We start from the raw sequence: 60,604 nt of genomic DNA, 5'->3' as shown, positions 1-60,604 counted from the left end.
CGCGGCGGCGATGAATACGGAGGTCTGGCGGGCGGGGTTGGGGGCGGTTTGCGGCAGCGATGAATACGAAGGTCGGGCTGCCGGGGTTGGCAGGCGGTTTGCGGGGTTTCTGAGCGGGCGTGTGCTTTTTGGGGGCGGAGGCGGTCTACACACCGCCCTTAATTATTAGTACAAATGTAGGATCAACTGACTAAGGGCCTGTTTGTTTACCCCCCAAATTATATAATCTGGATTAAATAATCCTAAGAGTCAAACAAACAGTCCAGCTTATTTGCCCAGATTATATAATCTAACCCCTTGGATTATGATAATCCATAAGCAAGTGAGGAGGTGCTTATTTCAGATTATTTTTTCCCACTTTCCCACTACCCTTTCAAGTTTCCTAGAAATTACCCACCATTGCCATTATAATCCACCGAATCGTTTTTGCGCCTAGTACTAGTCAATTTGGGGATGAAGAAGGTGACATGAATGCCTTCCGTGATAATATTGCTAATGCAATATTTGCCAATGTCAATTGAATTATTTTTTTCCATATATGAGTTTCAACCTAGTACAAATATAGAGGGCATTATTGTCTTCCTCGTACAAAAGAATCCTATTAACAACTCAAATAATGTGGGTAAACAAACAGGACTACTCAAATTATATAATCCAGATTATATAATCCAGATTATATAATCCTCCAAAAATAATCCAGATTATATAATCCATGGGGGTAAACAAACAGGCCCTAATAAAAAACGGAGGCCCTTCAAAATACGTTCGGTTTTTAACAAAATATTTCCCATTCGAACTCCGAATGCTTTTCTACATGAGCTAAATCAGGCCCATGGGCCATTAAATCACATCTCCTCGCGCTGACGGCCACCTGTTACAGACTTACAGCCGACACAACGCCACTGTTCGTCGCACTTTTTTTTGGTGTGCGCCGCCCGCTAAACTGCGCTACGGCTACGGATTTCACTAGTACCTCGTAGCCACCACGAAGTCGCCAATCCCAATGCCAGGAAGGAAGTCTCACGAATTCCCTCATGTGCCGATGTGCGCACCGCCTCCGAATGCTGGAACGGGTATTCCTCTTCTCGCCGCCGTCCTCCGCTCCGGTGAGGGTCGCTACCGCTTTCCGGATGCGCTTCCTACTCGTTACTGACAGAGGTAATAACACCTTGCTTTTGCATACCACGTTGCTAGATTTTAGGACAGTTGCGCTCACAAACCTGGGGTATATGCGGGGTGACATTGTTACTTGGGGTGTGGCTGTGTGGGGAATAAGAAACTATGCATAGTTCAAGTGCAGAGCTAGGTCTGACCCTGATGGTTTGAAGTTGAAAATCACTGTACGCACTGTATTACTGCAGTGCAAACTCTAGCTAGCAAAGTGGATGACCTGGCGACTTACTTGGCTGGCTTCGTCCCTGGCACAATTTAGGTTATAGTGTCTTTGCATCTTGACCAATTATGGCCCATCGGAAGGACATATAGAACACATTGCTGAGGTTTAGTTGTTTATCGATTACCCAGCATGATGAATTTATAATAACTCTTATGCACCACGAATAGGAAAATTAGAACACCTTGTTCCACGCACACACAAACACAAAAAAATGAGATAAAAGAGTAGAACACCTTTCTGAGTTATGCATGGACTTGTAGTAGTACACAACATTGATGAGCACAGATAAATCAAAGGAACACATTTGTTCGCTTTGGATTGATGCCGACTGTTTGGACTGCTGCAGCTGCAATCCACAGAGACAAAAACACCGTAGAAACAGTAGAAATACAAAGTTTTGGAAGGATAAGTGGTTAAATGGTAAGAGAATTAAAGACCTTGCTCTAAGTTTGTATAATTTTATACCCAAGAGGATTGTCAATAGCAGGACTATTTATGAGGCAATTACAGATAGAAAATGGATCTCTGATATTAAGGGTCCGCTGACAGTGGGAGTCTTAACAGATTATCTCCAGTTGTGGAATATGACTTCAGCTTGGCAGCTGCAGCCTGAGGTTAAGGATAAACATGTTTTTAGTATTGCTCCTACTGGCATCTATTCAGCAAAGACTGCTTACGAAGGTTTCTTTTTGGGATCTGTGGTTTTCCCTCATCAGAAGAAAATTTGGAAAACTTGGGCCTTGCCAAAATGTCGCTTCTTCATCTGGCTGGTTGCACAAAATAGAGTCTGGACAACAGATAGGCTTGCTAAAAGAGGGCTGATTCATCCTGAGAAGTGCCCCCTTTGTGATCAAGAGGATGAAACTATCGATTATCTCCTTGTTACCTGTTGTTTCTCTAGGGAATTGGTATCTGTTGTTAAGGAAATTCGGTCTGCATTCTTTGGCTCCTCAACCAGATGTTAGCTCATATCTAGGCTGGTGGGAATCGGTGGGGAATATTGTTAATGGACTCACAAAAAAAGACTTGATTCCCTTATCATTCTGGGAGCCTGGACCTTGTGGAAGCATAGAAACAAATGCGTCTTTGATGGCTGCAGCCCTAGTGTTACCATGAGTCTTAGAGCTGCGGATGAGGAAAGGGCACAATGGGAGATTGCTGGTGCCAAGGGGCTTTGCCATTTAGCAGCACCCTTAGCTGAGAATTAAGAAGGTCTGATGGATTCATTTATGTATGCTTCCTACTGGCCTCCGTAAGGAGGCCGTTTGTATTGGTCTTTTTTGGCCACCCCTTTTTCTGCTTAATATATAATGGGGCGTAGTTCTCCTACGCTTTCGAGAAAAAAAGAAACAGTAGAAACCGGTACGGATTAAAGCCAACCGAACAGATATATTTTCCGGAAAATCACAATAATTGAACAACACTGGAAATCAAATCCAATGTGATACGTCTCTAATTAAGTTACCACACATCGAAAATTAAAAGAGTCACAGTTCATGTGTCTGATACAGTGGAATGATCCAAATACTGTGTAATCTATTGCTAAGCATTACTAAGCTCGCACATGAAAGTAAGCATAACTGCTTTTCATGCTTCCTAAAGCATGGTGTATATCCTCCATGTTTTATGGCATAGGATGTCTTTCAGGCTAGGCATATGGCTTAGGTGGTATTGGTAAATTCTGTAACCTTCCTGTCAACATGTTAACCACTTTTGTCATTGATGGCCTGTTTTTGGGGTTCCACTGAATGCACCAGAGTGCAACAATGGCCAGCTGCCTCACTGTTTCTTTCTCCTGATCAGCTATTTTCTTACTAAGTGTGAGGTCCTGCCCAGTGACTACTCTCTCATAGACCCACTCTGGTAGATACACCCCATTTTGGTTCTCGATACCTGGGTCTGAATTCCTCCTTCCACTCACCATCTCTAACACCAGCATGCCGAAACTGTAAACATCTGACTTGTATGATACCCCACCGAAATTTGGAGAATATATCTCTGGTGCGATGTACCCCATTGTGCCTCTTGCTGCGGTCAAGGTAACAATGCTTTGGTCCCTGGCACACAACTTAGCAAGACCAAAATCTGAAATTTTTGGGTTGAAGCTGTAGTCCAGCAGAATGTTGTGAGGCTTGATGTCAAAGTGGAGGATGCGCTGGTTACATCCTTGATGTAGGTACTCCATTCCTCTAGCAATGCCTGTAGCGATATCTAGCATTTTTTTCTGGTACTAGGAGCTCTTGCGGCAAGAATATATATCTCCCCAATGACTCGTTAGGCATGAATTCATAAATAAGCGCACGTCTTGTTCCTTCAGAGCAAAAACCTAGGAGGCGGACGATATTTGCATGATGTATTTGTCCAATGGTTGCTACTTCATTGATGAAGTCTTCTCCCTCTCCTGTAGAGTTCTCTAGCATTTTGACCGCCACTGGAACACCATTTGGTAGCTGCCCTTTGTAAACAGTTCCGAATCCACCTTGGCCTACTTTTTCCTTGAACCGCCTTGCTATCTTCTTAACTTCGGAGAAAGTGTACCTTGTGGGTTTTGATGTGCCATATGTTTTGAGAAACATTTCTACTTTGAGATGTATTGCTTCATTATATCTTTTCTTCAGTGAAAGATAGAGTGCAGTGACTACCAGAACAACGAATGTGGCTACTGATGTTGTAGCTGAATCAAAGGAAAACAAATGAGCTAGCTGCATTAGGACAAACAACTATGTCCCATGACCAAATTTCTTGTTTGAAAAATATTATAGTGTTATTGTTGGAAAATGACAATGTAAAAGTGTATTGTATTGTAGCAAAAGAAAAAGAATCAGAATGGTAGAATTTTCAGTGGCAGCATTACCTGCAATGAGGATGACATGTGAACCTGCAGGTATGAAGAGTGAATATTATTAGACAAGTAACCAGGGGCTGATTAGATTGATTCATTAGATGTAGAAAGGTTTACAATATGTAGGCCAGGAGGGTGGTGCACCAGGGAAGGTGCGGCAGCCTGGTAATCAGGATCCTGATTAGTGATTACCATAGAGGTAGCTCTTGATACCTATACTAAAATAGCAGATCCTAGATGCCATATAGGACTGCTCCTAGTTGCTATACCTGATAGAGTTGCCATACTAGCCCTCATGCAGGAGGGGAGATGGAAAGCAGCCTACAAATTATAGTAATAATCTAACACCCCTAGTCGAAACATCTAGCCACTGCAAATGTTGAGACTGGACTTGAACTCAAGAAACACTGATGTCAGAAGCCCTTTCGTGAACGCAGTGGCGAAGCTAGAGCAAATATAAAGGGGGTGCACCTCCCTTGTGGATTCATAAGGATGAGATGTGGGTGGTGCTTATATGGTGAAAAATTGAACAGTATAATTGATTTTTGGAGTTTTAGGGGGTGCACTTGCACCCACTGGCTACACAGTAGCTTCGCCCCTGCGTGAACATCACCAATAGCAACACGTTCTCGAAAAGTGGAGATCAATTTCAACATGCTTCGTACGATATGTTGAACTGGATTGGTGGATAAATAGACGGCGCTGATGTTGTCACAATAGACAAGAATACTCCTGTGAAGGGGGCATCGAAGTTCCAACAAGAGATGGCGTAACCAACTAGCCTCGACAACTCCATTACCAAGTGCAAATGCACCCCGACGACATCGCCAAGACAACCTTCCGCACTCATCGAGGGCACTATGAGTTCCTGGTGATGCTGTTCGGGTTGATGAACACACCTTCTACCTTCCAGGCTCTCATGAATGAGGTGTTGAAGTCGTACATCCGCAAGTTCATGCTGGTCTTCTTTGACGCATCCTCATCTACAATCGTTCATGGGCCGACCATCTCCAACACGTTAAGAAGGTGTTCCAGTTACTGTGGACACACAAGTTGGCGCTCAAGTGTTCTAACTGTCTCTTCGGCACTCACACGGTCGCCTACCTTGGTCACGTCATCTCGTCGAACGGCGTGGCCATGGACCCCGCCAAGATTGAGGCTGTGGAGGCATGGCCATCGCCAAAATCACTTCGAGCTCTACGCGGGTTCCTCGGATTGATCGGGTACTACCGCAAATTCATCGCGGGATATGGTACGGTGGCCGCGCCTCTCACCGCTCTCCTCAAGCAGGAGGCGTTCCGCTGGACCGACGACGCCTTCAAGACCCTCAAGCAGGTGCTCATGTTGCCACCTTTGCTATAGATGCCAGACTTTGAGTGGCGTTTTTACATCGATTGTGACGTCTCAGGTGCCGGTTTCGGCGCCGTCCTGCACCAAGGCGACAGTGTGATCGCCTTCTTCAGCAGGACCGTGGTGCCTCCCCATTAGAAGCTGCCTGCCTACGAGCGTGAACTCATCAGTTTGGTCAAGGCGGTTCGTCATTGGAGGCCATACATTTGGGGATGACCTTTTACTGTTCGTACTGATCACTATAGTTTAAAGTATATTTTGGATCAACGTCTCTCTACCATTCCTCAGCACACATGGGTGAGCAAGCTCTTCGGATATGACATTGCCGTCGAGTACAAGCCAGAGAAGATGAATGGCACGACTGATGTGCTGCATCGCATGACGAGGAGGTGGTGGCCTCCCTCCTAGAGATGGCAATGGGTACCCGCGACCCGATACCCGATGGGTATTTACTCCATTAGGGTATGTATGTGGGCTAAATATTCTACCCGTGGGTCTGTTATTGGGCAAAAATCTTCACCCAATGGGTAAACGGGTATTAGAACGTTCCACCTTCACCCATACCCGTTAACCCGTGGGTATAAAATACCCAATATAAACTTATCCGAAGCATGAACTTGGACTTTAGTCATCCAACTTTTTTACTATTTAACAACAAATTTAATGACCATGTAATGGAACATGTAATGTGCTATGTAGTACTATCATAGTGTTACTACTTTATCCAATTATCTTTGGTGTGTTGAATGGATGGTTAAATGATGCTAGAAAATTTTGTAACGATATTCATATGGATATACTTGCCATTTGTATAGTATAATTTTTTGATAGTTGTTTAATTTTTGTGGGTACGGGTGACCCGATGGGTGACCCATACCCACATGGGTATGGGTATGGGGATAAATCCATACCCGCCAGTGTATATGGGTGACCCGGTGGGGTTATTTTTGTGTCGTGGGTATGGGTATGGGGTAGTAATACCCGGTGGGTATTTACCCATTGCCATCTCTACTCCCTCCACACCATCTCCACGCCCTCCTTCAAGCTCTTCGAGGTGTTGCGCACCGAGCGCCTCACCGACCCGCAGGCTGCGACTTTACACCGACAGATAACCGATGGCTCTGCTCCAGAAGGCTGGACTAAGGTGGACGACCTCATCACCTTCGGCGGTCGCGTCTATGTGCCAGATGCTTTGGCCCTTTGGCCACACCTGCTGGCGTACGTCCACGACTGCAGCCATGACGGCATCCAGAAGACGGTCAATCGCTGGCGCGCCTCCTTCCACAACCCAGGCGCATTGCAGTAGGTCCGCCGATTATGTGCGCGGGTGTACCACTTGCCAAAAGAACAAGATGGATCATCTACATCCTAGCGGTCTCCCGCAGCCCCTAACCATCCTTTTGGAGGTTTGGAGCGACATTTCCATGGATTTTGTGGAAGGATTTCCACGTGCTGGTGGCAAGACAGTGGTCCTTACTGTGGTGGACAAATTCTCGAGGTATGCACACTTCATCGCTATTCGGCACCCCTACACGGCAGCGTCCGTGGCCAAGGCCTTCTTTGATGACATCATCTGCTTACATAGGCTCCACTACTCAATCGTCAGCGACCGCGACACAATCTTTACCAGCCTTTTCTGGACCGAGTTGTTCAAGTTGGCTGGTGTCAAACTAAACATGAGCTCAACATTCCACCCACAGCCCGACGGTCAATCCGAAGTGGTAAATCGGGTCATAACCATGTATTTGAAGTGTCTTGCAGGAGATCGACCGAAGTCCTAGCTGCAGTGGTTGCCATGGGCAGAGTATTGCTACAATACTTCATACCAGACAGCCATCAAGTGCTCGCCATTCCGTGTCGTCTATGGCCGGGAGCCGCCAACCCTGCTGTCCTATCAGCCGGGCTCCACTAAGGTGGCAGCACTGTACCACCAGCTGCAGGACCGCGTCACGTTCTTGGTGGAAATCCGGAGCGTCTTCTTCAGGCCCAAGTAACCATGAAAGCTTACCAGGACAAGAAACGTCGCCAGGTGGAGTTCCAAGTCGGCGATTGGGTGTGGCTTCGCCTACAACAGTTCACAGCAGTCAGGTTGACTTCTGCTGCTCCCTCCAAACTTGGGCCAAAGTACTACGGTCGATACCAGGTCCTCCTTCGGGTAGGGCTGGTCTCATACAAGCTGCAGTTACCACCTCGTGCTCGAATACACGATGTCTTCCATGTTTCCTTGCTGAGGAAGTTTGAAGGGGAGGCGCCAACACAAGTGGTACCATTACCTGTGATCTTGCATGGTCGTGTCCTACCAACACTATCCAAGGTGGTACGTGCCAGGCTCAATAGAGGTGTTTAGGAATTGTTGATTCAGTGGTTTGGTCGTGCTGAGACAGATGCTTCCAGGGAACCACTTGAAGAATTCAAGCAGAGGTATCCAGAGTTCGAGCTCACGGACGAGTTCTTTGTCGGTGTGGAGGGAAATGTTGTGGACTAGTTTGTGGGCCGCCAGTATCACAGGCGCCCAAGGCTGGCAGCAGGCGCAGGAAAGGGGCAGCATGCATAGGAAAGGAAGGAGTCAACACAGGAAAGGAAGAAGAGGTCAGTAGGAAGGTTTTGATTGAATAAATCAAATCCTCCAATCAAGGGCTGAGTTGTTAGGAAGTTTAGATTTGATATTTCTGTTTCCAAATATCTAGGTTAAGTAATAGGAAAGGTTTGGTGGCTCATCATCTATAAAGCCAGCCGATAGTTTGTACTAGGGATCTATCGAAGAAGTTATTCCTTAGTGGACAGCTCTTCGGTCACCCTGGCTCATCCAGCCAGCCGCGACATCAGCTGCCCACTACCCCCATATCCACTGCGTTCCAACCCTCAAGCTCGCCTCCTTCTCTACTCACCTCTGAAGTGTACCCGGCGCCATATCATAATCTAACAAATATTAATCTTCCCATGGTTTAGTTTTGAGAAGCTAAAGTAAAGCACTTATGAAATGGGTTCAGGAACAAGCATTGTTGATTCCTACTTTGGCACCAAATATGAACTTAGATATTGGGTATTAAACTGATGTTTAACTTCGGCTCAGAAAGACTGGTACAACTCTGGCAGCCGACACAACCAACTACAGCAGCATCATCAGGAGTCTCAGATATCTGGTAAACACCTGGCCCGATCTTGCTTACTCTGGTATATGTGAGTCATTTTATGGAGGCACCCAGAGAAGAACACTTAGTTGCAGTGAAACACATCTTGCGGCATGTGGCTGGAACTGTGAACTGGACGTCAGGTATGGCGCAGGGAGAGGAAAACAGAGGCCGGAGCTTATTGGATACATTGACAGCGATATAGCTGGAGATGTTGAAGACCACAAGAGCACCAGCAGCATGGTTTACTAGTCAACCAAGCTAAGGGTAGTGGCTCTGTCTTCATGTGTAGCAGAGTACATTGCTGCTTCCATGGCAGCAACTCAAGGTGTTTGGCTAGCAAGGCTGATGGAGGAGCTGCTTGGGAAAGAGGGTGTTCCACCTCTGCTGTTGGTAGATAATAAAACTACGATCTGATCAAGAATCCAGTTTTACATGACAGGAGTAAGCACATTGAGATTAGATTCCATTACATCCAGGAGTGTGCAGACCATGGTTTGATCAGAGTCGACTACATCCGAACAGAGGAGCAGCTTGGGGATATTTTCACCAAGTCCCTGGCGATTATAAAATTTGAAGAACTTCGATCAAAGATCGGGGTTCAAGAAATAAAGTAAAAGTGCCACAGGTTTTAGGAGATTGTTAGATAAAGCCATGTGATCCACTTAGTTTTAAGTCAGTTAGTTTGTTAAGTCATTCTGTTTGCTATCCGTTTGAGCTCGATGCATGCCCAGTTCATAAAGAGCGGACTACGCGCTGCGCACGCCGTGCGCATGACACGCGTTTAGTCCGCCACCACCTGTTGAGTGGCGTGAGTTCAGAAGGTCATGTTTAGACTTAGCATCTTTTAAATACTGCAATAAAAAACAGAAAAGCTGCACTGTCTTTCGCAGCACCAATCCACTTCCACTCTCCACGTTCATGTCTTGCCAGAGCTCGACATTGGCGTTCACTGTGCTCAGCGCCGGTTTACTCTCATCCATTTGGTCCTCATGGTTTGGGCGTGTTTGTAAAGCCAGAGTTGTTGCGTCGTTGGGATGTGATGTGGCTCGGCAACAATGACACAATATGCCTGTTCTTGCTAGTGACAATGTGGTTGCTATGGGTGAGGGATCGGCAACCTTGGTTTGAGCTGAGGTTCATCGTTGGAAGTCAGAGCTGCTCTTCACTTACATGTGGAGCTTGGCAACGACGACCGGTGGACTCCGTTAGTGTGACCCTGCTAAACTTGGTGTGCATGCCGGTTCGCTTTTCATTAAAATTAGTACTGCCAGCCCCTAACCATAATATGTGCCTTGAATGGACACAAACATCAATTAAAACACTAACAATTTACTGATTATTTCAGTGGCGCTCTTGTACAAATGTCCCATATTTATTTTTTCTTGACTGAACGATTGTTATTCTTTTGGAAGTTTCTATGAGTCAAGTAAAAATTAAATATGGGACATTTGTACCCTCCGACAGAGGTATGGAATACCATTAGCAATTACCCTCCGACAAGGCTCCCGGTCCGGATGGTTTTAGGGGTCAATCTATAAAGTTTGTTGGCCTATTATTAAGGATGATATTATGCCTGCAGTGGCTGCTATTTGGAGGAAAGATTTTAGAAATCTCAGATTTCTTAATACAGCCTTTATTGCTCTTTTGCCTAAGCAGGATGGAGCTGTTTTTGCTAAGGATTTTAGATCTATTAGCCTCATTCATAGTTTTGCCAAGCTACTTACCAAGGTGCTTGCTAACAGGCTACAAAATTACATGGAGAAACTGATATCCAAAAAAGTGCTTTCATCAAAGGGCGCTTCATCCTAGATAATTTCATGCTGGTTCAACGAATAACTAGATTCCTCCTTTCTCAGAAACATCCAAGGATTTTACTCAAATTGGACATTTCTAAAACATTTGATTCTGTTTCCTGGCCTTTTCTTCTAGAGGTGCTGGAGAGGCTTGGTTTTGGGCCTATATGGCGCGATGTGCTTAGTAGGCTGCTCATGACATCCTCTACTCAGATCCTCAATGGGGTGCCTGGTGATTTCATTACCCATAGGAGAGGGCTGCGGCAGGGGGACCCTTTGTCCCCATTACTGTTTGTGCTGGTCATGGACATTCTCAATGCGCTTATTGTCAAGGCAGCGGATGATGGTCTACTCCAACCTCTATCTTCGGGTTCTATCAAGCATTGAATCTCTCTATATGCTGATGACATGGTACTCTTTCTAAGACCAGTGGCCAATGACCTTAATATTGTTGCTCAGATTTTGGATCTTTTTGGAGATGCTACTGGTTTGAAAACCAACATTCAGAAGAGTAGAGTGGTGCCAATTCAGTGTTCTCCTGCTCATCTCTAGACGGTCCAGGAATGTTTTCCTAGCGGTTTGAATGTGTTTCCATCCATGTACTTGGGTTTACCTCTTACCCCTAAGAAGCTCAGTAAGGCTCAATTGCAACCCATAATTGACAAACTAACTGACCTCCTTCCTGGTTGGAAGGCCAATTTGATGACTAGGGCTGGTAGTGATGTGGACTCCCTGCTTTCGCTGGAGGCTCAGTAGGAGGTTGTGGACAAGAACGCAGGAAATAGGAGTGGGAAGGGCGAGGAGGATTCCTGGTGGCGTTCCAGACGCTGGAGAGTTCCTCCAGTGCGCCCCCAGGTAACCTCCTAAGACTAGGAGATTTATTTCTTCTTTGATAACCCCTAGTACAAACTGTAAGTAGAGGGACTCTAACTCTCATCAGAGGATGACACTATGAGTTGGGGCAATTTTCTGTTTATTTCTTCAAACACTACACAATGCCATACCCTTAGAGGGGTTGGGGACACATATTTATAGCCCTAGGGGCTGCACTACACTGCACTACACACTACACTACACGCTGCAGCACACAGGTGCTGTCCTTTAGATACTAAAGTGCAGTCAAAACTGCTGTGCTGCTACTGCTGTCCTGCGCAGTCAAAAGACTGCAGCTGCATGCTGTCCTGCTGCAACTGCTGCTGTCCTGCAGCAGTCAAAAGGTTGTTGCTGCTGCGCAGTCAAAAGACTGCTGCTACTGCTGTCCTGCGCAGTCAAAAAAAGACTGCTGCATGTTGTCCTGCTGCAACTGCTGCTGTCCTGCAGCAGTCAAAACTGCAACTGCTGCTGACCACATGACTTATTCCATCATTCTCCCCCTAAGTCTTGTGCGTCGTCTTGTGGGAAAGTTGGGCCATCCCGGACCTGGAGCAAAGCTCAACAAACTTGATCTTCCCAAGGGGCTTGGTGAGCAGGTCTGCAAGCTGATCCTTGGTGTTGATGTAACGCGCCTTGATGCTCCCTTCTGCCAAGCAGTCTCGGATGAAGTGATATCTCAGCCGGATGTGCTTGCTCCGTTCATGGAACACGGGGTTCTTGGCCAATGCCAGAGCGGACTGGCTGTCCACCCTGAGTTCCACCGCTCCAGTGTCTCTCCCGAGGAGATCACCGAGCAGGCGAGCCAGCCAGAGCGCCTGAGTCGAAGCAGTGGACGCCGCTATGTACTCGGCCTCGCAGCTGGACATGGCCACCACCTGCTGCTTGACCGACTGCCAGCTGATGGGGCACTTGCCGAGGAAGAAGAGGATCCCGCTTGTGCTCTTGCTGGTGTCGATGTCGCCGGCGTGGTCGCTATCGCTGTACCCGACAAGGTGTGCCTCCCCAGGGCACCTCGGGTAGTAGAGACCGTGGTCGAGAGTCCCCGCAACATAGCGGATGATCCTCTTCACAGCCTGCTCATGCTCCGTCGTCGGTCGCTGTAGGAACCGACTAACATAGCCGACGGAATATGACAAGTCCGGCCGTGTGTGGACGAGGTAGCGAAGGCTCCCCACAAGACGCCGGTACTGTGTAGCATCCACCTCCTCCGTCGTGCTGTCGCGACTCAGCTTCAGCCTCTCCTCCATCGGAGTGAGAGCTGGGTTGCAGTCGGTGAGCCCAGCCAGCTCAACAATGCGCTTGGCATAGGCGGTCTGGCGAAGTGTGATCCCGGAGTCTCCCTGGTGCACCTCAATCCCCAGGTAGAAGGAGAGATGCCCCAGGTCACTCATTTGGAAGGTGGCCTTCATCTCTTCCTTGAACGCTGCCACCTCTGCATCCTTGGCGCCGGTGATCACCAAGTCGTCGACGTAGACACCCACCAGCAGGGCACTTCCTCCATTGCCCCGCCGATAGATGGCCGCCTCGTGCGGGCTTGGCATGAAGCCCATCCTCTTGAGCGTGGAATCCAGCTTGGCATTCCACGCCCTTGGTGCCTGTCGCAAGCCGTAGAGAGCCTTGCGCAGACGCAACACCTTGCCCTCCTTGCCAGGGATCGCAAAACCTGGCGGCTGGTGTACGTAGACCTCCTCCTTTAAGTCGCCGTTAAGAAACGCCGACTTGACATCCATGTGATGAACATGCCAGCCCTTCAGGGCTGCCAACGCGAGGAGGAGTCGCACGGATTCCATCCGTGCTACAGGGGCGAAGGCATCGTCGAAGTCGATCCCCTCCTGCTGCAAGAAACCGCGTGCCACCAAGCGAGCCTTATGCTTGACGATGGCGCCGGCTTCATCCCTCTTCAGTTTGAACACCCACTTAAGGGTGATCGCGCGATGACCATGAGGGAGATCAGCGAGCTCCCAAGTGCGGTTCGTCTCAACCGCGTCCATCTCCGACTGCATCGCGGCACGCCAAGCCGCATGTTTCTCGGCCTCCGCGAAAGACCGAGGCTCACCATCGTCGCATGCAAGATGCAACTCTCCTGCCAGAATGCGAGATGCAGGGCCTAGCACCGATGGGTCGATGAGAAGGCCCTCCACCCTTCGATACCGCAACGGCTCGCCGTCGTAGCACGCGTCGACGCGCTCCTCGTCGCGGGACAGAGGGGTCACGAGCTCCACTGGGTCGTGCTCGACACGAGCTGGTGTCGGAGAGGACGTTCCCGGAGAGGGTACCGTCGGTGCTGGAGTACGTGGTGGCGAAGAGCTCGCTGTAGCCGGAGTCGTGGCTGGAGTGCGTGGTGGTGAAGAGCTCGTTGTAGCAGGAGCTGGAGAGTGTGGCGCTGGAGTCGGTGGAGACTTGGGGGCTGGGGTAGACCTGCTCGGAGAAGAGTTGCCTACTCCCCCAGCTCCCTCAAAGTGGACGTACTCGATGGTGAAGTCGTACGTCGGAGTCGTGCCGTCGTCCACCGCCTTGTCCCACGCCCATCCTCGCCCTTCGTCGAACACTACGTCGCGCGCCGTGCGCACACGCTGTGTTCTTGGGTCAAGGATGCGGTAGGCCTTCGAGCCCTCCGCGTAGCCAATGAACACCCCCGGGGTGCTCCTATCGTCGAGCTTGCTGATGTGGCCAAGCTCCTTGGTGAACGCGAGGCAGCCGAAGACCCGTAGGTGAGAGACCGCCGGCTTGCGCCCATGCCAAGCCTCGTACGGTGTCATCCCGTTGAGAGCCTTGGTGGGCGAGCGGTTGAGGATGTAAACCGCTGTCACCACCGCCTCTCCCCAGAAGACAGCTGGCATTCCTCTCTGCTTGAGGAGAGCCCGAGCCATCCCCACAACCGTCTGGTTGCGCCGCTCGACGACGCCGTTCTGCTGCGGGCTGTACGGCGCGGAGTAGTGGCGTTGAACGCCCTCATCCGCGCAGTACGACGCGAACTCAGCCGCCGTGAATTCGCCGCCGTTGTCGGTGCGCAGCACGCGCAGCTTGCGGCCGCACTCCGCCTCCGCAGCGACCTGCACACGCCTGATGGCGTTCGCAGCCTCTCCCTTGCTGCCAAGGATCATCACCCACATGTAGCGGGAGAGATCGTCGACGAGCAGCAAGAAGTAGCGTCGTCCTCCTGGTGTGGCTGGTGTCACCGGGCCACACAAGTCCCCATGCACGAGCTCGAGCCTCTCCTTGGCTCGGAAGCTCGACTGCTGGGGAAAGGGGAGTCGTCTCTGCTTTGTCAACACGCAGACATCGCAGAATTGCTCCACATGGTCAAGACACGGCAGGCCTCGTACCATCTCCTTGGCATTGAGCCGCTTCAGGGCCTCGAAGTTAAGGTGCCCGAAGCGCTCGTGCCACTGCCATGCCCCGTCGTCTCGACGAGCAGCAAGGCAGCAAGGTTGTGCCACCTTCACATTGAGGATGTAAAGCCGATTTGCACTCCTGCGTACCTTGGCAAGAAGGCGACGAGAGGGATCCCAGATCCTCATGACTCCGTGCTCAACCTCCACGCGCGAACCGTTCTCATCCAGCTGTCCCAAGCTGATGATAGAGTTCCTCAACGCGGGGATGTAGTAGACTCCGGTGAGCAGCCTGTGCTCACCAGACGCGGCGGTGAAGACGACTGAGCCGGCGCCCTTGATCTCTACGCCGGAGGCGTCCCCAAACTTGACGGAGCCTCGGACGCTAGAGTCAAGCTCGGTGAAGAACTCCCGTCGGCCGGTCATGTGATGAGTGGCGCCGGTGTCGAGGCACCATCCTTCGATCATGTCCTTGTTGGAGCCGTCGCCGAGGAAAGCGCGTGCTTTCGACTCATCAAGGTGGAGGAGTGCCGCTGCGGCCGGTGCCGCTGGAGATGGCTCGATGCTTGCATGTGCCAGGAGCAGGGCCTCCTCCTCCGCCTCCGCCTGTGCGACGTTGGCCTGGCCACGTCGTGGCTGCCGACAATCCCTGGCCCAGTGGCCAAGCTTGCCGCAGTTGTGGCAGCCGTCGTCTCGTGCCGGCTTCTTGTTGCCGACGGCGCCGCCTTGGGCACCTCCACGTGCACCACCCTCAGCATGTCCTCGCGCCCCGGCCTGGGCGCCTCCACGCGGCTTGCGCGGCTTGCCGCGTTTGCGGCCTCGTGTCGAGGAGGAGGACTCCCCCTTCTTCTTGTCACCCTGGCAGGCCTCCCACTGCTCCCGAGTGAGATGTAGCTTCCCGCCGATAGTGATAGGCCCAGAGAGAGCCTGTGGTTCGTCGCCGTCGACCACCTTGAGGCGACCAATCGCCTCTTCGATCGTCATCGTGGAGAGGTCTAGCAGAGACTCGATCGAGCGAGCAATCTGCCTGTACTTCTCGGGGATGCAACGGAAGAGCTTCTCAACAGCTCTCTCCTCATCGTAGGTGTCATCGCCGAACTGCACCATCTTCTGCAACAGAGTGTTGAGGCGGAGAGCAAAGTCATCAACATCCTCACCTGGCTTGAAGGCCAGGTTCTCCCACTCCTTGCGAAGTGCCTGCAGTGTGGTCTTGCGGGCACGATCGCTGCCGATGCGGGTCGCAGCGATGGCGTCCCAGGCCTCCTTGGCAGTCCGCTTCTGGGAAAGCGAAAACTGCATCTCGGGCGGGACTGCAGCAATGAGGGCATCCAGCGCCCGCCGATCCTCGTGGTAGTCGACGTCGTCGTAACGAACTGCTTCCCACATGTGGCGAACCTGGAGCCGTACCCTCATCACCGCGGCCCACTCGACGTAGTTGGTCTTGGTGAGGGTAGGCCACCCACCGCCGGGACCGATGTCCCTGACAATGGCCTGGGCCATGCGGCGACCATGGTACCGATCCGGGGAGGGAGAACCGCGTCGCCTGTAGAGGCCGCGATCTCCGTCGACTCGGTCGCCGCCGCCGGGAGCACCGCCGGCGCGTCTACGCCCGTCTGGGCTGCCGCCGCGTGCGCCCCCGCCTGGAGCGCCGTCAGCGTGTCGGCGCCTATCCGGGCTGCCGCCACGCGCGCCCCCATGGGGATGCACGGCTGCCCACTGTGCCGCCTGCTCTCGCGCTGCTTCCCTCGCCAGCCTGAGCTCGTCGTCGGTGTTGTCGTCGACAGAAGCAGAGCTGCCAGCTCTACTGCCGCGCAGAACCTCGAGCTCTGTTGCCGCCGCACGTGCAGCATCCGCTGCCTCCGCTGCTTCTACTTCCGCTCTCGCCGCTGCCAGTTCCGCCGCCGCCAACCGTGCTGCCCTCGCCGCTGTCGCTGCAGCCGCTGCTGCTGCTCGCTCGCGTTCTTGTGCCGCGGCGACCTCGGCCTCCTGCTGGCGCCGCGCACTCGAAGTGGCCGAGCGTAGGGACATGGTGGGCTAGTGAGGGGTCGCTGCGTGTGGAAGAGGCTGTCTCAGACGAAAGGCTGCTCGTCTGAGCAGGGGAGGAAGGAACAGTTGGAGCTCTTGCTACCGACTGAGTGTGGGGAGAGGCACGGGAAGGAGATGAGCACGAGATGTTTAGGCTGCAGGATAGTTTGGCTCCGATACCAATTGTAAGTAGAGGGACTCTAACTCTCATCAGAGGATGACACTATGAGTTGGGGCAATTTTCTGTTTATTTCTTCAAACACTACACAATGCCATACCCTTAGAGGGGTTGGGGACACATATTTATAGCCCTAGGGGCTGCACTACACTGCACTACACACTACACTACACGCTGCAGCACACAGGTGCTGTCCTTTAGATACTAAAGTGCAGTCAAAACTGCTGTGCTGCTACTGCTGTCCTGCGCAGTCAAAAGACTGCAGCTGCATGCTGTCCTGCTGCAACTGCTGCTGTCCTGCAGCAGTCAAAAGGTTGTTGCTGCTGCGCAGTCAAAAAAAGACTGCTGCATGTTGTCCTGCTGCAACTGCTGCTGTCCTGCAGCAGTCAAAACTGCAACTGCTGCTGACCACATGACTTATTCCATCACAAACTACCCCTGGTCTCTTATAGACTGAGCCCAGGTTAATATAGAAACTTATCTCAACAAATCATATCACTCTCAACTTGCTAGAAAACGGACTGACTAAATATAGAAACTTATCTGTTGTCTCTTTTATTCCTTATCTGTTGTTTCCTTTATTCCTGGCGATTCCTTCTCTGGTATACCTTTCCTACAAATGCATCGGTATCAGGTAGGGCCATCCTAGTTCAGTCTGCCCTCACTGCCACCATTATTTACCGTGCTTTGGCTCTTGACCTTCCAAAGTGGGCAATTAAGGCCTTTGACAAGATTCATCACAGTTTTGTTTGGAGAGGTCGTAAGGATGCCAACGGGGGCCACTGTCACTTGGCCTAAAGATCTTGGGGGTCTTGGTATTTCCAATCTTCAGTATTTAAATTGGGCCTTGCGTGTAAGATGGTTGTGGTTGCAAAAAAACTGACTCTTCGAAACCTTGGGCTGCTCTTCCAATGCAGTCCCACTCCATTGAGCCTCTAATGTGGGAGATGGCAGAACAACTCTTTTTTGGCAAGATAGATGGCTGTTGGGTCAGAGACTAGTGGACTTGGCCCCTCGCACGGCCGCCTTTGTCCCAAAAAGGATTGCTAAAACAAGGACGGTTGCAGAGGCTTTGGAAAATTCACGTTGGATTAATGATTTCAGGGGGGTTCCTGGGAGGTCATCCCAAACTTCTTGACCCTTTGGGAAGCTATCTTTGGTTGTGTGCTGGGATTCATGATAAGCATTTTTTGAGGCTTTCCAATTGTGGTCAATACTATTCTAAGTCGGCTTATGATTTGTTGTTTAGCGGCTCTACTTTTGGTCCTTTTGAGCGCATTTGGCACTCTTGGGCGCCAGCCAAGTGCTGTTTTTTTTCTCTTTGGCTTGTGATGCACAACCGGTGTTGGACAGCTGATAGGTTGGCTAAAACTAAAAGAGGCCTTCCGGATCTGGCCTTTTTCCCCTTATGTGATCCAAAGGACAAAACAATTAATCATTTGTTGGTGTCTTGCGCTTTCGTTAGGCAATTTTGGTTCAACATCTTCTAGAAGGGGATTGACTGCACTATCCCCAGGCATTGAGGAAAGCAGTTTTGAGGCTTGGTGGAGTTCTTCAGCTGCTCGCCTTAATGGAGGCATCCAAAAAGGCTTCAACTCTCTGGTGATTTTAGAGCTTGGTGTATTTAGCGACACTGTAACGAGTGTGTTTTTGAAGGTGTTCCGCCTAGTGTCGCTAGGGCCATGTCTTTAGTTGAGGATGAGTATAGTTTGTGGTGTCTTGTTGGTGCTAAGGGTTTGTCCTTGCTCTCAGTTTATGGTCATGACCCAGGATGATGCACGTTGTTGCTTCTCTGGAGTAGATGTTTTAGTGTTAGCTTTTTTTAGTGTTTTTAGTGTTGTGTCTTTTTCTTTTTTTTGTAGGGTTTTTTGGCTCTTGTATTGTTCTCCTTCTATCTTGTAATGCGATGATACACAACTCTCTTGCATCATCATCATCATCAACAACAACATAGCCTTTTAGTCCCAAGCAAGTTAGGGTAGGCTAGAGTTGAAACCCAACAAGATGTCACCAAAAGGGGAAAGAGAGAGAAAGGGGAGGGAAAAGCTTTTGAGAGCACTAAAAGAAGAAAAGCCTAATCATGGTTCGGCACGTGGATAACTTCTTTCGAAGCACTTCTATCCAAACACAACTCCATTGGGATATTCCATTCCTTCAAGTCCCTTTTTGATTGCCCTCCCATGTCAAGTTTGGTCGACCTCTACCTCTCTTCACATTATTGTCCCGTCTTATGATGCCTCTATGCACCGGCGCCTCTGGGGGTCTCTGGTGGACATGCCCAAACCATCTCAACCGGTGTTGAATAAGTTTTTCTTCAATTGGCGCTACTCCTAGCCGATCGCGTATGTCATCGTTTCTCACTCGGTCCAATCTTGTGCGCCCATATATCCAACGCAACATACGCATCTCTGCGACACTTAGTTGTTGCTCTTAGTAGGTCAACACTCAGCCCCATATAACATAGCAGGCCTAATCGTGTCCTATAGAACTTGACGCCATTTCATCCACCCCGCTTTGATTCTATGGCTAACATCTTCATCAATATCACCATCTCTCTGTAGCATCGATCCCAAATAACGGAAGGTGTCCTTCTTTGGTACTACCTGGCCTCCCAAACTCACATCTCCATCCTCACTAATTGTAGTACCAAAGTCACATCTCATATACTCGGTTATGGTACTGCTAATTCTAAATCATTTTGACTCCAGTGTCTCACGCCATAACTCTAGCTTTCTATTTACTCCTTCCCGTTCATCTACTAGAACTACATCGTCCCATCGTGATTATAATTCGATATTGGCGTCTAATAATTTAAGTTTATGTGAGGATGTCCTTGAATAACTAGTCTTAAACTCTTAATGTAAGCTACCATAAAAATCTACAATACTTTGTCAGAACAGCAGCCAGCGACCCAGCTACAAGAGCGTAGCAGGAAACCATTAGAGTTAGGTTTATTGCAGTTGAATTTTGCAAAACAATTTAAACATAGACAAAAGTCTTGTAGGATGTTTAAAATGCAGGATTTCTTTGAATCTTACTGTAGCAGAATTCATTAGGTTTGTTTGCAGTACAATTTCATAAAACTATTAAAATTTATTGGCATGAATCTTGTGGATGTGAAAGGATCTTGGATAACACAGAAGATTCTAAGCTAATAAACATCAATCATGGCACAACTTAGAACGGAACACCACAAACATTATGGGATCTAGGCTGGAAAACAATACCGTGATGCAGGCAGAATGCTTGTTGCCTGTTTGAACTGAATCCACAATGTTTCCCTTCCTGTTCACACCTTTGACAAGAGCCGGTGATGTTGTTGAGGTTCCAATTGAATGATGTTTCACCAAAATTGATTGTTCTATTTGCCTTTTCGTTGAAGAGTGACCTTCCGGAGAATGTGTTATAGTTTGGACCATTTTTGTCGTAAGTGTAGGGTACTGGGATTCCCTTTGCAACAACCTCGCAACCCATGGGAAGAGTAGACATATCTGTATAAGGATCCACCAGGTACCAGAGCTGGCTTGCATTGATAATGAGGCTCCGGCAAGAGCTTGGGCCTGCAATATCATCTTGATTTGTTGCTTCTCTTGAGCATCCTACAACTACTGAGACAGGATTCACTACAGGTGTGTACACATCAGTTGATTGATTTCTTTTAACAAGCTTCTGAAGTTGGCAGTGTGATGATGAGTCCTCTGGCGGGATGACATTCATGACACGATGCCTGTAATATATTGCTGTCACTCTGCAGGAGCCAAGAACTGGATGATCAAGGATGGTGTCATGCCCAGAGCATGATAATTGCATCCCAGGTGTGCCACAGGATGGAGGGTGGCTTGGAAGCCGAAAGGGGAACCGGATCTCTGGTCCATGCTTGTGGCATCGATGCGATGGGCAAGATTTGCGGAAGTCATCATCTTCCTTCGATGTGGCAGCATAGGATGCATAGTTGAGAAGCAAAAGCAGCAGCACTGCCAGAAGAAATTTATGCGAGTTCATGGGGGATGTGTTCGGAGATGAAGGTGGGCGAGGAGAAGGTTGCAAGTGCTTCAGAATGAGCACCTATCTCTATTTGCTTTAACCTCTCGGGAGGAGAGATTATGTGAATGTCATGACCGCTACGCGGTGGAAAGGAATTCCTGCTGCCAATATTGCTTTACCAGGAAGTTTCCTTTCTTCTTCAGTCTTATTCCTCCCTTCTCGAATATTATATTTATCTTCTGTTAGTATTATTTTGACTGCTTTGTGCACGCCTAACGACCTGGCTTTTATTTTCCTAGTCAAGTCACTATAAGACTTTTTAATTTCGGATAAGGCTTGTGATTGCCGTGTTTCAACTGAAAGATAACCTTTTTTTTTCTTACTCTTTCGGACTTTCGGTTGCGTGAAAGACCCATGCGAACCAAAAAAGAGAAGACACAAAAGAAGAAAGACTCAAGTCAGTGGCATCACAATCATGAAGTGTGATTCTCTTGCTCAAATAGCTGTTACGTGGAAGGTGCATACGAACCAAAAGACAGACAAAAGAAGATAGACTACAATTGAAGTGCGATTTTCTTGCAAGTTGCTATGCTCGGCCTATCTAGGGGTACCGTCCCACTAGTAGGAGATAAAAATATACCTACATATTTCGTACGTGACGTAAGACAACCGTCAAAACTAGTGTTTTATAGTAGTTGAGATTGTGATGCTCTAGATATATATGCTTAAGTTACAAAGGATATGTTGTTAAATTTTTATATGTTTTCCTATTTTCTATAAGTGAAGTCTTCTCTCCCTTTTTTCTTATTTTCTGTTTTTATTTCAATTTCTAAATTCAAATCAATTTCAATTTAAATGTAACAATAAAAAACCCAGCATGTAGTGCAAGGTAAAATTTTAACTTTACCTTTTTTCAAGAAAATATTTCTAAGTAGACAATTCATAAGAGAATAATTCCCTCAAATAAATAATTAAAAACTTTTTATTTAATTCTGAACTTAAAATCTGGTATTACAGGTCCCATCCAATCGCAGGCCATTTGCAAACCAGAAAAAGCGAAACGCAAAAAAAATCACAATTATGTGGACCAGTCATGTGCGTTTGTTTCTCAAATACAAGATGATACTCAGGCTGTGACTCTTGTTTCTACTCACTCCACGCCACTGACTGGCAGGCGATTATGTGATTCATGAACCTTCTTGCCATGGCGACGATGTCTGCAGCGTCTCATCGCTGCTGTGCTTCTTCCTTGAGAGCTTTAACCGTGTTATTTGTGTTGGCAGCTCCTGTTTCAGATGTAGAGGGGCGACATCATCGTCATGTCTGTCCTTATTTCTCCTGCGGTGGTTTAAGCAATATATCGTATCCATTCCGTCGGCAAGGTGATCCATCTGGGTGCGGTGTCCAATCGTGTGAGCTGGTTTGCACGGATACAGACGCCACAATTCGCATCGGCAGTGGAACATACAAGGTGCTTAGCATCAACTTCACATATTCTTACTTCTGGGTTGTTGATGCCAACCTGGACATCCAGAGCAGTTGCCCCCTTCCCCGGTGGGATTACCATGCTGGGACCAGTGGCAACTCACGTCTTGGGAGGATTGAGTTCAGCCATGATTTCACATATTTTTGTTATCCTAATTCTAAGTGGGCTTTCTTTGTGAATTGTTCTCAGCCAATAGAGAACAACGATATATATGAGCCGGTGTCTTGCTTGAGCAGTTCTTCTTTCATCTACATGGTAACTGACTTCTTGTATGATGGCTATGTTCCTGCTGATAGTCTGCAGCCTTCATGCGGTTACCTAGCCATGACTCCTTTGGGTAGTCCAGGCATGCCGGTGCCCAAGAATACAAGCTATCCAGATGTTGTTAAGTTCATGAGGAATGGATTTGCCCTTGGATTTACTGTTTCGATTCCTGACCCCAACATCAGAGAATGTTTCGCTGAGTTTATGCGGTGAGTATCTGATCATCCTATTTCCTCCTATGCATGACTTTCTCATCTAAAAAGCGTCTGTTACATTCGCTATGTAATTCTTTTCTATGCTATGGCATGGCATGGTCTTGCAGTACTTTCCTTAAGGATCCAAGAAGTAGTACAGGCATCAAGGAACTGATTGTGGACATTCTTAGGGTCGTCGACATATTCTTGGCTTGTGTTATCTATCAACTTCAATCAACTAATAATAATGGTGTCACAACTGTTCTCATCGGCATCATTGAAACGATACAATATGTTAGCGGGGTCCTGAAATATACAGCGGGTACTCACTCCATATAGCATCATTTGTTGTATAAACATAGTATTTTTGTGGCTTCTGAAATTATTTTTTATTCTTCATATATACAACCTTTTTTGGCAGTTGTTTGCAGGTTCGTATTAATGCCGCTGGCAGTATTCATCTTCCTAGTCTATAAATACTGGAAAACAAGGATAACAGTAGATGCAGTCGAGAAGTTCTTGCAAATGCAGCAGATGCTCGTTCCAATGAGATATGCATACACAAACATCATTGCTATCACCGGCCATTTCAGAGACAAGCTCGGACAAGGTGGTTACGGTTCTGTATACAAGGGGGTGCTACAGCCAGGTGAAGTTCATGTTGCTATCAAGATGTTGGGCAACTCCAACTGTAATGGAGACGAGTTCATCAGTGAGGTCGCCACCATTGGCAAGATCCACCATGTCAATATTGTGCGCCTCATCGGGTTTTGCTCCGAGGAAAATAGCAGGGCACTTATCTACGAGTTCATGCCCCATGGATCTCTCGATAAGTACATCTTCTCGTCGGAGAAGAGTTTCTCGTGGGACAAACTCAATGAGATCGCTCTGGGCATTGCTAGAGGTCTCAACTACTTGCATCATGGGTGTGATATGCAGATTGTACACTTCGACATCAAGCCACACAACATCCTTCTCGACAACAACTTTGTTCCAAAAGTTGCTGATTTTGGGCTTGCCAAGCTGTTCCCAAAAGATGACAATTTCGTGCCACTGAGCGCTATGCGGGGAACGATTGGCTATATAGCTCCAGAGATGGTATCTCGAAGCTTTGGTGTTATCTCTAGCAAATCCGATGTGTACAGCTTTGGGATGCTACTATTGGAGATGACGGGCGGGCGAAGGAACGCAGATCCTCATGCAGGAAGCTCCAGTCAAGCATACTACCCATCCTTGGTGTACAGCCAGCTGAGCCAAGGAGATGCGAACGAGATCAGTGAAGGTGTTGATATGCACGAGTTAGAGAAGAAGCTATGTATCATTGGGCTTTGGTGCATACAGATGAAGCCGCAAGATCGGCCGACGATGAGCGAGGTCATAGAGATGTTTGAAGCTGGTGTCGATGGCATCCAAATGCCTCCAAGGCCATTCTTTTGTGATGACGAGGGTGATAGTTCTTACTCTGCAATCTCTAAACTGGATACAATAGAAGAGTAGTAGTTGTAGTAAAATACACTTGTGTCTATGTGATCTTAATGTATTAGACTACTAATAATGCAAGGTTGTCGTAAGCTAAGGTACTGGTTGTATACTTTTATTGAGAGTGTGGTAATGTGTTTTGATATAAAATACCTCCATGAACCTTTTTTTACAAAGAACTCAAGAACATTGTTTGCCTACAAGCACAAGATCAGAGTCCTAGCCGTTGTATCTTCCAAAGGGCTGCACTTCCTATATACGAATCTGTGCGAAGGCTTAGTGTACAATTTCTATGTTATGCATAATAGACTAAGTAAACTAGTATATTGCTTGTGCTAACACTGTAATAGTATTTGGCAATACAAATCAAATAACCAAAACGATCATTTATATTAGCTAAATGCAAACAAACATATTATCTACAAGTTTGATAAGATTGTGATAAAATTCAAGTTTGATGAGAGTGCATGTACTAGCTCGTGAAGCCTTGCCATTTTTACATTTAAAAATATTCAAAAGATCAAAACTATACCCTAGAACTGAAAAATTGCAGAAATGGTTGTTTGTCATCCCGTGTCCCGTCAATGGGTGGCAGGACCCAATTGTAAACATTTTTTAATATTTTCTGACCAGGGTCCATGGGACTTGCCACCCGCTAGGGCCTTGTTCGTTTGTGTCGGATTGCACCCGGAACCATTCCACCTAATCAAAGTTTATATAAATTAGAGAAGCAATCCGGTTAGGATTTATTCCGACCTACCAATCCGACAGAAACGAACAAGGCCTAGAGGGGCGCGATAGCGCTTGCCGCCTAGTGAGGGGCGGCAGCCCCCCTTCCCCCTATAATCTAGTTTTCTCTTATTAAATAGGGTGCCTGGTGTGTTCTATATGAAAAATTATCGCATAGGGATTGGCTAGCGAGGGGTGGTGCAAGGCATGATGTCACAGGATTTTGTATGTATGGTTTGTGGGCATTGCAAAATCTAAGTGTAAACCAAAAATGTGCTGAGGAGGGATTGAACCTACGACAACTTGCCATACACCTCCCCGAGCAAATTAGTCTGCTTGTGTTAATTTTTCATATCAAATATATCAAAAAACCATATTTAATATGGGTAAACTATAGTATAAAGGAATGGCAACCTACTGTCCCTCCACTGGACGCAAGCCCCTAGGGACCCTAATGCAAAAAGTTCAAAATATTTATAATTAGGTACCTGTCATCATTGGTGTGGCGACAGACACCCATTTGTTTGCCTACAAAATACACATGTGCCTATGAACTGAATACAATAGAAGAGTAGTAGTAGAAAAATACACGTGTCTATGTGTGTATGAGACTACTAATATTGCAAGGTTGTCATAAGCTAAGTGTAACACCTCGTCCAATCCCGGACCGGTGGTACTTACTCCTGTCAGCTCTCTAGGATCATATATTGTCCCCACAGACCAACACGGGTATTTTGTGCGCACTTTATCCTCACTCATGCGCACCCGAGAAAACTTCCTAGTCGATCACCCATCCCAAATTGCTCCAAGCCAAGCACACTTAACTTGGAGGTTCTTTCGAGATAGGCTTCCAAAAAAGAAGATGCACCTTGTTGGTATGAGTGCACTATTAATTCTATTAAGCCTTGGGCCAAGATATCACCATCCACTAGGGATAGGATATCACAATCTACCCCCTTAGAAGACTGACGTCCTCGTCGGTCAACCCCAATCCAGGAACCTCCCCTCTTAGCCACGTCTGTGTGTCTAGTGTCATCATATGCCATGCCATGTGACCACTCTAGGCCCACATGCGCCATGAGCCATATACCCGAACCCCTAACTCACACACGCCCGTGAAATCGCGAGGGTCGGCTCTGATACCACTTCTGCCACACCCCGATTTAGGGGACAAACCCGAACGCGAATCAAATGTGTGCTAGGATCAAGTCTCACACATATGATGACTTATGGCACAGAAACGAATGTCACATCTTTACTATATAATAGGAGTTCTGTACAAAATAGCTATATAATTACATCATACGAAAACGGCGATCCAACAACCATAGTTGACTGGGAGACGACTAGACCTCTCACAAACTCATCACGACATCCTTCATGCTCCTCTTCCTGCGGTACCTATTCTTGACCTAGGGGGTCTGAGTACAGCAAGGGTGAGCTCACATACGTTAATCGCTCAACAAGTTATGGGGAATAATGTGCATGAGCTCACTTACGGTGGGGGCTCATGTCAAGTGTAAGGCTTACCAAATAGGATGGTTAAAGCTGAGCATTGTTTTTAAATTTGGTCAAAATTTTATTAGTAATTATTAAGTATAAGTAGATACCAACCCAATTAAATAAGAGATCACAATTAATAATAAAACACACAATGCAATGCAAATGAGAGATTAAGTTTACTTCCATAAGTCAATCATGTGAGTGTCTGAGCTGCACATGACCGTGAGCACGACTGATATACCAGTTTTACACTCTGCAGAGGTTGCACATCTTTACCCACAAGTCGTGTTACCCATTTGCCACGAGGTCATGAATCCCATACATCTCTACCGAGGAGAGAAGGCAGGGTAGCACTACGAGGCCTTTACAAATTTCCACTAGCTTCAGAAAACCCGCTACGGTTTCTGAGAAGGCGGATATAGGAATTCCTCGTCCGAAAAGTCATCGTAGCATGATCGACCCGAGAACCTACCTATACCGTAGCTCCTCTACCGCACTTGCATCTTTCGGGTAAGGTAGTCCTCCACTAGCTTTCTTAATTAGTCAGCCAAGGGTGTCCCATACCACCCTTGTGGTAGCACTGTTTTCTCGGGCTCCATGTTTCAGTTAACACAATAATCTTGTCATGAACAATAATTAAGTCAACAACAAAATTGGAACATGATCATAATTCAGTATAGCATTTGTCGGCGTTTCGACCCCGGGGGGTCCCTGGACCGACGAGTAAATTGTCGCCGCGTGCCCCAGCCCAGATGGGTTGGCACGAGACGGAGCGCGAAGGGGGGAAAACCGGAGGGAGACAGGCGTAAAAGGGGAAACCCGAGGCCTTCGTGTTTGTCCCGCACCTAGGTCGGGTGCGCTTGCAGTAGGGGGTTACAAGCGTCCGCTTGGGAGGGAGCGAGAGGCCTGCACGCGCCGTCCCGTCCTCCCCGCGCGGCCAACCCTCTGTAAGAGGGCCCTGGACCTTCCTTTTATAGGCGTAAGGAGAGGGTCCAGGTGTACAATGGGAGATGTAGTAGTGTGCTAACGTGTCTAGCAGAGAGGAGCTAGTGCCCTAAGTACATGCCGTCGTGGCAGCCGGAGAGGTTTTGGCACCCTGTTCATGAGATGTTGTGGCCGTCGGGGGAGCGCTGGAGCCTGGCGGAAGGACAGCTGTCGGGGCTGTCGAGTCCTTGCTGACGTCTCCTTGCTTCCGTAAGGGGGCTGAGAGCCGCCGTCGTCATGGAGCACGCGGGGCGCCATCATTATTTGTTTTACCGGGGCGAGCCAGATGGGACGCCGGTCTTGTTCCCCGTAGCCAGAGCTAGCTAGGGGTAGGGTAATGATGGCCCCTCCTGTGACGTGGTCGGTCCGAGCCCTGGGTCGGGCGAGGCGGAGGCTCCTCCGAGGTCGAGGTCGAGTCTGTCTTCCGAGGTCGAGGTCGAGTCCGAGCCCCTGGGTGGAGCGAGGCGAAGACCGTCGGCTGAGGCCAGGGCCGAGTCTGAGCCCTGGGGTCGGGCGAGGCGGAGTTCGTCGTCTTCCGGGGCCGAGGCCGAGTCCGAGCCCTGGGGTCGGGCTAGGCGGAGTTCATCATCTTCTGGGGCCGAGGCCGAGTCCGAGCCCTGGGGTCGGGTGAGGCGGAGTTCGTCGTCTTCCGGGGCCGAGGCCGAGTCCGAGCCCTAGGGTCGGGCGAGGCGGAGTTCGTCGTCTTCTGGGGCCGAGGCCGAGTCCGAGCCCTGGGGTCGGGCGAGGCGGAGTTCATCGTCTTCCGGGGCCGAGGCCGAGTCCGAGCCCTGGGGTCGGGTGAGGCGGAGCTTCCTAGGGCGCCCATGGCCGAACTTGGCTGCTGTCAGCCTCACTCTGTCGAGTGGCACAGCAGTCGGAGCGGCGCAGGCGGCGCTGTCCTCTTGTCAGGCCGGTCAGTGGAGTGGCGAAGTGACTGCGGTCACTTCGGCTCTGTCGACTGAAGGGCGCGCGTCAGGATGAGGTGTCAGGCCATCCTCGCATTAAATGCTCCTGCGATACGGTCGGTCGGCGTGGCGATCTGGCCAAGGTTGCTTCTTGGCGAAGACTGGGCCTCGGGCGAGCCGAAGGTGTGTCCGTTGCTTGAGGGGGCCTTCGGGCGAGACGTAAATCCTCCGGGGGTCGGCTGCCCTTGCCCGAGGCTGGGCTCGGGCGAGGCGAGATCGTGTCCCTTGAGTGGACCAAGCTTTGACTTAATCGCACCCATCAGGCCTTTGCAGCTTTGTGCTGATGGGGGTTACCAGCTGAGATTAGGAGTCTTGGGGGTACCCCTAATTATGGTCCCCGACAGTAGCCCCCGAGCCTCGAAGGGAGTGTTAATACTCGCTTGGAGGCTTTTGTCGCACTTTTTTGCAAGGGGACCGACCTTTCTCGGTTGCGTTTTGTTCCGGTGGGTGCGCGCGAGCGCACCCGCCGGGTGTAGCCCCCGAGGCCTCGGAGGAGTGGTTTGACTCCTTCAAGGTCTTAATGCGTTTCGTGATGCTTCGGCCGGTCTGGTTGTTCCCTCATGCGAGCTGGTCGTAGCCCGGGTGCACGGTCGGGTCCCAAGTTCTCGGGCTGGTATATTGACGCTGTCAACGGTTTGGCCGGAGCCGGGTTTGCGAGAGCAGCCCCCGAGCCTCCGCATAGAGCGAGAGGACGGTCAAGGACAGACTCGACTTTTTTACATACGCCCCTGCGTCGCCTTTCCGCAAGGAGGAGGGGGGGGGGAAAGCGCCATGTTGCCCTTGGAGGGCGCCGAACATGGTGTCTCCAGTGAGCTGCTAACGGGTAATCTGAGTGGACGCCCGTGCCCCATTTGTTAGGGGTCGGCTAGTGGCCCGGAGGCGCGCTCCAAAAGTACCTGCGGGTGATTTGCCGGACCCGGTCCCCTTTTGACGGGGTCCGAGGGCTCGATGCCTCCCTCTGATGGGATTCCGTTACAAAATCGTTCTCGTTGGTCTTGGAAATGTCCTAGGGTACCTCGGGAGCGTAGCCCGAGCCTTGGTTATGTATCGAACGTACCCAGGGTCATCCCTCGCTCTGCGTCTGAGGCGACTGTCGAACCCTTCGAGGGCCAGCCTACGAACCCCTGATCAGTAGTGGGCGCGGAGCCCGAGTGGCCTGAGGCAGCCGTTGAACCCTTCCGAGGGGCCGGCCTTCGAACCTCTGACCAGTAGTGGGCGTGGAGCCCGAGCGCTCTGAGGCGGCTGTTGAACCCCTCCGAGGGGCCAGCCTTCAAACCTCTGATCAGTAGGGGGGCTCGGGGCCCGTTTCCTTCGCGGGGAAGGATCCCTTTCGAGGTATCCCCTTTCCCGGTCCCTGTTGTAAGAGAGAGAAAGAGGAAGAGGATACGAAATCGAATGACGTGGCGCACCTTTTTTGACGCGGTCATTATGGCGGAGGTGAAGCGTCGCCTGCTTCGCCCGCCAAAGGTGCCGCCTGTCCTGCCGCATAGTTAATGCGACGGGACGAGTGGTTCGCGGGACAGCCGTTGCGCGTGCGTGAGCCGTTCGAGGAACGGAACACGGGCGCGCCGTCTTCACGCCGTGGGAGAGGGTTCTCTCGCTGTCCCAGGAGGGGACGCGAGCTTGGCTGACGACTTGACCGCTGCTTCCGCCCGCCTGCCACCGCCATTACTGCCGGCCCATTTCTGGCCGTATCGACCGTCGCGCCTTCTCCCGCGGCTGACTGACCCGTGACCGATGTGCCTGGTTGGCACTGTTGGGTCATGCGCAGGGTTGCCTCGAGCCGCGGTACTGGTTCCATAGTCGAGGAGGCACGATAGTGGCGCGAGTGGCGGTGCAGTTTCTTGCACGTAGCAACCGGCGAACTGGTTGCATGACGTGTGGGCCTGGGCCTCCATGCTGGACGCATCAAAGTCGAAAGGGTGCGCCCCCTTGGTGCGATCGCATGCCGTCTGCATGGCGGTCCGCCCTTTCACCCGCTGGTCTGGGCGAAAGTGGAGGAATGCTCGTAACCGCTGGGCAGTTGCGCGCACCGCGCGCGGCGGTTTGGCTTCTTCTGCCCCTGGCCAGCTTGCATGACGCGTGGGATCCAGCCCCCGTGTCGTAGGGGGAGGACCTTGGAGCGTGTTGGAGAAGACTTAGCCCACGATGGCTGAGGACACAAGTGGGGAGAGTTGCCTTTAAAAGGAGGGTGACCCCCTTGAAAGGCAACCATGTCCTTGCGCTCCCCTCATGCGTTGCGTCTTTCCACCTTCCGAGCCCCCGGATGGGGAACACTCGCAGTTCTTCCGCCTTGTCGTTGGAGGAACGCAACTTCGCGGAAGTTGGTACCTTTCGGCCATCGTTCGGCTTCAAGGATTTTCATCAGGCAGCCCGGCCGCATCCCCTCGCCGGTGGTCACCCAAGACGGTGACCACCAGTTCGATGGTGGGGAGAAGCGAGCCGGGCTGCGATCTTGGTCCCGCCCTCAGCTTCAAGGATCTTCATCATCCTGGCTGGGGCGGGGGCCGGGCTGAGCCGGAGCTCTACCTCCCGCGCGGGTCGGCTGGCCACCTCTTCTTCCAGCTTCTGGTGGTGGAAACCATCCTCCAGCTCTGCGGAGGAGGCGTCCTCCAGCCATGCCGGGGAAGGCGAACTGTTGCTGCCCAGCTAGGTTGCAACATTCCGTCCTCTATCCTCGCTTTCGTGGCGAGGACGGGAGCGAGGACCTGCTGGTGCGCTTTGGAGCGGCCCGCGCTCGTTGGTGCGGCGTTGGTGGACAGGCGGACGCCGCCGTCGGCGCTGACGTGGTGGCAGCTGGAGAAAGCTTCCCCATCGTTGAGGCCGTCAGCGCCGCCTATGGACCGACCTCCGGCTCTTTGGCTTTAATGTCTGGTTCGCGTCCCTTGAGTGGGGACGCGAACGAGAGCCTTCCGGTGGCTACGTCCGTCCTGGGACCATGGCTGCTGCTGCAGAGGTCGCTGGCGAGTCGCCCGGAGCTTGTCGCCCCGCAGGCTCCCCGGTGTGGAGGTGGTTCATACCCGCGGGGACGGAACCAGAGTTCCGTTTGTAATGGCACCTTGAGTGCCGGTGTCTTGTTCATTGTGGCTGTCGGGGCCCGAACATGTATGTATTTTCGGCACGGAGCCGTGTTTTTTTCCTCATTTAGAGCACTAGGACTCGCCTGTCGGCTAACTGAACCGCTTAACCAAGTGTGAGTTGCCTCGTGCGAAGGTGACGCGTGAGGTATCCGTATCCCGGAGGCATAGGAGTCCCTTGGCTCGGTCGGCCTTGCCGCCCGAGGCTTCTCTTGCTTAGTTAAAGGAACCCTCAGCCGCTCTTCGATGAGCCGAAGCCGAAGGCAGCGGTGTCAGTGTGGACAGAGGCAGAGTTGGCTCGAAAAGAAGACTTCGTCGGCCGGAGCCTGGCCGGGCCGTCCACTGGCGGGACCGACGCCGGAGTCGAGTTGCCGAGGCCACGAGCCGGGCTGATGTCCTCGGGGGACAGCTGGCTGAGGCTTCGGGGTGGCCGGCCGAGCTGTCTGCTCGGGCCGGATTCCTAGAGAAGGCCCTGGCGGCGATGGCCCGGGCGTGGTGCTGACGTCATCCTTCGGAGTGGAGATCCTTTGACCGCGTTGCCGTCCGAGGCTCGGTCGGACTTCGCCGAAGGTGGTGTTGACGCCGAGGGTGCTGCTGCTCCCCCTCCGTCAAGGTCCGAGCCTGCAGGATCGGTTTATCTTGTAGTGTGCGTATGTTTTCTGCGGCCACCGAGGCCCAAACATAATGTCGTCGTGTTGTAAAGCTGCGTTTCTTTTCCTCTTGTTTCGAGTATCTGGACTTATTTGTCGGTAACAGAATTGTTTGTCCGAGCGAGAGTTACTTTTCACGGAAGGTGATGAGTGAGGTATCCGTATCCCGGAGGCGTAGGAGTCCCTCGGCTCGGTTGGCCTTGCCGCTTACGTGTACTCTTACTCGTCCGTAGGATTCTGCCGTCGATATAGTCGAGAAGGCCCAAAAAATCGTTTCGGCAGAAGAGTTTTCGAGCGTGAAGACTTGTTCGGTCCGCGGAATCACTTATCCGAGCGTGAGTTACTTATCGCAGAAGGTGATGAGTGAGGTATCCGTATCCCGGAGGCGTAGGAGTCACTCGGCTCGGTCAGCCTTGGCTGCTTATGTGTACTCCGTCGTTTTCAGGATCCCACTTTCGAAGTAGTCGAAAAGCACGAAAGACGTTCTGGTAGAAAAGATCTTTTCCGAGGAAAATTTTGACGCGGAGGGGGTTTCCCCCTTCTAGCCCCCGAGGGAGGGTCGGGCTTTGCCGAGGCAAGGCTGACCCTTCCTTGATGGTTAGACTTTGTGTGTGAACGAGGTGTATGAACGACTTGAAAGCATCTTAAGGGTAGAAGCGACGTAGCTGTCGGATGTTCCAAGCGTTGCTGTAGAGCTCGCCTTGATTGTTGGCCAGCTGATACGTCCCAGGCTTCAGAACCTTGGCGATGACGAATGGCCCTTCCCAGGGAGGCGTGAGCTTGTGCCGCCCTCGGGTGTCTTGTCGCAGCCGAAGCACCAAGTCGCCCACCTGGAGGTCTCGGGACCGAACCCCTCGGGCGTGGTAGTGTCGCAGGGTTTGCTGATACCGCGCCGAGTGTAGTAAGGCCATGTCCCGAGCCTCTTCCAGCTGGTCCAGTGCGTCTTCTCGGTTAGCTCGATTGCTTTGGTCGTCGTAGGCCCTCGTCCTCGGGGAACCGTATTCTAAGTCTGTGGGCAAGATGGCCTCGGCCCCATAGACTAGAAAGAACGGTGTGAAGCCCATGGCTCGGCTTGGCGTTGTCCTCAGGCTCCAGACCACCGAGGGGAGCTCCTTCATCCATCGCTTGCCGAACTTGTTGAGGTCGTTGTAGATCTGCGGCTTGAGTCCTTGCAGGATCATGCCGTTGGCACGCTCTACTTGCCCATTCGTCATGGGGTGAGCCACGGCGGCCTAGTCCACCCGGATGTGGTGATCCTTGCAGAAGTCCAGGAACTTTCTGCTGGTGAACTGGGTGCCGTTGTTGGTGATGATAGAGTTCGGGACCCCAAAGCGATGGATGATGTTGGTGAAGAACGCCACTGCCTGTTCGGATCTGATGCTGTTTAGGGGTCGGACCTCGATCCACTTGGAGAATTTGTCGATGGCGACCAGCAGGTGCGTGTAGCCCCCGGGTGCCTTCTGCAAGGGGCCGACGAGGTCCAGACCCCACACAGCAAACGGCCAGGTGATGGGTATGGTCTGCAGAGCCTGAGCGGGCAGGTGGGTCTGCCTTGCGTAGAATTGACACCCCTGGCAGGTGCGGACAATTCTAGTGGCGTCGGCCACCGCGGTCGGCCAGTAGAAACCTTGTCGGAAGGCGTTTCCAACAAGGGCTCGGGGCGTCGCGTGATGACCGCAAGCCCCCGAGTGTATTTCTTGTAAGAGCTCCTGGCCTTCGGCGATGGATATGCATCGCTGGAGGATGCCTGAGGGGCTGCGGTGGTAGAGCTCCTTCCTGTCCCCCAGCAAGACGAACGACTTGGCGCGCCGCGCCAACCGCCGAGCTTCGGCTCGGTCGAGGGATAGCTCTCCTCGGTGGAGATATTGCAGGTACGGGGTCTGCCAGTTTCGATTAGGCGTGACCCCGCTCCGCTCCTCCTCGACGCGCAGTGCCTCACCCTCGGGGGCCGAGGGTGCCTCGGGCTGGGCCGAGGCCTTCTCGGGCTCGGGCGTGTCGTCAGTCTTGACGGAGGGTTGATGCAGGTCTCGGGAGAAGACGTCCGGGGGAACCGTTGTTCGCCTCGAGGCTATCTTAGCCAGCTCGTCCGCAGTCTCGTTATATCGTCGGGCGATGTGGTTGAGCTCAAGCCCGTAGAACTTGTCCTCCAGGCGCCGAACCTCATCGCAGTAGGCTTCCATCTTCGGGTCGCGTCAGTGGGAGTTCTTCATGACTTGGTCAATGACGATCTGCGAGTCACCGCGAGCGTCGAGGCGTCGGACCCCTAGCTCGATGGCGATGCGCAACCCATTGACCAAAGCCTCGTACTCGGCCACATTGTTGGACGCCGGGAAGTGGAGGCGTAGCACGTAGCGTAGGTGCTTCCCGAGGGGCGAGATGAAGAGCAGGCCCGCGCCTGCCCCTGCCTTCATTAGCGACCCGTCGAAAAACATGGTCCAGAATTCCGGTTGGATCGGAGCTGTCGGGAGCTGGGTATCGACCCATTCAGCCACAAAGTTCGCCAAGACTTGGGACTTGATGGCCTTCCGAGGGGTGAACGAGATTGTCTCGCCCATGATTTCCACTGCCCACTTTGCAATCCTAACCGAGGCCTCTCGGCACTGGATGATCTCCCCCAGGGGGAAGGATGACACCACAGTCACCGGATGAGACTCGAAGTAGTGTCACAACTTCCGCCGCGTCAGGATCACCACGTACAGCAGCTTCTGAATTTGCGGGTAGCGGATCTTGGTCTCGGGCAGTACCTCACTGATGAAGTAGACTGGCCTCTGGACGGGCAATGCATGCCCCTCTTCTCATCTCTCAACCACGATCGCGGCGCTGACCACCTGAGTGGTAGCGGCGACGTAGATCAAGAGGGCTTCTCCGATAGCGGGGGGCACCAAGATGGACGCGTTCGTGAGGAGCGCCTTCAGGTTCCCGAGGGCTTCCTCGGCCTCAGGGGTCCAAGTGAAGCACTCGGCTTTTCTTAAGAGGCGGTACAGAGGTAGGCCTCTTTCGCCGAGGCGCGAGATGAAGCGGCTCAAAGCCGCAAGGCATCTGTAACACCACAAAACCCATCAACTAAAAATAATAAAATTAGCAAAATATGGTAATAATAATTTTATTTTAAGTGTTTAATTATTTATTTGCATTTTGATCATTTTCTTTGTATGCGCTTGATTGATTATTGGATGATTGTTATTAACTTCCTTTTAAAAAGAAATCCTAGTAATTAAATAATAATTAAGTAATATAGTAATTATTAGTCTAATAACAAGTATTTTATTTATAAATATCTTTGGTGAATTTTTATGAATTTTTGAGCTATATAAAAAGGTATTTCGGAATTTTAAAAAAAACCTAAACTTCACTAACCGGCCCACTTGGGGCCCAAGACCCCAAATCCTAAGCACTACTTCCGCGCGCGCGCTCTGGCTTTCCCAGCCAGCCGCCGCCGCCTGCACTACTCCTCCCTCTCTCTATTCTCTCTCCCTCTCTCTCTTCACTCCCTCGCCGCTCTCTCTCCCCGCAGCGCCCGAGAGCGAGCTCGACGACAGCACGCGAGCAGCCCCAACCCAGGCCGTCCTCGCGAGCCGCGCTGCCCAAGCCGGCCGAGCGCGCCCGCCCTGTGCGGTGCCCCGCGCGCGCCCCTGCGCAGCGCCGCGAGCCGCCGCGATGCCCGCGCCCGATGCCGCTGCCGCGACCCAGGCCGACTGACCAGGCTCGACCGCGCGCCCGGCTCGACGTCCCGAGCCGCGCCCGTCGAGCAGCCCGACGCGAAGCTCCGACCCTGCGCGCACAGTCCCGACGGCCGAGCCACCTGCCCCGCGACCGTTTCATTTTCTGTGATTAATGGACTTCATGCTTCCGTTTCCTCCCCTCATTCCTCCTCTCCATTACTTCCTCTCTCAATATTCTCTCTGGTAACGTAGCCAGTAATGGAGCTTGAGGACAGCCAGCGCCCCATTGAAGCTCTCCCTGGCAGACTCTTCTTCTTCCCTCCCTCTCTCCTTTAAAAGGCAGCAGAGCCCTCTCCATACTCTCCTACCCGAGCTCTCTCCCATTCCTCGCACTCTCTCGCTCGCCGTTCGTCGCCGGAGTTTGCCGCTCGTCGCCGGAACCGTGGAGTTCGCCGGAGTGTGCCGTTCGTCGCCGGAGTTCGTCATCACCGGAGTCGTGGAGTTCGCCGGAGCCACGCACCCGCCGTCCGTAGTCGAGCCCCTGCTTTTCTCAACCCGGCCGAACCCCGTCGAACTCTTTTCGTCGCACGCGCGAACCTAAGGTTGATAACGACCCAAATTATTTTATGTATTTTATAAAAGTACTTGTTGATTCGATTCATGAGTTGTATATTTTGTTTGTTGTAATATGAACACATGTGATTCGCGACTTATGTATATGTGTGCGTTATGGAATTTGTAAGAGATATGCGATTATTAGTGCACCGTTATATTTCATGTTAATCGATGCGTTGATTTTTGGATTAGAAGAATATGTCGTAGATTTAGTAGTCACCCGTTGGCGATAAAAATACTAGATAGGAATTTTTGTAGTTAAATTTGGTCACAATAAACTTTAGAAACTATTTGGAGAATTATAGGTGCATTTTATTGGATTTGGAAAATGGTATAGTTGTCATATGAATAATATAGGATTTTTAGATGATTTATCTAATTATTTTATTAGCATTTTCTTTTTAGAAAGAAAAGAGGAAATATCACCGGTAGTGTGGAAAATAGATTTTTGCCAGTTAAATAAACATGTTCGCAAATTGAGCACTTAGATTTTTAAGAGCAAGCAAAATATTAGTTTATGTCATAATAACCTCACTTGTGTTATAAAAAGTTCAATTAGTATTTATAGGGATTTTTAGAATGTTAAATTCATTTTTGCTATACTAAATAATTTGAGTTAGAAAAGGTATGAATTTATTTATTAGTATGAAAAGACAATAAGTATTATTTATTTTCATTGATGATGTTAAATTAATACTAGTTAAAATTATATTTATTGCACCCACCCATAATTCACCATTAGGACTCACATTAATAGCCATAATTGAATTAATAAGTATTTACGCGATTAGTACGTAATTAAGATGTGATTAGTGCGATATGTTAATGTGTGTTTAATGATGTATTGGTGTATGTTTATGAAATGGTGCATGTTTATTTATTGGTGTATGTTTTATTTTTGTATGTGCGCTATGCGACTCTATTAGAAGCGGACTGTGTGGTAGAGAATTCGAATACGTTCGAGGACGACCCGCAAGACGCTTTTGAGCAAGGCAAGTGGATTCTCCCTCTGCATATTCTGTTTGTACCTACTCATTGCATATAATAATGTTTACTTTTTGATATATTGCATAATTTGATGGGTTTACCTAATTAAGGATTTTCTAGATTTACTACCTGTATTCCTTGTTTAACCTGGGAAAATTATTAAGCTGTGCAAAATTTGTGCTACCGCTCAACTAAACGATTTTAATGTCACTCATTAATTGGTATTAATGTTCCAAGAATTTAATTGGCAATTATGACATTAACCCGATGGTTAAGATAACTTTATTTTAAATTATGTGGAACATGGAGTGACCACCCAGGATAACAGTGCAACCACGAGTGCTATCATGGCTCTAGTTTTGGTAATTAGCTTTATATGCTTAGTGTCTGGCAACCTTACCTGAAATATGGGCAAGAGGGGGAGCGGTAGGTGCTGGCAGCCCACGTTAACATGGGGACGTATTCTTGTCTAAGGTACCTCACCCAGGGGGCCACCACCATCGTCTTTAGAAACCTTAGCGGGTTGCTTCGTATTAAGGTATTTTGTGAAAGCCTCATAATGGATCCCTAGCCATTCACCTCGGCAGTGTTTAAGGGTCCGATCAACCCGGGCTAGATGGGATACATGGCTTGTGGGTAAAGTTGTACCACCTCTGCAGAGTGTAAAACTGATATATCAGCTGTAACACCCTGAATTTGGGGATATAAAATTTCTTTTCCAATATCCACCAAATTCAGGTGTTACCTTCTCTTTTCCTTGATCTTTCTTTTCTTTTCCCTAAATAGTGGGGAATTATTTTGTATTATATCTACGTGTAAGCCTAGTAAATTAAAACCCTATGAGCGCTTTGATTGTCGCATCATGCTGGCGTATACTTTCACTTTGTTTGATGAGTGATTTTGTGGAGCATGGGTTTAATAAGGAATTCAATTTAACATCGTGAAGAAAATTGGAAAGAACATAAGATAAAGAAAATGGAAAATAGAAAGGAACCCCCCTTCTCTCTTGGGTCGGCTCTTTGGCAGGCCCAGCAGCCCCCCTCCTTCCCCCTTTCCCCTTGGGCCGGCTGGCTCGGCGGCCCAGCCGCCCCCTCCCCCGCGCGGCCCACCTGGCCCATCCCGCACGCAGCAGCCCCACCCCCTTAACCCTAGGCCGCGCCCCTCCCCCAGCCGCCGCCGCCACCCCCCCTGGTGGGGCCCGCTCGTCAGCCCCACCCCTTTCCCCTACCTCCTTCTCTCCCTCCCCGATCCCACGCACTTCCCTCTCTCTACCTCAACGCCGCTCGCCCTCGCCCTCCCCTTCCCCCGCCCCTCCCTCTCCCCGCCCCCCTGCAGCGGCGTCGCTGCGGCCCGGCGTGGCTCGCCAGCGCGCAGTGGCCAGGGCGCAGCCGCAGCCGCGGCAAGGGCTCGGCCTCGCCGGCACGGCGGCCCCGGCGGCCCGGCGCGGGCGGCCTGGGCACGGCCCCCTGGCGCGAGCACGCGTCCCCGGCTCGGCGAGCAGGCGCGCGGCGGCCTCGGCCCCGCGGCGAACGGGCGCGCGCGACGGGCATCGGCCCCGGTGGCGGGCGCAGCCCGGCGGCTGCACGGCTCGTGGTCGTGGCCCCCAGCCAGCCCCGGCGGCATGGGCGCGCGTCGATCTCGGCCGGGCAGGCGGCCTCGGCCACGGCGGCTCCGACGCGGGCAATGTGGCCACTGCGCGCGTGGCCTCGGCGCGGGCGCGACCCTGGCGTGGGCGGCCTGGGCGCGGCCCTCTGACGCGCAGCCCGGCGGCCAGTCGGCGCGGCGGCGCGGCAGCCATCTCGCGTGGCCTGCGGGGCGGCTCGGCACGGCCTGCCTGCGCGGCGGCTCGGCACGGCCTCGCACGGCCCAGCCGTGGCCTCCCCTGGCGCGCAGCGTGGCCAAGCTCCCCTCGTGCGAGGTGTGGCTCGCGTGCCCACGGCTCGCCCAGGAGCGGCCCCGGCATGGATCGCGACATCCTCGCTCGACCAGCGCGGTTCGAGCAGCCCCGGCGTAGTTGCTCGCGCCTTTGCACGTCGCGCAGGACTAGTTCGTGGATGAGATCGATTGTGGCCACATGAGATCCCATCGTACTAAATCGTGAGCGAGTATGTATTCAATGTGTATGCATAGCAGATACATTTGATCCTGTTCTGATTGTGGTAACTTCGTGGTCATGTCGAGTACACGTTAATAATAGTATTTTGTCGCATCACAGGATTTAGCTAGTTAATGGATTATTTGTTTGTCCAATGACTAATAAAATAACATTCCAATTTAGGTATATCTCTAACCTGTTCACGTATAAATACCCGTTAATGTGGTTATGTCGATGCAAATGTTGTAATTAACATTTTCTTAATAGGGATGCGGGATCGGTTAGCGATTCTAGCTTACCGTCGCGCTGTTTTCACATGTTGTCGCGTGATGTTTCACGTGTTGTCGCGCGCCGTTCGCGTGTGTCGCGTGCCTTGCCGCGCGCCGTTCGCGCGTGTCGCGCGTTGTCCGCGCGCGAGGTTAAGCGGTTCGCTTATAATGACTCAGGTCAGTTAAGTAGCTGTTTGGGTAATTATTCACTATTAAAATAGTATTTTAGTCGAAACTAGGTAGTAGTTTTAATCTACATTTAATAAGGGTAGATTAATATAACCATGTCGAACTAAATGCTATAATTAATACTTGTTTAGCGTAAATACGCTAACCCCTCGATCGTAGCTTCAACTATCACATTTCTTTTTCCTCGCGTGACTGTAGTAACGCGCTCTATTTCATATTGCATGTTTTTATTATGTTTCTCTTTGTATGGTGTAATGTTCTTATGCATATGTACATGTTTGTTTGCTTGTGCCTGTTCGTCTTCGCTTCGCGTCGCGATTAGATCGCGACTCGTTTCTGGGCTTCGAGGAATCGACGATCAAGCGTTGGCGACCAATTGATCAGGCTCTTCGAGTTCCACAAAGTTGAAGACCCTGAGCATCTGTTTGGTGAAGGCAAGTGTCCCTTGACCTATCTCTGTCCTATTCTTTCTTTAATTCACCTCCCGCTTTACACATTTATGCCTAAGGATTGACTAGCTTTGGTTATCCATATCCTTGTTTACCTATTCGGGTTGGATTATTATTGTTTAGCTTTATGCTATTGCTCAAACTCTAATCAATGAACATGATGAGATTATCTATGATACGTTGTTTTCCCTTCTCTTATTATGATGTTGTACTTGTGGCCTTAAGGGGGCTCGAGCGGTTTCTCGAGTGCCTCTCCGTAAGGACCTGTTCTATGGATGACCGCCCGGGAAAACAGTGCAACCATGAGGGTGGAATGGGATGCCCTTAGCTGAATAATTAGAGGATCCGGGGTGTAGATCACTTAGCCGTCGTGCCGTCAATGGGGCTCAGTGTATGCAGCTCGCTCTACCAAGTTTGGGTTCGCCCCTTGGGGAGGAGTGCGGTGCATTTAGGAAACCTAACGGGTGGCTACAACCCCGGGGAATCTTTGTAAAGGCTACGTAGTGATGCCCTGCTGGGTCACCTTGGTAGTGATCAATGGAGAGTCATGATCTCCGGGCAGAAAGGGAATCATGGCTTGTGGGTAAAGTGCACAACCTCTGCAGAGTGTTTGAAAACTGATATATCAGCCGTGCTTGCGGTTATGAGCGGCCAAGGGAGCTCCAGTGATTAGTGGTACTTGATCAGAGACATTATGGTACAGGTGGCTATGAGATCGATGGTTCTGGTTATGACTATGGTGCTGGTAAGTGGTATTCTTTCCGTTTGGAAAGGGTGCATCGGGCTAATAACTTGGGTTAATGCTAAAACCTGGCTTTCTATTAGTAAATAATAATCTGACCAACTAAAAGCAACTGCTTGACTTATCCCCACATAAAGCTAGTCCACTACAGCCAAACAAGATACTTGCTGAGTATGTTGATGTGTACTCACCCTTGCTCTACACACCAAACCCCCCCATCCCCAGGTTGTCAGCATTGCAACCACTGCTCAGGAGAAGATGAAGCCGTGGAAGGAGACTTCCAGGAGTTCCAAGACTACGACGAGTTCTAGGCGTGGGTTAGCGGCAAACCCCCAGTCGGCTGCCTGTGAAGGCCGCGGTTATCTACGTTTCGTTTTCGCACTTTGATTTATTGTAAGGACTATATGGACGTCTCAGACGTATGATGTAATCGACTGTTATTTCCCTTTTAATACTATTTTGAGCACTGTGTGATGATGTCCATGTTATGTAACTACTGTGTACGTGAATTACTGATCCTGGCACGTACATGGTTCGCATTCGGTTTGCCTTCTAAAACCGGGTGTGACTTAAGTGGTATCAAAGCCGTGCTGACTATAGGACCGCTAACCTAGAATAGAATGGTCGTTCTAAGAATTATAGACCTCTGTCCCTGCCTTGACTTTGGTATCCCTTCAAAAGTTGGTCATATCGACCAAACCTATGTTCTACTATATATTATACCTTGCTGAAAATTGTGTTTTATTCTAATCCTTCATTTATTTATGGTTTATTACTTGCTGGTCATACTAGTTCTATTCTCACCCTTTTGCTTGAGACACCTTTGTAGATGCCCCCTGACCATAATCTTCTTATCTTTTTGGGATTCTTTCCTCTTTCGTCATCAAATTGCTACCATATGGCGAACTCTAGTCCTTTGGTATTGACATGCTTGTATCCCTTTAATACTCTTGTTTCAAATACTTGCCTCTAAATTTCTATTGCCTACTTAAAACATTTCGGTTTATATGTTCATGACCTTTCTGTCTTTTGAGACCTTTTCCTTTTCTGTTGTTAAGTCGCTATCTTTCGGCAATTTCTTTACTCTTGGTATTGGTATGCTCATCTCCTTGAAATCTCTCATACTCTTATCTTTTTATGCCTACCTTTATATCCAAATAACTATTCAGGACATTTCAGTTAACATGTCCTTGACCACCCCTATTTCTCAACGGTCCATGAGCGATCATTTTATGTTGCCCATCCTTGGTGATCTCGTTGTTCCTTTATAACTTCTATCGATAATGAATTCTTACTTCAACCATTCTATTGCACCCTCACCTATCTTACCGTTGATTGTTTTCTCCACTTCGCCACTTCATGAGTCTTGCCTTAACTTTATCCTTTGTCATGCCTTTTGTTATAATCACCTTCACCTTAGACACCTTTATATCTTGTTTGATGTTTGTCTCATACCTGCCCTTTAAAATCACCTCTCTTCCGTCTCATTCTGAGAGCTACACTTTACCTATCTTTACCTTGGTCGTATCCTCTTCTTTGGCTTGCGAGTTTGTAACTTCGTCCTTTGTTGTGCTTTTGTTTGTTATTTCCTCCACCTTTCTCTCTTGATCTTACCTTGGTAATTACTCCATGCCTGTTATCTAAAATCTCCAATCTTCCATCTCCGTTCAAGAGTGGCATCTTGCTTATCTCACCCGTGGTTATATCCCATTCCTCTATTCTTGGTTGTACTTAGATCCTTGGTTCTGATGCACATTTACCTCTTCACTTATAGCCTTGTCTGTTATCAACCTTGACCCTTGACATCTCTCCATATTTACCCTGACACTCACCCACATTTTTAAAGCCTCATTTGTTCCATTTCAATTCGAGTGTTGTTTTCCCTATCCCGCTCTTGTTCATTTCCTTTTCCTTTGTCACGTTGCAAGTCTTGTCTTACCTTAACTCCATCCTTCATGAGCTTTTGTTCGATATCATCCTTACCTTCGCAATAGGTGGATCCTGCCTCGATGCTTATTCTAGGTCGGCTATTTGAAAGCTCCTATTTTCTAACTCAATTTGAGAGCGGTGTTTTACCTATCTCACCCTTTGCAATATCCTCTTCCTTACCATGTGCGAGCCTTGACGTTACAACATTCTTTGTTGTACTTATACCACTGGCCCTTCTATGCCTTTATCTTCTCTCTTACACGCCCGTCCATCATCGCTTTTGACCCTTGCGATGTTTATGTCTTTACCTAAATGCTTACCTTGATTTTATCTTTTAAAAGTCTCCCCTTTCTTTCAACCCAGTTTGAGAGCTGTGAATTACCTATCTCTCCCTTGATTTATTTTCACTTCTTGTCACCTTACAAGTTTTGTCTTAATTCCATCCTCGGTTGTGTGTTTTATTTGCTACCACCATTACCTTGTCATCCATCAGTCTTGCTTTGATACTTATCTTTATTCTTATTCTTTAAAAAAATCTCCTCTCTTCCACCTCAATTTAAGAGTGGCAGTTTACCTATCTGGCCCTTGGACGTACCCTCTCCTTTTCCGTTTGTAGGTCTTGTCTTAACTCCATCCTTTGTGGTACTTATATTCTTGGTTCTTATGCACATTTACCTCCTCTCCTACATCCTCGTCCGTTATCACCTTTAAACCCTCGTGATACCTATGCCCTTGCCCACATGCTTACATTGAACCTACCCCTTTGAGCCTCCTCTTTTCCATCCCTGTTCGGGGATAATGCCTCATCTATTTCATCATTGACTGCTCCCCCTTCTTTGACACCTTACCAGTTCTGTCAAAAAAATCCTTTGTTGTGTGTTCGACCATTATCACCTTAACCCTTGTCGTCCCTCGATCCTTACCTTGATGCTTGCCTGCATTTTAAAGCCACCTCTCCCATTTCATTCCAAGAGTGAGGTCTTGCCCACCTCGCTCTTGTCCGTTCCCTTTTCCTCTGTCGCATTGCAAGTCTTAGCTTTTGCTCGATATCACCCTTACCTTCCTAATATCTAGATCTTTCCATGATGCTTACCCTATGCCTACCTTTTGAAATATCATCTTTCCTATTTTGATTTGAGAATGATGTTTTACCTATCTTGACTTTGGTTGCATTCTCTCCCCTGTCGGTTATAATCCTTGCTTTAGCTCCATCCTTTATAGTGCTCATGCCCTTATTCTGTATGTCTTATTATTCCCCTTGCCTTTCGATGGCCTTAGAATAGTTTTTCCTTGGTAAGGAAAGACCACCATTTAATTAAAAGTTACGTATAGCAACGAGATGTTTGTTGTTGTATGCTTGTGCTGTTTGTCTTTGTGTGATGACTGATTTGCTTCTTTGTGATGAGTGTTGATGTGTTGTGGCCCTTGGTCCGCAATGACATCACTTTACTAGTTGAGTGCCATAGAGTTAAGTAGTTGGGTTCTCCCCCTGCTCTCTCTAATCTGTCTATACTTACGTTTTCTCGCTATTCTTTCCTCTCACACCTGTCCATTTGGCAACCTCCAACCTCTCTTAATCGGTCAAGATCAGAGTTGGCAGCATCTTCACCAAGTGCGTATCAATGCTTCTGTTAAGGGGGTTAGCCGCTAACCCCAATGAAGGCAATGCGATCAACATCAACCAATAAGATCGGAGTGGCGCAACGGAAGCATGTGGGGGTCCTAACCCACAGGTCCAGGAGATCCTCAAGAACTTCATCAATTGGTCTCGAGCATCTGAAAGTCAAAGCAACAAGTCCGCAAGTTAAGGTTGCAGAGTGAAAGACAACTCAAGAAGGTCATGATCAACCAATGAACCAATCTCATTTTCTTGCTAGCCTCTTCTTGAATCTCGAGGGCGAGATTCTGTTAAGGGGGTTAGATTTGTAACACCCTGAATTTGGGGATATAAAATTTCTTTTCCAATATCCACCAAATTCAGGTGTTACCCTCTCTTTTCCTTGATCTTTCTTTTCTTTTCCCTAAATAGTGGGGAATTATTTTGTATTATATCTACGTGTAAGCCTAGTAAATTAAAACCCTATGAGCGCTTTGATTGTCGCATCATGCTGGCGTATACTTTCACTTTGTTTGATGAGTGATTTTGTGGAGCATGGGTTTAATAAGGAATTCAATTTAACATCGTGAAGAAAATAGGAAAGAACAAAAGATAAAGAAAATGGAAAATAGAAAGGAGCCCCCCTTCTCTCTTGGGCCGGCTCTTTGGCAGGCCCAGCAGCCCCCCTCCTTCCCCCTTTCCCCTTGGGCCGGCTGGCTCGGCGGCCCAGCCGCCCCCTCCCCCGCGCGGCCCACCTGGCCCATCCCGCGCGCAGCAGCCCCACCCCCTTAACCCTAGGCCGCGCCCCTCCCCCAGCCGCCGCCGCCGCCACCCCCCTGGTGGGGCCCGCTCGTCAGCCCCACCCCCTTTCCCCTACCTCCTTCTCTCCCTCCCCGATCCCGCGCACGTCCCTCTCTCTCCCTCAACGCCGCTCGCCCTCGCCCTCCCCTTCCCCTGCCCCTCCCTCTCCCCGCCCCCCCTGCAGCGGCGTCGCTGCGACCCGGCGCGGCTCGCCAGCGCGCAGTGGCCAGGGCGCAGCCGCAGCCGCGGCAAGGGATCGGCCTCGCCGACACGGCGGCCCCGGCGGCTCGGCGCGGGCAGCCTGGGCACGGCCCCCTGGCACGAGCACGCGTCCCCGGCTCGGCGAGCAGGCGCACGGCGGCCTCAGCCTCGCGGCGAACGGGCGCGCGCGACGGGCATCGGCCCCGGTGGCGGGCGCAGCCCGGCGGCCGCATGGCTCGCGGGCGCGGCCCCCAGCCAGCCCCGGCGGCATGGGCGCGCGTCGATCTCGGCCGGGCAGGCGGCCTCGGCCACGGCGGCTCCGGCGCGGGCAATGTGGCCCCTGCGCGCGTGGCCTCGGCGCGGGCGCGACCCTGGCGCGGCCCTCTACCGCGCAACCCGGCGGCCAGTCGGCGTGGCGGCGCGGCAGCCATCCCGCGTGGCCTGCGCGGCGGCTCGGCACGGCCTGCCTGCGCGGCGGCTCGGCACGGCCTGCCTGCGCGGCGGCTCGACATGGCCTCGCACGGCCCAGCCGTGGCCTCCCCTGGCGCGCAGCGTGGCCAAGCTCCCCTCGTGCGAGGTGTGGCTCGCGTGCCCACGGCTCGCCCAGGAGCGGCCCCGGCATGGCTCGCGGCATCCTCGCTCGACCAGCGCAGTTCGAGCAGCCCCGGCGTAGCTGCTCGCGCCTTTGCACGTCGCGCAGGACTAGTTTGTGGATGAGATGGATTGTGGCCACATGAGATCCCATCGTACTGAATCGTGAGAGAGTATGTATTCAATGTGTATGCATAGCAGATACATTTGATCCTGTTCTGATTGTGGTAACTTCGTGGTCATGTCGAGTACACGTTAATAATAGTATTTTGTCGCATCACAGGATTTAGCTAGTTAATGGATTATTTGTTTGTCCAATGACTAATAAAATAACATTCCAATTTAGGTATAGCTCTAACCTGTTCACGTATAAATACCCGTTAATGTGGTTATGTCGATGCAAATGTTGTAATTAACATTTTCTTAATAGGGATGCGGGATTGGTTAGCGATTCTAGCTTACCGTCGCGCTGTTTTCACATGTTGTCGCGTGATGTTTCACGTGTTGTCGTGCGCCGTTCGCGTGTGTCGCGTGCCTTGCCGCGCGCCGTTCGCGCGTGTCGCGCGTTGTCCGCGCGCGAGGTTAAGCGGTTCGCTTATAATGACTCAGGTCAGTTAAGTAGCTGTTTGGGTAATTATTCACTATTAAAATAGTATTTCAGTCGAAACTAGGTAGTAGTTTTAATCTACATTTAATAAGGGTAGATTAATATAACCATGTCGAACTAAATGCTATAATTAATACTTGTTTAGCGTAAATACGCTAACCCCTCGATCGTAGCTTCAACTATCACATTTCTTTTTCCTCGCGTGACTGTAGTAACGCGCTCTATTTCGTATTGCATGTTTTGATTATGTTTCTCTTTGTATGGTGTAATGTTCTTATGCATATGTACATGTTTGTTTGCTTGTGCCTGTTCGTCTTCGCTTCGCGTCGCGATTAGATCGCGACTCATTTCTGGGCTTCGAGGAATCGACGATCAAGCGTTGGCGACCAAGTGATCAGGCTCTTCGAGTTCCACAAAGTTGAAGACCCTGAGCATCTGTTTGGTGAAGGCAAGTGTCCCTTGACCTATCTCTGTCCTATTCATTCTTTAATTCACCTCTCGCTTTACACATTTATGCCTAAGGATTGACTAGCTTTGGTTATCCATATCCTTGTTTACCTATTCGGGTTAGATTATTATTGTTTAGCTTTATGCTATTGCTCAAACTCTAATCAATGAACATGATGAGATTATCTATGATACGCTGTTTTCCCTTCTCTTATTATGATGTTGTACTTGTGGCCTTAAGGGGGCTCGAGCGGTTTCTCGAGTGCCTCTCCGTAAGGACCTGTTCTATGGATGACCGCCCGGGAAAACAGTGCAACCATGAGGGTGGAATGGGATGCCCTTAGCTGAATAATTAGAGGATCCGGGGTGTAGATCACTTAGTCGTCGTGCCGTCAATGGGGCTCGGTGTATGCGGCTCGCTCTGCCAAGTTTGGGTTCGCCCCTTGGGGAGGAGTGCGGTGCATTTAGGAAACCTAACGGGTGGCTACAGCCCCAGGGAATCTTTGTAAAGGCTACGTAGTGATGCCCTGCTGGGTCACCTTGGTAGTGATCAATGGAGAGTCATGATCTCCGGGCAGAAAGGGAATCACGGCTTGTGGGTAAAGTGCACAACCTCTGCAGAGTGTTTGAAAACTGATATATCAGCCGTGCTCGCGGTTATGAGCGGCCAAGGGAGCTCCAGTGATTAGTGGTACTTGATCAGAGACATCATAGTATAGGTGGCTATGAGATCGATGGTTCTGGTTATGACTATGGTGCTGCTAAGTGGTATTCTTTCCGTTTGGAAAGGGTGCATCGGGCTAATAACTTGGGTTAATGCTAAAACCTGGCTTTCTATTAGTAAATAATAATCTGACCAACTAAAAGCAACTGCTTGACTTATCCCCACATAAAGCTAGTCCACTACAGCCAAACAGGATACTTGCTGAGTATGTTGATGTGTACTCACCCTTGCTCTACACACCAAACCCCCCCCATCCCCAGGTTGTCAGCATTGCAACCACTGCTCAGGAGAAGATGAAGCCGTGGAAGGAGACTTCCAGGAGTTCCAAGACTACGAAGAGTTCTAGGTGTGGGTTAGCGACAAACCCCCAGTCGGCTGCCTGTGAAGGCCGCGGTTATCTACATTTCGTTTTCGCACTTTGATTTATTGTAAGGACTATATGGACGTCTCAGACGTATGATGTAATCGACTGTTATTTCCCTTTTAATACTATTTTGAGCACTGTGTGATGATGTCCATGTTATGTAACTACTGTGTACGTGAATTACTGATCCTGGCACGTACATGGTTCGCATTCGGTTTGCCTTCTAAAACCGGGTGTGACATCAGCCGTGCTCCCGGTTATGAGCGACCTGGACTCCTCACATGATAATTGAACTTGAAGATGGAATTAAATTGAGATCCGATGATCTGCCAATAATTTGCTTAAGTGGTTTCACTTAAGTGTTTTTGTTATATTCATATTCCTTTGTTTAAATGGGATATTTGGGATTCACACTTATTAGTAAGACATGTGTTGTTAATAAAATGTTGACCAACTAAAAGGCTTACTGCTCAACCTTAGCCTCACCTTGTTATACCTGCATTAATTTTCCCCCACTTGCTGAGCCCCGACCATAAGTGAGCTCACCCTTGCTAATATTTTGATCAGAGGGTGATGCTGGAGACTTTGATGGAGATTTTATCGACGACGATGATTTCTAAGTCTAACGATGCGCCGGTCATCTTCCTGTGGGAGATTGCCCCTGTTATTTATTTTCCGTTTACTTTGATGTGATACTTGTTAAAGATACAATGTTTCAGATGATGTAATAAAGTATTATACTCTCTTTACGCCTTTATTGCATTGTCTTTTGATATATTACACTTGTGACGTCAACATATGTGTGGAAATGGATCCTGGCACACATATGGTATGCGCTCGGTTCTACCCCTGGAACCGGGTGTGACAGCATCCCGTGACCCTCTGTACGCCTTTCAAGTCCTTGATGGGCCCCATGTTGGTGATGGCCGCGATTTTCTCCGGGTTGGCCTCGATGCCCCGCTCGGAGATGATGAACCCCAAGAGCATGCCTCGAGGGACTCCGAAGACGCACTTCTCAGGATTGAGTTTTACGCCTTTCGCCTTGAGACACCGGAATGTCGCTTCAAGGTCGGAAAGGAGGTCGGAGGCTTTCCTCGTCTTGACTACGATGTCATCGACGTAAGCCTCGACCGTTCGACCAATGTGTTCGCCGAACACGTGGTTCATGCACCTTTGGTATGTCGCACCCACATTCCTCAAACCAAACGGCATGGTAACATAGCAGTACATGCCGAAAGGTGTGATGAAAGAAGTCACGAGCTGGTCGGACTCTTTCATCCTGATTTGGTGATACCCTGAGTAGGCATCGAGGAAAGACAGGGTTTCGCACCCAGCAGTGGAATCCACGATTTGATCGATGCGAGGCAGAGGGTAGGGAACTTTTGGACATGCTTTATTTAGACCAGTGTAGTCTACACACATCCGCCATTTCCCTCCTTTCTTTCTCACAAGCACAGGGTTGGCGAGCCATTCGGGATGGAATACCTCTTTGATGAAACCCGCCGCCATTAGCTTGTGGATCTCCTCGCCTATGGCTCTGCGCTTTTCTTCGTCGAATCGGCGCAGAGGCTGCTTCACGGGTCGGGCTCCAGCTCGGATATCCAGTGAGTGCTCGGCGACATCCCTCGGTATGTCAGGCATGTCCGAGGGACTCCACGCGAAAACGTCGGCGTTAGCGCGGAGAAAGTCGATGAGCACTGCTTCCTATTTGGGATCGAGCTCGGAGCCGATCTGGATCTGCTTGGAGGTGTCGTTGCTGGGATCGAGAGGGACAGACTTAACCGTCTCCGCTGGCTCGAAGTTGCCGGCATGGCGCTTCACGTCTGGCGCCTCCTTGGAGAGGCTCTCCAGGTCGGCGATGAGGGCCTCGGATTCGGCGAGGGCCTCGGCGTACTCCACGCACTCCACGTCACATTCGTACGCGTGCCGGTACGTGGGGCCGACGGTGATGACCCCGTTGGGGCCCGGCATCTTGAGCTTGAGGTAGGTATAGTTGGGGACGGCCATGAACTTGGCGTAGCATGGCCTCCCCAGCACTGCGTGGTAGGTTCCTCGGAAACCGACCACCTCGAACGTGAGGGTTTCCCTTTGGAAGTTGGAGGGAGTCCCAAAGCAGACGGACAGATCGAGTTGTCCGAGGGGCTGGACGCGTTTCCCGGGGATGATCCCGTGGAAAGGCGCCGCGCCTGCCCGGACCGAGGACAGATCGATCCGCTGGAGCCCGAGGGTCTCGGCGTAGATGATGTTGAGGCTGCTGCCCCCGTCCAAGAGGACCTTGGTGAGCCTGACATTGCCGATGACGGGGTCGACAATAAGCGGGTATTTCCCCGAACTCGGCACGCGGTCGGGGTGGTCGCCCCGGTCGAAGGTGATGGGCTTGTCGGACCAGTCTAGGTAGACTGGCGCCGCCACCTTTACCGAGCAGACCTCCCGACGCTCTTGCTTGCGGTGCCGAGCCGAGGCGTTCGCCACTTGCCCACCGTAGATCATGAAGCAGTCGTGGACCTCGGGGAACTCTCCTGCCTTGCGATCCTCCTTCTTATCGTCGTCGTGGGCCCTGCCACCTTCCACAGGTGGCCCGGCCTTGTGAAAGTGGCGCCGAAGCATGGCGCACTCCTCAAGGGTGTGCTTGACGGGCCCCTGATGATAGGGGCACGACTCCTTGAGCATTTTGTCGAAGAGGTTGGCGCCTCCGGGAGGTTTCCGAGGGTTCTTGTACTCAGCAGCGGCGACAAGGTCCGCGTCGGCGGCGTCGCGTTTCGCTTGCGACCTCTTCTTGCCTTTCTTCTTGGTGCCGCGCTGAGTGGACGCCTCGGGGACATCTTCCGGCTGGCGGCCCTGGGGCTGCTTGTCCTTCCGGAAGATGGCCTCAACCGCCTCCTGGCCAGAGGCGAACTTGGTGGCGATGTCCATCAACTCGCTCGCCCTGGTGGGGGTCTTGCGACCCAGCTTGCTCACCAGGTCGCGGCAGGTGGTGCCGGCGAGGAACGCGCCGATGACATCCGAGTCGATGACGTTGGGCAGCTCGGTGCGCTGCTTCGAGAATCGCCGGATGTAGTCCCGAAGAGACTCTCCCAGCTGCTGGCGGCAGCTTCGGAGATCCCAGGAGTTCCCAGGGCGCACGTACGTGCCCTGGAAGTTGTCGGCGAAGGCTTGGACCAGGTCGTCCCAGTTGGAGATCTGCCCCGGAGGCAAATGCTCTAGCCAGGCTCGAGCGGTGTCAGAGAGGAACAGGGGGAGGTTGCGGATGATGAGGTTGTCATCGTCCGTTCCACCCAGGTGGTAGGTCAGCCAGTAGTCCGCGAGCCACAGTTCCGGCCTCGTCTCCCCTGAGTACTTTGTGATAGTAGTCGGGGTTCGGAACCGGGTCGGGAACGACGCCCGTCGTATGGCCCGGCTGAAAGCCTGCGAACCGGGTGGTTCGGGCGAGGGACTCCGATCCTCCCCGCTGTCGTAGCGTCCCCCACGCCTGGGGTGGTAGCCTCGGCGCACCTTCTCGTCGAGGTGAGCTCGACGGTTGCGGTGATGGTGCTCGTTGCCGAGGCGACCCGGGGCCGCAGGCGCTGTGTTGCGCGTGCGCCCGGTGTGGACCGAGGCTTCCCGCATGAATCGGGAAGTCGCGACGCGATGTTTCGAGGGATACCCCTGCCTTCGGGAGGCATAGCTTTCGGCCCGTCGGACCGCGGCATCCTCCAGGAGATTCTTGAGCTCTCCCTGGATACGCCGTCCCTCGGTGGTTGATGGCTCCGGCATCGCGCGGAGAAGTATTGCCGCTGCAGCCAGGTTCTGGCCGACCCCACTGGAAGCCGGTGGCGGCCTTGCCCTGACATCGTCGGCGATGCGGTGCTGGATGCCCTGGGGTAGATGACGCGCTTCTCCGGCCGGAGGTTGGCCTGCCCATTCCTGCCCGATGTCCCGGCGGAACGGCTCAAGCGTTCCTGCTCCCTCGTCGAGCCTGGCCTGCATCTCGCGGATTTGCTCAAGCTGTGAGTCCTGACCCCCTGCAGGGACTGGGACCACAGCTAGCTCCCGAAGGATGTCAACGCGAGGTGCAGGCCTAGGGGGATCACCATTTTCCGGTATACCAAGATGGTTGCCTTCGCCAGGACCCCCTAGATTGACGTGGAAACATTCACGACTTGGGCCGCAGTCCTCGTCGTCGAAGCTGCGGCTACCGTCGGAACAATCGGAAAGGCAATAGTCGCATGCGGTCATGAAGTCCCGCATGGCACTGGGGTTACCAAGTCTGGAGAAATCCCAACAAAAGTTGGGCTCGTCATCTTCCTCGGAACCCGAGGGCCCGTAGGTCGAGACGGCTGTCGTCCGGTCCCAGGGTGACCGCATACCGTACCCCGGAGGGTTTGGACTCGCCTCTATGAAAGCGTCCACCGAAGCGAAGTCGCTTGGTGGGTCGAGGCTGAATCCAAAAGGCACGAGATGGGAACCGGTCGGTACCTCTTGGTCGACGAGCGGTGACGAAGTCACGTCAGGGGTAGACTGCACCGTCGTCTCAGGTACGAGGGTGACGCCCAACAAGTCCCTTGCGAGAGTGCTGGCGTCATTCGTTTGCTTGGAGTTGGCGTGTTGTGGGGAAACGACGCTCGTCTTCGTCTCAGACGCGAGGTCGATGCCCGACGTGTCCCCCGTTGGGGTGCCGGCGCCGTCGACTCGCTCGACAGCCGACGAGGTGCCGCCTCCTTCTTGGCCTTGGTTTCCCCGCCTCCTCCTCCGTCGGCGGGGGAGGCGACGGGACAAACCCGAATGTTGTTCTTCCGCCACGTGGGGAAGACGTCGTTGATTCCGCCGCCGGCGGGCGGGTTGTCGGCCGCCATTGTCGCTGTCGCGCGGCGGGGGAAGGAGTATCATGCCGTAGCTGCCGTCGAGGGACATGAACTCAAGACTCCCGAAACGGAGCACCGTCCCGGGCTGGAAAGGTTGCTGGATACTACCCATCTGGAGCTTGACGGGAAGCTGTTTGTCAACACGCAGCAGACCCCTACCTGGCGCGCCAACTGTCGGCGTTTCGACCCCGGGGGGTCCCTGGACCGACGAGTAAATTGTCGCCGCGTGCCCCAGCCCAGATGGGTCGACGCGAGACGGAGCGCGAAGGGGGGAAAACCGGAGGGAGACAGGCGTAAAAGGGGAAACCCGCGACCTTCGTGTTTGTCCCGCGCCCAGGTCGGGTGCGCTTGCAGTAGGGGGTTACAAGCGTCCGCGTGGGAGGGAGCGAGAGGCCTGCACGCGCCGTCCCGTCCTCCCCGCGCGGCCAACCCTCTGTAAGAGGGCCCTGGACCTTCCTTTTATAGGCGTAAGGAGAGGGTCCAGGTGTACAATGGGAGATGTAGCAGTGTGCTAACGTGTCTAGCAGAGAGGAGCTAGTGCCCTAAGTACATGCCGTCGTGGCAGCCGGAGAGGTTTTGGCACCCTGTTCATGAGATGCCGTGGTCGTCGGAGGAGCGCTGGAGCCTGGCGGAAGGACAACTGTCGGGGCTGTCGAGTCCTTGCTGACGTCTCCTTGCTTCTGTAAGGGGGCTGAGCGTCGTCGTCGTCATGGAGCACGCGGGGCGCCATCATTATTTGTTTTACCGGGGCGAGCCAGATGGGACGCCGGTCTTGTTCCCCGTAGCCAGAGCTAGCTAGGGGTAGGGTAATGATGGCCCCTCCTGTGACGTGGTCGGTCCGAGCCCTGGGTCGGGCGAGGCAGAGGCTCCTCCGAGGTCGAGGTCGAGTTCGAGTCCGAGCCCCTGGGTCGGGCGAGGCGGAGACCGTCGACTGAGGCCAGGGCCGAGTCCGAGCCCTAGGGTCAGGCGAGGCGGAGTTCGTCGTCTTCCGAGGCCGAGGCCGAGTCCGAGCCCTGGGGTCGGGCGAGGCAGAGCTTCCTAGGGCGCCCGTGGCCGAACTTGGCTGTTGTCAGCCTCACTCTGTCGAGTGGCACAGCAGTCGGAGCGGCGCAGGCGGCGCTGTCCTCTTGTCAGGCCGGTCATTGGAGCGGCGAAGTGACTGCGGTCACCTCGGCTTTGTCGACTGAAGGGCGCGCGTCAGGATGAGGTGTCAGGCCATCCTCGCATTAAATGCTCCTGCGATACGGTCGGTCGGCGTGGCGATCTGGCCAAAGTTTAGAAAGAATTAGAGTAGAAAAGGCAAGTAGGTAAGGTTTTGTCCACTTCTATCTAGGTTACGCCCTACAGTCAACATTGCTCTGGTACCACTTGTAACACACCTTCCAATCCTAGACCAGCAGTACTTACTCCTAGCAGCTCTATAGGATCATATAGTGTCCCCACATACCAACACGGGTCCTTTGTGCGCACTTTGTCCTTACTCATGCGCATCCGAGAAAACTTCTCGGTCGGTCACCCATCCCAAATTGCTCCAAGATAAGCACGCTTAACTTGGAGGTTCTTTTGAGATAGGCTTCCGAAAAAGAAGATGCACCTTGTTGGTATGAGTACACTATTAATTATATTAAGCCTTGGGCTAGGATACCACCATCCACTAGGGCCAGGTTATCATACTAAGGTACTGGTGTATACTTTTATTGAGAGTGTGATAACGTGATGTCATATAGGATCCCAAACCTATAGTTGAAGTTGTTGATTCCTTCCCTTTATGGGGCTTGGTGGAGACGGTGATCTAGCCCAGGAGATAAGCCTAGCTTGGCCTGGCCACGACTCCATATGGTGGGCCTTAGCCCCGTGTTGGGATGGTTCCTCGTGGAGTCCTCGATGGTGATCAGTGGGATCCCACCTTATCATAGTAGGAGTGGGTAGCCCATATTCAAGGTACCGACAGAGGCCCTCGGTCCCACCACGAGTGAAGCAGCAAACCCGCAAGCGGGGCCATACCTGCGTCTGTGTTCCAGAAATGCTAGCCTTGCGCAGCACCATGCCATGTCAAAAATGCCACATGAACTACGGACCATCCGATGAGAAGAGAAGTACCATCCAACACCACATGTGGACCGTCCGGTCTCATATGGGGACCATCCGCCTGTTGAAACTCGGTCCAACCAGAAGGTGCCAAGTTCGGTAAAATTAATTATAGCATCCACACGGACCGTCGGGAGGCATGACCGGTGAAAGGGAAATGTGCCCTTGGGCCATTTCTAGTTGTTTTGGTGATTAAAAGCTCAACACATTACTATGAACTAACACTCCTATTATGAGCATGAGCACAAGTGTTTAGAAAGCAAATTGAAGCAATCAAGTCCAAAAGCTTGAGGAAAATAAGAAAATCACTTTTGGTGTTGAAGTTGGGCATATTGCAAATCTCTATGAATCAAAAAGATAAAGGTATGTTTCTTGCACTTAGTCATTTGTTTTAGGTGCTAACAATGTTCATCTAAGTGCTAGGGAACTTCTCAAGTCAAGTCACAATGGGGTGAAAAAGTTTGGCTAAGTTTGGCCAAACTTGGGCCAGTCTGGTCCTCACTGGATAGTCACCGAGACACCCTCGGGCGAGTCGGGATGCGCTCGGGCTAGTTGGGACTGCACTCGAGCAAGTCGTAACTGCATCTCCCACCGAGGTTGGCCTCGGGTGAATCAGAACAACGTGTGCCGCAGAAGTTGGCCTTGAGCGAATTGGAACCGCATCTCCCACCAAGGTTGGCCTTGGGTGAATTGGAACTACATCTCCGGCCCGGAGTTATCCTCGAGCGAGTCATGACTGCGTCGGGCGGTTGGCCTCGGGTGAGTCGTGACTGCATCGGGCGATTGGCCTCAGGCGAGTCGTGGCCTCGGGCAAGTCGTGACTTAGGTCGCTCGTGCCTTGTCTAGTGTGCCATGCTATCGAAGGCACGCATTGGTCAGCTCGGTCATAGAAGGAAACATATCATAGACAAGGAAGGTCGATTGCTTCCCAAATGAAGAACCAACGGCTCCTAGGCTCCTTGGGGCTATAAAATGGAACCCTAGGCACATGGAGCATGTACCCCAAGTATCACAAGATCATACAACAACTCTGAGACTCTGCGATCACGCTTTGGTTCATTGAAGAGAGATTTGAGCGGGTTTGAATTGAGACTCTGTCGGTTTTCATTCGTGCGCTCTTTTCTTCACTTGTGTGCATGTTCTTCCTGCATTTGTGCTCTTGTATGCGTTTGGTACTATTGGGGACTTGTTCTCAAATGCTATGAATTAAGAACAAGGCAACATAAAATGTTAAATATTGATGCCCTTCGTCCCCTGAAGCATTTTCTCCCCAAGGATTTAATGAACTTCGGACGAAGGCCATGAACAAAATATTACGAAGGTCATACCTTCGTAACCAGAGTTATAAAACAATGCGATATGAAATATGTAGAAGATATGAAACATAAAGAAACGACATATTAAAACACATAAGATTATTCACATATTTTATTATACAACTCATAATATTTAAGTACATTTATACCTTCGCCTTGGCAAGAAGTAATAATTCTAGCGTAAGGTGTCAAAGTTTGCAAGATTGCGTGAACAGTACAGGGGTACTGTTCACCTATTTATAGGCACAGGGCGCAACCTGTGTAAAATTACATTTATGTCCTTTACAATAGATTACATTAATGACACAAAACATTATGGGTCTTTAAGTTATTTCATCTTTAAGTCGGTTCACCCCTTCGTCTTGAGATCTGCCACTGTGCCGAAGCTTTGTAGGTGATAGCTTCGGCGCTGCTCCTGATAGGATCTGCCGAAGGTGTTCTCTTTATTTAGGATCTTCGGCTACGAAGCATGCCCCCAACAGTAGCCCCTTCGCAGTGCTAGATCGTTTTTCGTAACGAGCTTGATCCGTGAAAAAGTCTTCTAGGCTTCGGGATGCTGAAGATCCGAAAACACCTTCCTTGAGCTCGTTGGCGAGAAACGATTAAAATAATCCGCGCGCGAGGTGGCCCCATCTTGCAGCAGTTACGCGTGCCCTGGCGATTCACCTTCTCGGAACCTATGGCCCACTGCTCAGTGAGTGCGGGTGACTGTTTGTTCGGTGCGGAAGACCTTGACGATCCGCCTTCCTATCTGTGGCACTATATAAACAGACGGGTAGGTGTGAAGTTACCACAACATTCATTGCTATTGCACTGTTTTGCTGCCAAAAACTTGACCAAAGCCGAAGCTATTTACTTTGCTCAAGCTTCGTAACAAGAAAGAGCTTCAGCGAAGTAAAGAAAAATTTTCAACTTCATTCAAAAAACAAAAAATTCAATCATCAGATGGCCAGAGTGCGTTCCACAGCTAAGGTTACACGTGACGGAGAGGAAGCCGAAGATACAGAGACTGCCCCAATCTCCAAAGTAATGAGGCGCTCAGGGCTGGTAGCATCGGAGGAAGCACCTGCCGTTGAAACAGAGCAAGCTGATATTGAGGAGACTGAGTCTGAAGATGATTATAGCGCAGCGCCAAGTAAACCCAGCCACCTGGATTTCGGGAAATCCACCATCTTCGAAGATGATCTGCCCAAGATGCTGAAATTGGGCTATTTCAGTGAAGCGAAGAAAGAGCTGGTTCGTTTCGGTGGGGAAGAAACTACTCCGAAGCCAGGAAAAGATGAAGTAGTAGTCTTCAAAAGCTTTTTTAAGGCTGGTTTGAGATTTTCTTTGAACAAGATGATTGCTGAAGTATTGCATAAATTTGGGATCTACCTTTGTCGGTGTTTCGAGACCGGGGGGTCCCTGGGCCGACGAGTGAAAATGTCGCTGCGTGCCCCAGCCCAGATGGGTCGGCGCGAGACGGAGCGCGAAGGGGGGAAAAAGGCGGCCGGAGCGAGAGAGAGAGAGAGGTGGAAATCCCACGGCCTTCGTGTTTGTCCCGCGCCCAGGTCGGGTGCACTTGCAGTAGGGGGATACAAGCGTCCACGCGGGAGGGGAGCGAGCGGCCTCACGTGAGCGCCTGTCCCGTCCTCTTCCCCGCGCGGCCAACCCTCTGTAAGAGGGCCTTGGTCCTTCCTTTTATAGGCGTAAGGAGAGGATCCAGATGTACAATGGGGGGTGTAGCAGAGTGCTAACGTGTCTAGCGGAGGAGAGCTAGCGCCCTAAGTACATGCCATCGTGGCAGCCGAAGAGGTTTTGGCACCCGGTTCGTGTGGTGTCGTGGCCGTCGGAGGAGCGCTGGAGCCTGGCGGAAGGACAACTGTCGAAACTATCGAGTCCTTGCTGATGTCCTCTTGCTTCCGTAAGGGGGCTGAGAGCCGCCGACGTCATAGAGCGTGCGGGGTGCCATCATTGCTTGTCTGGCGGAGCGAGCCAGATGGGACGCCAGTCTTGTTTCCCGTAGCCTGAGTCAGCTTGGGGTAGGGTAATGATGGCGCCTCCTGTTGACGTGGTCGGTCCATGCCCTAGGTTGGGCGATGTGGAGGCTCCTCCGAGGTTGAGGTCGAGTCTGTCTTCTGAGGCTGAGGTCGAGTCCGAGCCCCTGGGTCGGGCGAGGCGGAGACCGTCGGCTGAAGCCAGGGCTGAGTCCGAGCCCTGGGGTCGGGCGAAACAGAGTTCGTCGTCTTCCGGGGCTGAGCTCGAGTCCGAGCCCTAGGTCGGGCGGAGCGGAGTTCGCCGTCTTCCGGGGCTGAGCCCGAGTCCGAGCCCTGAGTCGGGCGGAGCGGAGTTCGCCGTCTTCCGGGGCTGAGCCCGAGTCCGAGCCCTGGGTCGGGCGGAGCGGAGTTCGCCGTCTTCCGGGGCTGAGCCCGAGTCTGAGCCCTGGGTCGGGCGGAGCGGAGTTCGCCGTCTTCCGGGGCTGAGCCCGAGTTCGAGCCCTGGGTCGGGCGGAGCGGAGTTCGCCGTCTTTCGGGGCTGAGCCCGAGTCCGAGTCCTGGGTCGGGCGGAGCGGAGTTCGCCGTCTTCCGGGGCTGAGCCCGAGTCCGAGCCCTAGGTCGGGCGGAGCGGAGTTTCCTATGGTGCCTGAGGCCGGGCCTGACTGCCTGTCAGCCTCACTCTGTCGAGCGGCACAGCAGTCGGAGCGGCGCAGGCGGCAAAGTCCTTCTGTCAGGCCGGTCAGTGGAGCGGCGAAGTGACTGCGGTCACTTTGGCTCTGTCGACTGAAGGGCGCGCGTCAGGATAAAGGTGTCAGGCCACCTTTGCATTAAATGCCCCTGCGATTTGGTCGGTTGGCGTGGCGATTTGGCCAGGGTTGCTTCTTGGCGAAGACTGGGCCTCGGGCGATCCGAAAGTATGTTCGTCGCTGGAGGGGGGCCTCGGGCGAGACGGAGATCCTCCGGGGTCGGCTGCCTTGCCCGAGGCTTGGCTCGGGCGAGGCGTGATCGAGTCCCTCGAATGGATCGATCCCTGACTTAGTCACACCCATCAGGCCTTTGCAGCTTTGTGCTGATGGGGGTTACCAGCTAAGAATTAGGAGTCTTGAGGGTGCCCCTAATTATGGTCCCCGACAGTAGCCCCCGAGCCTCGAAGGGAGTGTTAACACTCGCTTGGAGGCTTTTGTCGCACTTTTTTGCAAGGGGACCAGCCTTTCTCGGTTGCGTTTTGTTCCGGTGGGTGCGCGCGAGCGCACCCGCCGGGTGTAGCCCCCGAGGCCTCGAAGGAGTGGTTTGACTCCTCCGAGGTCTTAATGCTTCGCGCAATGCTTCGGCTGGTCTGGTCGTTCCCTCATGCGAGCTGGCCGTAGCCCGGGTGCACGGTCGGGTCCCAAGTTCTCGGGCTGGTATGTTGACGCTGTCAACGGTTTGGCCGGAGCCGGGTTTGCGAGAGCAGCCCCCGAGCCCCTGCATAGGGCGAGAGGACGGTCAAGGACAGACTCGACTTTTTTACATACGCCCCTGCGTCGCCTTTCCGCAAGGAGGGGGGGAAAGCGCCATGTTGCCCTCGGAGGGCGCCGAACATGGTGTTTCCGGTGAGCTGCTGGCGGGTAATCCGAGTGGACGCTCGTGCCCCATTTGTTAGGGGTCGGCTAGAGGCCCAGAGGCGCGCTCAAAAGTACCTGCGGGTGATCTGCCGGACCCGGTCCCCTGTCGACGGGGTCCGAGGGCTCGATGCCTCCCTCTGATGGGATTCCGTTACAAGATCATTCCCGCTGGTCTCGAAAATGTCCTAGGGTACCTCGAGAGCGTAGCCCGAGTCTCGGTTATGTATCGAACGTACCCAGGGTCATCCCTCGCTCTATGTCTGAGGCGGCTG

General features: G+C 51.5%; 2 protein-coding genes across 8 annotated transcripts; one reads left to right on the top strand and one right to left on the bottom strand.

The window, feature by feature from the left end:
• The first annotated feature begins 887 nt into the window (after positions 1 to 887).
• Positions 888 to 24,514, top strand: LOC103634763 (rust resistance kinase Lr10). 7 transcript variants are annotated; one of them, XM_035961597.1, is made up of 5 exons: positions 888 to 1,158; positions 18,389 to 20,552; positions 20,678 to 22,866; positions 22,980 to 23,173; positions 23,273 to 24,509. In XM_035961597.1, the coding sequence occupies exons 3-5, from the start codon at positions 22,097 to 22,099 to the stop codon at positions 24,346 to 24,348; spliced, it is 2,040 nt and encodes a 679-aa protein (XP_035817490.1). In that variant the 5' UTR covers positions 888 to 1,158; positions 18,389 to 20,552; positions 20,678 to 22,096; the 3' UTR covers positions 24,349 to 24,509. The 7 variants fall into 7 exon arrangements, with proteins under 7 accessions (XP_035817490.1, XP_020399013.1, XP_020399012.1 ...); XM_035961598.1 differs by lacking the exons at positions 888 to 1,158; positions 18,389 to 20,552 and having other exon boundaries at positions 21,738 to 22,378; positions 22,583 to 22,648; positions 22,740 to 22,866; positions 23,273 to 24,514; XM_020543424.3 differs by having other exon boundaries at positions 18,389 to 22,866; positions 23,043 to 23,173; positions 23,273 to 24,514.
• LOC103634762 (rust resistance kinase Lr10) lies at positions 2,796 to 4,230 on the bottom strand. The gene has a single exon (XM_035961599.1). It carries the CDS (start codon positions 3,612 to 3,614, stop codon positions 3,045 to 3,047), a length of 570 nt encoding a protein of 189 aa, XP_035817492.1. The 5' UTR covers positions 3,615 to 4,230; the 3' UTR covers positions 2,796 to 3,044.
• Positions 24,515 to 60,604: the final 36,090 nt, after the last annotated feature.

The sequence above is a fragment of the Zea mays genome, chromosome 8 (assembly GCF_902167145.1).
Source record: "Zea mays cultivar B73 chromosome 8, Zm-B73-REFERENCE-NAM-5.0, whole genome shotgun sequence".
NCBI lineage: Eukaryota > Viridiplantae > Streptophyta > Magnoliopsida > Poales > Poaceae > Zea > Zea mays.
Note: the sequence above shows the minus strand (reverse complement) of the source record. Positions and strands in the feature narration are given on the sequence as shown.

Bases quoted from the DNA above. Each gene is read 5' to 3' on its own strand.
- LOC103634762 (XM_035961599.1), bottom strand. From the start codon at position 3,614: ATGCTAGATATCGCTACAGGCATTGCTAGAGGAATGGAGTACCTACAT.
- LOC103634763 (XM_020543423.3), top strand. From the start codon at position 22,097: ATGAACCTTCTTGCCATGGCGACGATGTCTGCAGCGTCTCATCGCTGC. The intron at 22,867-22,979 runs GTGAGTATCTGA...ATGGTCTTGCAG, and splicing joins TGTTTCGCTGAGTTTATGCG to TACTTTCCTTAAGGATCCAA. The intron at 23,174-23,272 runs GTACTCACTCCA...CTTTTTTGGCAG, and splicing joins GGTCCTGAAATATACAGCGG to TTGTTTGCAGGTTCGTATTA.